Source organism: Apis mellifera, linkage group LG3, assembly GCF_003254395.2.
Source record: "Apis mellifera strain DH4 linkage group LG3, Amel_HAv3.1, whole genome shotgun sequence".
NCBI lineage: Eukaryota > Metazoa > Arthropoda > Insecta > Hymenoptera > Apidae > Apis > Apis mellifera.
In genome coordinates, this window is record NC_037640.1 from 13,546,863 (window position 1) to 13,607,788 (window position 60,926).

A 60,926-nucleotide genomic window follows, 5' to 3' on the forward strand; every position below is an offset into this window, starting at 1 on the left:
AATTAAATAATTTGCATAATATTGCAATATAAAAATATTTGAGTTATAGTATATATAAATATATATATATATATATATATATATATATATATATTTAAATATTTAAATATTTAAATATTTAAATTATATTGAAAATTAAAAATATCTATTAATTTTTCATGTTAATTTGCTAAAAAAATATTTAGAATATTCATTATTTTGTAAAAAAAAAAAAAAACAAAGAAAAAATTAATGTAATATCCATTTTTGCACACAACATAATACCAGCTTCTTAAATTTATTTATATTATTGAAAATCAATCAAATGTATAATATCTTATGAAAACTTAATAGCAATTAAGAAAACTTTTGTTATTATAATGAAAAATGTGTAAAATGAAAAGCTCACATTTTCATAAAATACTTATTGAATATATTAAACATATTAACTAATAATAATTATTAATAGTATTGATATTGAATGAACAATATAATTGATGTTCTGCGTATGTTTAATAACTACAAAAATTGTATAGATTTACAAAAATGTGATTGTAACGAAATTTTGTATTTATAATGAATAGAATATTAATTTAAATATTAAGTCGCGTTATATTAACTTAAACTTATTTTTATTTATTTTTTTTCTCTAGATAATAGAATAATTTTGTAATAAAATGTATTCTTTACAGACTGACATATCATTAATAAATAATGTACTTATCATAATATATGAAAATAATTTTATTAACTATAATTTCAATGAAGATAAATTTTTTATTTAATATGTAATGTTCAGCATGTTAAAATTCATATCTATACAATGCAAATAATATATATATGTATATATTATTTAATATAAATCTAAAATGATTGTTAAATGTTAATAATATTAAAAATGACATTAAATATGTCAATTTATAAAATAATAAATTATAACTTATGCTATATCTCTGCAAAAAGTATAATTAATTAAATATTATAAAATTTTTTAGAAAAAAATATAAAAATATTATAATTTATATAAAAATATGTATAATTTTTATTACAAAAATCACTTAAATTGTAGCATTTAATTTTTATGACATATTTTAATATTAAAATTCATTAATTTTTTTTCAAATTAGAATATTATTTTTTTCTTTAAGTTTTCAATATTATATTGTATAATAATAATAATAATTGAGACAAAAGCTGTTTTCTACTTGTTTTCATTGTTTTGTAGGTAAACAATGAATAAAGATTAATATAATATGAAAATGCTTGTAAAAATATTTGTAAAAAATATATAAATATATATAAATAATTCTAATTTTATAAAATTTAATATATAAAAAAACAATACTCTTTTATTCGTATTTTATCTTTTATATATATAATAAAAAATATATATGAAACATAAATATATATATATAAAACTTTTATTATTTAAAATTAATTAATATATTTTATTTTCTTAAATTAATTTTTTTTTAATTACATTAATACTTTTTTATTGAGGATAAAAGATATTTAGCGTATGTAAAATAAGTATAATTATTCCATTTAAAGAAATATAGATGAAAATCTTTGAAATCTTTAAAAATTATTTTTTAAATATTAGAGTATCTAAGTATTTACATTTATTAAATTATATTATTTAGAATCATTTTTTATATGAAATAAAATTGTTATTATATCATTCAATATATCAATATATTGTTCATTAAATGTAAACAAAACGGCGAAATTTAGAAAAATTAAGATCAATTCTACAATTTTGAAATCTGAAATAAAAAAATATTTTCTATTTTTATTCAAGGCTAAAAAATTATTCATATTCATTTATTCATTATCAATATAAACATAAATAAAACAATAATAAATATAAATTATTTTATTTAAATTATTTTATGAAAATAAGTTATTTATGTGGCGAAAGTTGATAAATACCAATATTTTATGCATCGATATGAATCGATCTTAATATCAATACTTCTAAGTATCATGTGACATAGTTTATTCATTTCTAATATAATATGATTCGTTACATACCTAATTTTTTTAGAAATATAACTCCAATCGAGATATAAAAAACATATTATATATATGGGAGAAATCCATATAAATAGAAATATTTTCTAATTATATATTTAATTTCTAATATATATCAAATGAAAGAAAATTAATATAAAAGTTTCAAATAGGAACCTTCATATTAAAAAAAATATTATCCATTGGATTGGTTAGAATAATTTCATTTATACCGCATTTCTTCACTTACGGTTTTTCACATCTAATTAATCTTTAATTGGTTGATTTAACTAATGGTTTGAATGTTAATTAATTGTTAGTTAATAAAATTTTTGCAATTGTAGGAAAGTAACATAAATTCATGTCTATCTTATAAATGATTACAAATGTCAGTATTGACATAAAAATTTTACTAGACATTAAATTGATTTAGGGTTTTTTTTAATATAAATATATTTTTAAAGAAGAAGAGAAAATAATATCAAAGCAAAATCTTAAAAACATTAAAATTTATTAAAATACAAAATTATTTTATAATTCAATAATTGGGTGAGAATATATGTCTCAATAATTGGACATATTTCATAATTCTTGATTAATAAAATTTTTTCATAATATTAAATTGCATTACGTATAAATTTTACTTATACTTCTGTAAAAAAAATGTTTAAAGTTTGTTAATCTATCATTATATAAAAGTTACAACTTTTCTGACAATATTAAATATTATATTATTAGATTTAAATAATTTAGATACCAATAATTAGATGTATAAGTAGATATATATTAATAATATTGATTATCAATCAATTATTGTCTTGTTTAAATATTTTTTAATCTTTTTCTATGTTTTAATTTCAAAGTAAAAAAAATAAAAAAAGTATGAGAATATATTGATATCCATTTTTATAATATTATCATGTTAATCTCATTATTAATTAAAACAAGCATTGTTTTTAATCGAAATAATTGTTAATTAAAAATTTAGCTAACAAAAATTTTTAATTGAAGAAATTAAATAAAAAAAAAAATCAATTGTCAGATTTTTACTAGTCGATCTCTTTTTTATAATATTATATTAAAAAAGATTAGAAAGAAAATTAAAAAAAAAAAAAAAGTAATAAAATAAATATAAAATAAATAAGTTGATTTATATTAATAGTTATTCAAATCGCGAGAGATTATTTATTTTTCTTATCTTTTAAATTTTTATATTAATCTGAATAGTTCATTAAAGAGATTTATAAGAGATACAAAAAAATCAATTTTTATATACATACTTACGTATATATATATAGTTTATAAATATTATAATTTTAGTTATAATTTAGCTCAACTTTAAAAATTTGTTTTTTTTTATATATTTTTTAATACTTTCTTATTAAAAATAATTCAATATTTTTATTTATTAAGATATTTTTATATTGTAAAAAAATATTTTGTTTGCATAATATACATATTATATACGTATATAAAAACAATATATATTAATATAAAAATAAAGGTTTTTATTAGTTTTCTCTCTTAAATTCAAAAAAAAAAAAAAAAAAAAATTTATAGAGAAATTAAATATTTTTGTACAATTTTAAAAATCGGATAAATAATTCTTGAATATTTTGAACTATAAGATCCGAAGAATGTGGTTTCGAGATAAATATATTAGAAGCGAATACTCAGAATGTAACGGTATAGTATGTTGTATTTTATAAACATTTATAGCTTTCTTAATTTTTTAAATTTTATAACAAATTTTTCAGAACATTATTCTATATATTTAAATCTATTAATTAATAAAAAGAAAAATATTTGATTATTTGATTCCTTAAAATTCATTAAGTTCTTTTAAAGCTTTTTCTTCTATAAAATGTAAGGAGCAGAATGATTAAAATTTTTTTATATTTGGGCCATTCAGTATGAAAATTTATATACTTTTTTAAATTTATAGAATTTACTCGATAACGTAACATTATAATCTTTTATCATAAATGAAGTTAAGTATAAATGAAAAATGATATTTTGTTATTTATACGAATATTCTAATCAAATTCAATGAAAATTTTTTATAATTATTGACTTTATATTATTTTTCTATATTTACCCGATTCAAATATTTACCCGATGAAAGAAAAAATTTTGTGCATATATATATATTATAGGAGAAATATACACTGTTATATATGTGATTCATATTTAATTAATAAGTTTACTAACTTTAAATTTTTTTTACACAAATACGTAAATTTATTGCTATAACGTTTCATACACCATCCTCGACGCAATTCCTGTTGTTTGTAAGGAAGATCGTGACTATGTTGACACGCAAGGACGATAAAAAAAATTTCTTGTTTATTAAAGAGAATTATTTTCTTCTTTTTTTAAAATGCATAATAATACTCCAAACTCTAGCATGCATAATTATAAAGGCATATAGAGCTGAAAATATTATTATGTAATACTTTTATCTTCTGAAGTAGACCCGTAGTTTACCCATAGTTTAAACAATATATCTGATCAGACAATATTCGAATATTTGTGCAATGAATTTTTTATGAAAAGAATCTTATTTCTTGAATAAAAATTTGTTTTCGATACATGCATTTAATAGTTTTTATTTTTATTAATTAACGATGCATTTTTAAGGAGTTTTCACTATATACAAATGCAAAATTGCTTCTAACGCAAAACATATAAACACTGCTTGGTGTAGATTCGTTTCTTTTTTTATCGTTACAAATAATCCCAAATAATATTTCATAGAATAAATGCTCGTTAAATGATTTTTTTGTCATTCTTATTAAATGATTTAATATTTTGTGGTAGCAAAATGATATTCTTTCTTTTTTTAAAGTGTTTCTCATAAATTTTACTGGCCAAAGTATGCTACATCTTGCCCAAGAATAGTATGCACTAATTGTCATGTTAAACTACAATAAATATAAGAGAACATTATATAAATCTAATGGCGATTATTTTGACTATTATGTTCAAGCAAAATTTCTAAACTAGAGAATTTTTGCTCGATTACAATTAATTTTTCAAGTACATGAAAATGATGATTATAAATATATCTAAAATTGAAATTTTTCAATTTTGACAATTATGCATACATGTCCTCAGAAAAAAAATTAAATAAATTTATTCATTTTCTGACTAGTTTGTTTTCTTCCAACTTATATTAAAAAAGCACTTCCTTATAGAGGAATTTCAAAAGTATGTGCTTTTTTTATTTAATTATAAATTTGAAAAATCGCAAAAGAAATAGGATAGGGAAGCAGGAACGGTTGGCTTTTAGAATAGAAGCGATGGATCTAGTAGTAGACTCTGTTCAGACTTGTAATGTATTCTCCTCTGACCATTCTTTGCCAATCACGTTGGTATTGAGTTATCAATACCGTGCCCACATTGTACCAACAACTTACAACATTTTAACAACTTTCTAGTACTCCCAAAGCTGCAGGTTGTCGACAGACGCGACTATAATACAAAGCAAGGGCACTTGATAAAATAACTTAATCTTCTATTTCATAATTATCTATATATATATAACGTACATATATAAAACAAATTATGAATAAAGAAATAGCAACCAGGGTCGGTACAGTATCATGAATCTTACTTTAAAAATTTTTTAATGCCTGATTATACGAATTGTTATATATCACGAAAATGTAAGATCATAATTATCGCGCCGAAGTCCACTCTTGAAAAAATGAATCACTCTATTAGAAAATTATGGATTAAAAATGTACATGTGCATGGAGCATATAAACTGTGGACTACGATTCTATATGTTTTTTATTTGGGAGCATCGCGATTCTTTTACTTTCTTTGCATTCGAACCTTAGACCAATCAATCCGGTGTAGATAAAGCCCACTCATTTCAGAATAGGAACAACCAACCAAATCTCCTCGTGTGTGTATGTTAATCATTATTAGTCATGATATAAGTAATAATGTTAATATTTGAATAAAGTAACATGATGTACAGTCAAATATTCATGGAATACTTGGCTGCACGGAGGTCATGCGAGGATCCACCACAGTTGTCTTTCCACTGTCAATGCTGTTCTGTTCTTTACACCATATATATATATTATATCGGATTTATTAGTATATATATATATATAGTATAAATATATACACGCACACTAGTTTTAACAATCTTTCTTCACACTCATTCATGCATACGTAACTTCAGAAGAGAGAAACGTCTCCGTAAAAGCAAAGTCTCTTTACGCTGCTTTGACGCGCTTTGCTTCGGACATTTTATCTTCCGTTGCTCTCTTTATTCACCGAGTAATTTTCACTTGCAATGATTTTCGTCGCTGTACTTCTTTGTTTCCTTTTCTTCTTAATTTGAACTTCACTTTAATTCACAATGACTTATCACAAGTTTATCTGTTTCTCTCATTTCTTTTTAAACACTATTATCAAGTCAACCCACTGTTTGATACAAGGAACGATAATACAATTGAATATTTACGAACACAACATTTTTGTCATGCTGAATAATGTAGCTTGTATTGTAGAAAGACGCAAGCTTCTGGACTTGCGACGACCAGTCTCGCATCTCTCTTGCAATGTCCTATGTAATCGGCCTGTAAGTATAGTTGTAAAGGTGTGGTGGAAGTGGTAGTGATGACGGTAGTGGTAGTGGAGTGGTAGTGGTAGTGGTAATCGTGGCATTGGTGACGGTGATATTATCCGGTTTTTAATATTTACAATTCGTTATAGCAATTGCTATGTTCCTAAGATGAGATGATGTGCAATTCAATGTTCAAGATTTGGCATGTATTAGCATTGAAGATTTTGTCTTTAGTTCTTTTCCACTACGAACTGCTTGATGCGTTCATACCACTAAACATGCCAATACTAAATGAAGTTTGTTGCTGCTGTTGAATTTGTTGTTGTTGCTGTTGCTGTTGTTGATTATTCGCTTGACGGCCATGTTTTGGCACTGGAGGTTGTAGATATTCATGTCTAGCTAATGTCAACACATCTATACGCTCTTCTTTCCTATATGCTAGGCAACTTCTTATGAAACTCTGAAAAAATAAAATATTTATAAATACATGCGAAATTTGGTTTTTAGTTTTAGTTTGTTGTTAGTTAATTGAATTTTTTTTATTTCAAATCAATTGAATTAATTATTAAATTAGTACCTTCGCTTCGTTGCTAACAGTTGGTTTATTTGCAAATTGAACTTCAGTAGCTTTCAATATTGTATTTTCTTCTAAAATTGTTGCTTGAGATTGATTATGCCCAAAAGGCTGAAAACAATTTTTATAATGTAAATCATCAATGAAATCAACTTTAATACAGAAATTAAAAATATTAAAAAAAAAAAAAAAAAAAAAAAATTCTTCAATAATCAATTATACCTTTTTGCCATACAGACATTGATAAAATATAACTCCTACACTCCAAACATCAACTTTTGATGATATTTTTGGAGGATTTTTACCAATAACAAAACACTCTGGTGGAAGATACCTAAATCATATACAAAATATAATTAATAATATGGAAACGTGAAAAATATTATATAACGTGAAAAAAATTAAGAATTTTCTTAATATTAAAATATTAGTAAATATTTAATAGTCGTGAATTAATTATTTTTAAAATAAAAAATATACACACCAATAGGTACCAGCTCCTTGAGATGTTAAATCCATTCCATGATCTGGATTATAATTTTCCTCATCCATTACTTTACTTAATCCGAAGTCTGTAATCTTTATTTCTCCACAAACATTACCTTCAGTTAATAATATATTACCTAGAATAATTACATTAATGGTATCAATAATTTTGTATATTTTTATTTTTATTAAGTACAATAAAAATAATATAATTTACAACAGAAATTTACCTGGTTTTAAATCATAATGTATGACTGGAGGTTTTATTTCATTGAGGTACTTTAATGCAGATACAACTTGCATAACGATAGATCTTGCTTCTCTTTCAGGTATAGTCTTATGCTGAAAATATTTAATAAAATGTGTTACGCATATTAAATATTATTATTTATACTATGTAAAATAATATTTTAATACATATACCTGTTTAAGGTAAAAATCTAAATCATGGCCATCACAATATTCCAAGACAGTACAAAAAGAATTGGCGTCGATTTCAAACACATCATACAATTTCACAACACGAGGATGATCAAGAGCTTTATGTATATTATATTCTCGTAACGCATGCCTGCATAAAAAAAATATATATATATGCATGTAAAATAATATAAAAATATATTTTTGTATTAAAATAATGTCACAATATAATATATAATTAACTTAAATTATATATTATATCATAAGACGAATATATATATTTTATTGTGAAATTGTAATTATTATTCTTTTCTTTATTAATTTAATATTTTCCAAAAAAACTTAATTATAAGAATATTTACTTAATATAATTAGCTTTTTTATCTTCTTTCCAGTCTTTATTCAGTTGATGCACTTTACAAGCGACATATCGTTGCTCTTTTAAGTCAAATGCCTATAAAAAAGCGATTTAAAAGAATTATTTGATTAATTTTTTATCGTACAGTATTTTAAAATTAAAAAATTCCTTTTTACCTTATGCACTTCACTGAAGCCACCTTTTCCTAATAACATTAGTAAAAGGTAGCGATCACTCAATACAGGATGAGAATTGAATCTCGATTGGTCCTCGTTGTGAATACGTTTTAGTTCTCTAATGTGCAAATTTCGTTCTCTTTCGAGTTTTTCCATTTCTAATTGAAGATCGGCGTCTTCTTTTTTCAAAGCACTTTGCCTTAACTAAAATCGAATATATATGAATGTTACATTCAAGAAATACCATTGGATAATTAATTTTAGAGGTCAGAAGTTAATATACAAAAATTTGAGATTTTGATTTCTTTATTAATATATAAGTATTTGAAGTTTGCATTAAAGTGCATAAACTGAGAAACAAAGAGATTTTATTTCCATTATATTACCATCGCATTCTGTTCCCGTATTGTTTCATCTAATACAAACTTCAATTGCTTATTATTAATAATTAAATCTTAATCGATATTTTCCTATATCAACTTTTGAATTTTTGTTTTTTGGCTTCTAGAATATCTCAGAATATATTAACATTCTACACACACATGCACGCACACGCACATGTACAAAAATATATATATGTCAAAATAATGTTTATATAATTTCTGAACTATAAATTATTAAAAAGATTATCAAAACGCAAGTTAAAAAATTCAATACCTTGAGTATTTCATCAGCTTCATAATACTCTTGCCATGTATAAGATCCAGGTACTGCATCTGGTTTTAAGAATGTAGCTTCTGTACCATTATGCAAAGAAGGTTGAGGCTGACTACGTTTCCTACCAGTTTCACTGTTCGATGGCCTCTTTTTGAGTAATAGCTTTTTTTGTTTATCAATTTCTTCTCGTTCAGTTGCAATTTCTTCTTGCCGTCGTGCTAATTCTTGAAACGCATAACCATCTGTCCAATTTTCTTGAAATGTTGCACCTACCCTTTGAGTTACAAATTGACCCAACCTCAGTCTATTTTGCATACATTTTTGCCTAGCCTCCTTTTTTTCTATATTTGATTTTTCTTTTAATAGCTTCTTTACAACGTCTATACACTTATTTATATGGGATTTGTGCTGTTCAATTACTTTTTGTTGATTAGCCATTTGATGCCTCAGTTCATCAGTTGTCTAAAAAAGAAAATGTAAATAATTATAATTATATGTAAACTTAGTAATTATAGTAATTATATAAAAAAAACTAAATTTATTATATAAATAATATCATATTAATATCATTATTAATATTATAATATATTTAATGCATTAATAATAATAATTAAAACAAATTTTTTTGATTTCTAAAATATTTTCTTTTTTTTGAAAAAAAAAAAAAAATTAAATAGTCTTTTTTTTGTAATTTTGTTACTAATATATAATTATATATATAAAATATATATAGAACTTGTTTTATAAATTAACATACTTACTCTATTTAATTCATCAATTTTATTATTACGTAATTCTAAGTCTGAAGTGGCCTGAGTTTCAAATTCTTGTATCCTCTGGCAAGTAAGTTCTGTCTGAAATATAAATAATACATTTTATGATAAATAAAAATAAATTACTGTAACATCTGATGCATTTGTCAACATAGTTCATAAATACCAGATACCTTGTTGCACCCAAATGGACGTAACATGCAGATTAAGTTTTGTGCAACATTTTGATAAATTCATCTAGAAAATTGATCAGGTTACATCCTTGATAGATGTTTTTGATAAAATTAGTTCTACATTTTATATAATTTAATGTGCTAGCCCTTTTGCTATTAAAAGTAAAACTGCAGAGCAAAACCCAAACATATAGATAGAACAGAACTACCATACAGGCAGCAAGGAAAACACCAAAAATGTATGCATGTATGCATGTACGATGAAAAATTGTAGGACACTGTATACTCCATACACATTTTGTTTCTTCTCTATACTTAATACTTATATATTGAAAAATAAATTTTTTCAAATTGAAGTAATTTTGAAATATAATAATACTATAGCCAAATACATGTCAAAAATGGCAAACATGCACACCTATTTTTAATTTAGAAATTGAAATAAATGGAAATAAAATAATTTTAATGATTTAAAAGCGAAACAAGATTTTTCAAATAAGGAGTGACATTACAAGGTAGCCTGCACTCCTATGATAACAAATGGATACAGTGCTACAGTTCAATCAGAAGTTAGCTGCAAATTTACTGCAAACATCTGATAAGAAATGCCCATTAGAAAATTAATTTTAAGAAATTAAGAAGTATGTAATATACAAAATATATTTTTTAATATAAAAGATTGAGATAGAAATAAGACATAGTAAGAAAAATATCAAGTAAAAGAAAATAAGAAAAATATTTATAAATGTATTCCCCAATCAAAAAAAAAGAGAGAGAGAAAAAAAAGTACAAGAAACCAATATTTATCTTTTACAAGATAAATTTATTTTGAAAATATGCATTTTCTGCATATAAAATTAATTACATAGACATTAAAAATAGTCTTAAAATCATTATTTATATAGGCATTAGTAAAAAATTAAATTTTCAATTTTAATTATTTAAACTATTTCCATAAAGAAATAAATATAAGATTTTAATATAGTTATGATTAAACTTTTATGGGTCGTTTCTTATAAAATGCTTGCAGGAATTACCGAATTTTGCTTACATTTGGGGTGTTAGTCTTCGCTTGCCTGACCTGGCTTGTCCTACTGAGGTTGGTAGGCCTTACCTGCACCTGCTTGCTGACCATTGAGCCTGCAGGTTGTGTTGAGGCTGGTGGAGGAGGAGGTGGAGGTTGAGGATGAGGTCTTGGCGGCTGCATTAGTGAAGAAAATTCTGCCACTGAAGAATTGGGTGTTGTTACTTGCGGTGAAAGGAGTTGTTGAGGCGATGGTGGATACTATTGAAAAATAATGAAATAAAATATTAGAATAAATATTTTAAGGAAAAAGTTATAGATATTATAGAAATATTTTATGTCATATATATATATATATATTAAATAATTTTTATGTTTGCATATATATGTATATTTTTTATATTTACCATAGGATACCCCTGTTGAGGTGAAGGACTTTTAGCACCTCCATGCCGAATGGGGCTATTACCCAAATGATGTTTTGGAAAATACTCATTTATTTTTTTATTTTCAAGAGCAGCAACAGATCTAGACCCCTTACTTCCTACAGGTCCTCCCCCACCTCCATCATCAGCTTTACGTTTCCTTTTTCTTTCTGAAGGAGTTCTGGGTATTTTTTCTGGAGTATTTGGATCTACCTCCTTATCACTATGTGATGAGCCTGCAATTATATCAAAATAATTATAATTATAAAATAACATTTTAGCAATTCTTAGGTTAATTATTAAATGAAAATTTTTTGTTGTTAAATAAAATAAAAATATATTAACTTACCAGTGCTCATGTTCGAGTCTTGACTATGAACTGACTGACCAGAGTTTACAGTTGATTGAGGTGCCATCTGAATTTGTGACCCAGCAGACATCTGAAATAAAAAAAAGAGAAAAAAATGTTGATATAAAATAATTAGAATATACCTTTTTGCAAATATTTTAACAAAATAGGAAAAAAATCATTATGATACTAAATTAAACTAACACTTATTAAAATGTTATAATACAGAGAATAAATATTATGTCGCACAATTATTTATATCACAAAATTTAATACAAGCTTGATAGAAGAAACAACATGGAGAAAAATATCGCAACGCGAATCAAGACTCGTTACTTTTGGTAGAGGTTACACTTCGAAAATGATACCGGCGTACAATATACTAGGTAATAAAAATCGCATGTTATTAAGACACAATTTATTATACAGAAGGAAACTTAGAATAGAGAAAGACTAATAAGAAAAAAAGAAAAACAAAGGACGTGCAAGGGAGAAAGAAGTAGGTTCAATAGGAAATGAAAAGAGAAAGAATGAGAATGAAAAAGACAGTACAGGAGAGAAAGAGAGAGAAGTGACACCTTCCAGGATAGCCTATGGTGGAGCCCCATAGTCGTATTTGCTATTTGAGCTAATAGACAGTATGTCAACCATAGGCACGGTTTCGCGCACAATTTGTATGTAAATGTCAATAGCACAGTATGAACAAAATGTGCAATATATGTTTAGAGCTAGAGGAATCACGACAAAATGGAGGACCCTAACAGAGGGGAACGACGGAAGGGCAGGGAGTTACGGAGCTATAGAAGAGGTAAGAGGAAAGGCGATGGAAAATGGAGAGGGGGTGGAAGTAGAGAAACAGAGAGAATGGGAGATAGAGAAGGGGGGTAGGACGTAAGAACTCGATGGCAGAGGAGTGGTTAGATTGGGAACCACGGACGCGCTCCGCAAGGGGGCAGTTTTACTCACTGTTTCACATCTGAACTCTGGTCAGGTCGGATAGTTAACTGGCTTTCCTATCGTACATAGTTTTCTATATACGCACCAAATGCAACCGCTGTGCAAACTGCTTTCAATGAACAACAAAGATAATCACGACGACACACTACGTCATTCGATTTGTGACGTCGATTCTCCGATAAATTACGCACTCTTATTATTATTATCAGCGGCGTGTCAGCCACGTTTACTCCGCGCGCGGTTAAGAACCCGGATTAATGGTAAGTTCTCATGGACGCGGTCACGCGTTTGCGCGTTTGCCAGGCGGAACGCACACGTTCGAATTCCACGCTCTGTCACTGACATGCACACGTTATTATGATTAAAAGTATCGCTACTATAAAGCATTATAAATATAGATGAATCGTTATAATGTTGCATTCCTGTCATCTTCATTTTTTTTTCGTGTATAAGTTTGTATTTCATATTTCATCGAAGTTTCAATTGTATTAATAGATATTCATATATTATTCAATTTTATTACATTCATGATAATTTTACATGAAGATTTGAATATATATTTGTTCCATTTATAATATATCAGCAAAATGATTATAAAATGATTATATTTGATATCACAATATATATATTTATATATTTTATATTACATATTTATATTATATATAATGTATGTGTATATATGTATGCGCGCGCGTATGTATTTAAAGAAAATATAGTAAAAAAAAATAAAAAAGAGAAATATTTCATTTTTATTATTTTAAATTTAATGAAAATAAAAAAAAGAACATATTTCAAAAGCATAAACAGAACAATAATAACAAAACATTTGATTAATCTTAAACATTTAGATTAAATGAAATATATTGATTCTGATATATGTAATCATTAAATTATATGTATATGAAAAATTTAAAAATGAATTTATGATAAAATATTATGATATCAAATTAAGTACTATCATATAGAATTAAGATAAAAATAAAAACCTAAATGTATTCTAACACAAAATATATGAGAATAATGCTTATTTTTGAATTCAAACTTATATACACACAAATACATACTTAAATTATTAATAAATAAATGAAAATATATAATTAATAAGTCATTTTTAAATAACAATGGAAGTGTGTAAAAATTTATGTTCATTATATACTTTTATTTCCTCTACGTCACAAATCTTAAAAAATAGAAATGAAAAAAAATAGAATGAAAATTCAATTTATAAATCATAGATTAAAAATACAAAAATCTACTGTATTACAGAAAATTGATATTTAAATCAGAATGAATAATGAATTACAAAAACAAGAGGATTTTGTGGCTTACGAATGATTCGTTTCACTTTCTTGCATTTTACTGAACATGTCAGCAATTCAACAAAGAATAGGAAACTTCCTTATCGATGGATCAATGTCTGTGCCCGGAACTGGGCTAGAGGGCCGGGGAATCGTTTCTCCGGCAGCGATTTGCTTTAAGTAAGCTTTGCTATGTGCGCTTGCGTTAGTGTGCGTAGGCAAGGAGGTTACATGGGAAGTAGTAACATATACGAACCCAGTGAATCGGGACATGCGGATTTTACAGAACACTCCTCTATTCCTCACGACTTGATCCTTTTATGACCATAATCATAAAGTGATATTACACGATCCAAACGGCACACGTAAGCTATCCTTTTGAACACTCACGAACTTGGTTCACTTCGTATCTTCTTCAACTATGCAATTCCACTTGTAAAAGCGGCGTGCAGTTAGCGCGCCGGGTAAACAGCAACAGCACCAGCAGCATCGAGTGCCGTCAATGGCCACGATAAACGGCATTACGCGTACGTTACACGGGCCACGAGCGAGCCAAAAACCCGGCGTAGTCTCGCCTAATCGAAACGGAACTGGAACTGTCCGACTACCGTACTGTTCGCATACTACTACCTAGCGAAGATTTTCTTTCTCTCTTTCTTAGGTGCTCTCACACTCCCTCTTTCCTTGCCTCTCTTCTCCTCTCCTATGTACGGCAAATGAGCAACGCGCGAGATTCCGAGATGCGGCAAAAGGTGCAACCTCCACCTCCCCGCGACGGCGCTACTGCCCAACGATCACAACAGACAGTAAAGAGAGAAAGAGAGAAATTGTGAAAGTGTGAGAGAGAAATCAAGAGAGATCGAGAGACCTATGAGAGGAAGCACTGAGGAGGGGGAGGGAAAGAAGAAGGGGAGGAGGAGGAGGAGAGGGCAAGCAGAAGTTGGCGAGCTTGGCAGAAAGAGATGGAAGACAAGTTTTTAGAAAGAGAGCTAACTGAGTGACAGAGAGGTTTGTAGGAGTAGGGTTAGGAGAAGTAAAGGGGAGGAAAAGGGAGTCGGAGGGAGGCATATGAGACATTCCTTCAGTGAACGGGTCGACCGAGTGTGAGTGCAAGCGAGCCGGTAAAATCGATGTGGCGAAGTGTAGCTGTGCCACTACGGCGTGCAAAGGGTGTGCTGTACTTTATACGTGGATCAGTAATTTGCCTTGTGACGTTATGTCATAGAGTCAAATGCTACAGTAATTAATTAAATTTTATATATCAATAAATATAAAGATAAATGTATGTAATAAATGCCTATATACACAATAAAAATGGAATAAAATCCTTTTCTAGAACAATATATTTATATATTTTAATTTTTAAATAAAATGTTAAAATTAACTAAAGCGTATTATTATACTATATACGTTAATAATAAACGTTATTAGGATATAATTTTTGTGTATATTAAAAACATTCTTTTATAAAAATATTACATATATAATATATATCGCTAATTTATTCTTTTTCTTGTTTATTTAATTATAGATATTTATTTTTATGATAAATAGATATATATATAATAAAAATTATAGAATTATTTTTTCAAGAAAATATTTTATGTTTATAATTATGAATTTGGAAGACATTTATAAATTTTTCGGAATATCATATAAACAATTAATTTCTAATAATAAATAAAATATAGGTATGTAATATCGATCTAATTAATAACATTAACAAAAGTACATACCTAGTATATATAAACTTGCGGATGTACGTATGAAGTTAGCTGCAGCATTGTTTTATTTCGTAGGATTTTATATTGACTTGCATAGTCGTGTAAAACATTGTATATCGAGAGTGGCACCTGTCTTAGAATTGAAAGACAGAGCGCCCTCACAACGATTCTACTAGTTACGCTCCTGGAATACGCCGTGTCGACGTGTGTTCCAGCCAGTGCGAGGGCGTATTACCGAGATGTAGTCCTAGTGGAGGGGATTGAAAGAACCAAGCGTACGTATGAAACGACGACTCGACGAACATAACTGGTCAGACCGGCGGGCTGGCAAGAGCATGTATCACCGTTTCTCACTATTCGCGTCTTAACAGTGTTAATAGTGTAATTAAATATTTTTATCAGTGTTTATTCTCAGTGTTTTTTACTTTATTTACATTTTAATCAATTAATTAGCCATTTAATTTAAATACATTGTTAATAATTCGTTTATTAAAAATTATTATGAAATTTCATTCTTTATGAAGAAATATTTTTAAACAATTTTATATTTACGCTTATCATGGGAACATAATTTTTCTTTCTCAATATATTTATTTTTTTAATAATTTGATATATTATTAGTTATTATTATATGTAATTACTAGATATATATATTAAATATTTTACTTAATATTGTGATTAAGATTTATATCACTTCTATTAGATTTCCGAATTTTAATTATGGAATATTGAAGTGTAGAAAAAATTATAAATTGTAATTATATAAGTGTTAACGTTCATACGTGCTTTCAATTTTTGACGGAATAAGTGAACAAAATGATGGAATAGTAGTAAGTATGTATGTACATTTTATACTATCGATGCGATATTCAAGTAAGGGGCAACGTTGCAATATGTATTTCGGATGCTGTGACAACATCGCATCAACAGTTTTTTCCATTTTTTAACGATACTATATATCGAATATATAATTTCAGTATATTGTCTTAACGTAATGCGAATGTATATTTAAAAATAAAACTTATTAAAATATAACTTAAAATTTAAAACATAGAATTCATCATAATAAAATTTATGTTAGAAATTTTTTTTATGTTTAGATTTAATTAATAAATTTTATTAATTTAATGAAAATGTTAAAAATTTATTGAAGAATTCATAGAATTCATATTTCGATACGATGATAGTGAAAAAATGATATATTTTTCAAATATGCTTCGATCCACGTTCCATTTTATCATATTATTATTTATAAAATATAAAATATTTGTTATAAACGTACGAAAAATTTGTGTATTAAGTAATTTTTTTGTTAAAAATTATTTAATATAATATATATTTTTAATCTTAATGTATGTGCGCGCGCGCGAGTATGTGGCGTGTGAGTGTATAATAAATGTGTTAAAATAAATATAAACATGAAAAGTGGGAAAGAGATCAAGAACACATTAAAATAAAAAATAAAGTGAAGGTGAATATGTACACGTTTAGCTCCTAGACCTTGCAATGCCATTCGATTGTAGAGAACAGTGGCGACAACAGCCACCAACGTTCGACGTGACGGCAACACAGCAATCACTACCCCTACTCCTTTCATGGAAGGGATCACTGTTTCCCCTCCATGTGTTGCCTTATCCCCCTCCAATGAACTCCCAATAGGTCGCACGCTCATTAGCCCAGTCGCGCACGATTCTCCCCCTCTGCCCCGTGCAGTCGCATGTCTCCGACCGATCAGCTGGTCGGCCACGCGGCGTTGCCTCGTTGCCTTGGCTTGCGCTCTGCTCACTGTTCATAGCCACGCGGTTTTCTGTGTACACCGTTTCAGGAAAAGTTAGGTACGATCCGGTACTCCGTGTAAACGGCGTGTGCGCACTGCACATTGCATTACGAATTCTCTTCATTTTGTCCAAGTTAAGATATTCTTATAAATATAACGTAATCATATCATCTTATGTAAAAAATTTTAATTAATTTTCTTTTTTGTTCGAGCTCGATTCTTTTAATTTTTTAAATTAAATTAATTTTTTTTAAATTTATTTTTCATATTTATTCTAAAAGTACATGTATATATATATATAATGTTTATATACGAAAATGTTACATTTTTTATTGTTTTTTGTAAGTTTTTTTTATTTATTTTATATATAATTCAAAATCAATGTTTTATTGCATAGAAGTATATATATATATTTTTTATTTTATGTGACAGTTTAAAAAATTATATAATATTTGAATTGTTTATGGTTAACTGATATAATTTTAATTATATAATATTTTTTAATTATAATAAATTTCACTTTCATCAGTTACAATTTCATTAATTCTGCAATGAAATTGGATTTTTGAATTATTAAATACATAACATAACAAGATTTTTAATTGAGAGATAATAACAATCATTTTACAATAAAGTTATAATAAATTTGATTAAAAGAATTTTTAGAAGAATAATTAAAATCCGAATTAGTTTTTGGTTTTTTAAAGATTTATAACTTATTAACTTTATTGTTATTTAAATGACTATTAGATGATTAAATTTAATATCTATATTACAGTTATATTTTATTTGATATAGAAATTGAAATATTTATATTTATTATAAACTTATTTTTTATAAAAGAATAAAAAATAGTAAAAATAGAAAAATAATAAACATTATGAATTATATTATTAAATTTAAGCTGAAGCAACTTATCGCTAAATGAATAATTATATTATATCAATAAATTAAATGAATATGAAAATAATTATATGGCTATATTTTTTAATTTCTATGATGGATCAACAGTGGCAAACAGTATAATAGGTAAGTCTTTTTTTCGAGTTTTTTAAAATTATGTCAGTTTAGATATAAAAGATATGATCATAAATCATTTTAGAAAGATTTTCTATATATTATTTTGATAATTAAGATGAATAATAATATATTGTGATAATTGAAATAAGAATATAATGATAAGAGAAAAAAATTAAAAAAAAATTATTTTCATGAAAATTTACAGAGTTTTCATATGTGTGTGCATGTGTATATGTGAAATTACCGTTCTAAATGTGAGGATTATCAATATTCATTGAAATATTCATGTTAATAAATAATATATCATGCATGATGATGAAAGTTAACATATTCTTAATATATATACATATTCGATCTCTCTTTTCTTATTTCATTTGAAATAATCTTTTCTATTTTGCAAATATTTATTATAAAACTAAATTTATAAATTATTTATTAATTTTTTTCAGTATTATCGCATAATATCGATTTTATCGAAAATTTAAAATCTAGAAAATGAAAGTTATTGAAATTTCATTGATATGATATATGTATTTCTTTATTTGTTTTTTCTTTACTTTACTGAATTTCTAACATTTCAAAAGAAATGTTATTTTTGATCTGTTTTTCTTTTTTGCTAAATATAATAGTAGTAATTTATAATATCAATAAAAATTTAATTAAACTTGATATAATTTATTAAGTTATTATAAGCAATTCAATTATATATAAAACAATGTATATAAAATACATGTACATATGATAAGAAAAAAGAAAGATAAGTGTCAAATCTATTGAATATGAGATTGATATTTTTATATCACATGATATATCAATTTTATTTATATTATTTATATTATCTATTATAGATTTTATTATAGATTAAGATGATAAAAATATTGGTATTTCGCATTATTTGATATATTATTAGTATATATAATGTTTTTCATTTATAAATTTGATTGGGATAAAGTTATGTATTTTTAAAGAATATAGTCAGCTAGATGCAGTTAGTTACTTGGCGCCACGTATCACGCATCTCAATGTTCTAAGCATTGACGCGCAAGACGACATTTATTGGCATATTGCGACATTAATTGTTTGAGTGGCTCAGCCACCGCAGAAATCCGATCGAAAAGTGCGATCGACGCGTTTTTTCTTCTGTTAATATCTATAGTTCCTATAAATATATATGTTAATTTAGTTGTAACTTAATTTACATACTAATTATAAAATTTAAAAAAATACTTAAATTTTATAGTTTTATAATATATTTAAAATTCTTATAGATGATCATCATCATTCATTTATATATTGAATTGCTATCGAATAAGTAGTTCAACAGCTAATCAAAATGAAATATTTTTAATTGTAATGAGAAAAGAAAAAGTATATCCAAAATATATTTTTGTTTTGATAATTCAAAACATATTTTAAAAAACATGTATTCAAAAAATTATTATAATTTTAATATTATGCAATGATTTATTTTTATATATTTTTTTTAAAATCAGTTATAATGCCTATTATAATATAAGATCAATGTGATACATATGTACAAGTTGTACATACAATGCATGTATGTGTGTGTATATATATATCACTGATATTTTTCTACGCGTTATATTGAATACAAATATTCAATATAATTTATATTTGTTATTTCTCTTTTTCTTTTGATCATTTATCAAGATTTATGTATTATAAATTTTATAAATTGTCAAATTTGAATTTTTATATATCGGATATATTTTTTTTCTTGAACATTCGTTAAATTTTATTTTTTCATTTAGAGTATCATTTAAAAATATATATATAGAATATTATAAAAATTATTCCAATACAAGAAAAATACAAGAAAAAAATTTCAATAACAGATAATTGTATTTCCTCAGATTGTATAAATTGCGTTGCTTTACGATACTTTTTGATATAAAATATGACTAATATAATCATATCATATGCCAATCAAACGGTTATTTAAATGATTGAACATGATGAATTGTATGTTATTTAAAAATGTGAATATATATGTAATTGGAACAGAATGGAATTATTCTAACATATTTTTTCAATATTGTACACATATTTTGTTTAGGATCTGAATAAAAATACTAAAAATACTATTTATAATTTTTAAATAGTAAAAATCTAATTACGATAAAAAATATTATGATTTATTTATCTATAATAGATAAATAAATATTCTATCATATAATTTTATAAATAGATATTCTATATACAAATTTATTTAATGTGTTAAAACACTTTTTGTTAAAACATTTATTATATTTAACAAGAATTAACAGCTAACATTAACTTATTGATTTGAAAAAAAATAGTTTCATTATTATTATTATGACATATATTCTAATTATTTTTAAATAGCTTATTTTCATTACCTGCAAATAGAGATATAAAATATAATATGATATCGTACAACTCTATTTCGTAAGATGACATGAAATTCATTATTTTCGAATTTATATTTTTTATACTCTAGATTTTTAAAGTTAAACTAAACTCCTGGTGAACACGTAAGCTAATTGTAAGTCGCATCGATTACTTATTGGCCTATACCAAGAAAATGTATAGATATGAAGTATATATATAAAAATATAAGCATAATATAGCATAAAAATATTATTATTTTACTACAAATATATATTATGTGTGTCTTAATATATATTTTGTAGATGATTTTAATTATCATTTATCATGATAAACATTAATAAAATTTATTAAATTGAAAAATAATTCAATTAATAAACCAATATATATATAGATATTTTTTTTTGATACGAGATGCTATTCTGTTACATCATAATAAAAAAAACAATATTTCGACAATTTTTTTTTAAAGATAACTATTTTAATAAAATTAATATTTATATTTATATTTATCATGAAATTTTTAAAATTAATAATTATTATAATATAAAAATTTTATAAAATATAATATATATATATGTATACATATATGTAAGATTTGAGATAAATTTTAGGGTGGGGCTCAAGTATATGAACCTGAACCAAACACTAAACTAGGAAGATCAGTAACGATCGAATGCTCTAGTTCTTCTACGTGGCACTAGATGGTTGTTGGTAGCGACCTCTTTATTACAATGAAAAAACTATTCATTTCATCAATGCTAATTTTGATAAAATATTTATTATACAACACAATAAAATAAAATTGCACTTTTAACATTCTCTTATCGCTTACTTCTATTTATCGATCTAACTATCTAATTATATGATCTAACAGTTCGATAATTAAGTTTTTTTCCCTTACAAATGTATTATCAGTTTAATATGAAAACTTAAAATTATTTATGTTTTTATTATCATTTGAAAATTGCTTTCTTTATCAAATATTTTGACTATTTTTTTTATTTTTCGTTTAATTTTTTTTTTTTATATTTTTTCGCGATATTATTAAAGTTACATCGAAATTTTATTATCCCGATTATATTGATTCGTAAAATTTTTTAATAGTAACTTTAGGTTATTTTTAAATCATATTTTTCAAATGGTAAATATTTTCGTAATTACTAATTTAATAATTTGATTTAATAATTATTATATTTAATTAAGTAATTTAATAATTATATATATAATCCATGTGCAATTTCAAATATTAATATATAAACATTCGTTCAATGTGAACTTGTTGAGAATTTGCGTTCAATAAAAATATATTTCAAAAAGTTTATTTGGCTTTCTATAGTTATCCAAGTAATCGAACGATTCGTCACTTTCATCAACGAGGAAATTTGAGGAAAGTAAGAGATCTACCTATACGATAAATGAAGAAGTTTTTCGACAAATTATTCTTCTGAAAATATTGCCATGGCTCAAAGTGTGGCTGAGATTTAAAAATGAGAGTTCCACACCGTTTACAGCCTGTGTAGGCATTGCCAACAATAAAGTCACAACATGATGAATTTTTTAAATAAAGATTTGATTCTGCAAGCTTACACAATACAATCGATATAGAAATTTAAATCAGCATCACGATTTATGACACAATTTATTTGTTGATTGATTGTATATTTGAAAAGGAGAAATAGTTAATAATATTTATACGAAAACTATTTTCAGCAACGAAGCGATTTTAAAGGAAATAAAATCATATTCATCATATAAATAACAGGTATCGTAAAATTATCGCACTTCGAATATTACAAACCCTCAATAAGAATCTCCAAGAAAAGCCAATGCATTTGCTACATATCACTGTTTAGTGCTGTTTAATTGGGCCCGAGAGAGGTGATTGAGTCGGATATCCTTTTGAGAATGAAGACGATTATGCACTTACAGTTAACGGAGAATGCTACCGCGAGATGTTAAGTAACTTTTTGTGGTCAGAATTGAATCGCATTGACTTGGAAGATTTGTGGTTCCAACAAGATGGTGCCGCATGCCATATACAGTCACCCATGAAAGTCTTCGTACACCCTATAAAAAGGCCACTTTTATTAAAATAGACGGTTGTGTGATAAAATTTGTTTCTTAATGTATAAAATAATAATAGTTATAATAATCATAAAATATTTTTTATTAGGGAAAATCTATATATCGTTACGATGAAGAAATTTCCGTAAATGCATAGAAGATAAATATATGATTATATCAAATCTTTTGATTTTTGATAATAGAAGGAGGAAAATGAAAGGAAAAAACGAGGAGAGGAGCGAACGAGCGAACGAGCGAGTGAGCGAGCGACAGCGAGAGAGAGAGAGAGAGAGAGAGAGAGAGAGAGAGAGAGAGAGAGAGAGAGAGAGAGATTATTTAAAATGTTTTGTGGAAAGAAGCAGAAAGATATTGCAGTCAAAAAAAAATCTGTACGTTCTTAGATGCTTGTGATATGATGATTTGGAATTTGTATCTATAAAAATTAAGAAGCATTTGTAAGAAAATAGAAGAGTTGAAATATGTGGAACAATCACTACAGGTTTGTTTAGATGTATGTATTAAAATTTGAAGATTAGTAAATGCCTATTTCAAATATTTAGAGATAAATAAATAATAGTACTGGTATTAATATAGAATTTATAATAAAATTTAATATCGTTTTGTTTTAATAAATATCACCTTCTTATAGCATGTACGAAAAGTTTTACGAGTGACTGCAATTGATAACATAATCTATTAATTCTTATCAAAACTTAGAAATTGATTAATATTAAGAAAAATATATATTAATTAATTTTAAAGATTATATTGATTTAACGATGTTGAAAATAGGATATAAATATTAGCACCATTTCTTGTAAAGTGCATAAATTATAAAATCGATTATGATCGAATATTTAATGAAATTGAATCACAGTTATGCGGGAATATATGTATATATATACTATATCGGAAATTTTAAAAGAAAAATAACTTGCTATCTTGTTAAAATAAATATGGCTATTTGACCTCTATATTGATCTTTATTCCTTCTGTATTTAAGCGTACACAATACAGAGTTGATGGAAAAAGAGGAATTTTATAAGTAAATTATAGAAAAAAACAATGTTTGATCAGAATTTTTGTTTTATTTTTTATTATGGAACCACTTATCCATCCAACACACATACACACATAATGTTTTTATATGCTTATCAGAAATTGGTCACGTATTACTTTCATTAAATTTTTCATATATGTATCGTGAAACATGCAATGTATAATACTTTCTTATTTCTATATTTTTTCTTTTATTTCTGCATTTTCATTTTAAAACTGGAATAAGAAAATTTTGATCATTCAATTTCACATTTCTTTTTATTAACTATGAAAAAGATAAAATATGTAAAAAAAAATAATTTTTTATTATCTGAAATAATGAATCATCGATTTTTTATTTTTGAAAATGTGATAAATATAGCAATGATGATATCTCTATTATCTTGTTCATTCATATTATTTATTTTATTGGTTTAACCAAATAAAAAGAATTGTTATAATTTCTTGTCTGGATTATATATTTTATAGAATCAATATTAATTCCATTGATTTATATTTACTAAATTTTATAATTTAAAAATTATATTTAATAAAGGGAATCTATCATAAAAAAAATAAGAATTTTTGTATAACTCATTAAAAATGTTACATTACATATGTATCTTTTAGATAAGAAAGAAGATATAAAAATTTAATATAATATACTCTCATAAATTTCTAAAAAAAATAATATAATATCATTTTTTGTTTTATATATATATATATATATATATATATATATATATATATATATATATAAAATAATATATGTATTAGTCTGTAAAAATTTAATAAATTTAATATAAATTTTTTTTATATTATAAAATATATGAAAAATAACTTTAATGTAAATAACTTTATTTCTAATTTGTAAATTTATTCCAAAGATTTAATAATAATTTAATAAATCAAATTCTCTTTTCATTTGACCAAATCTGCAGCATATGTTGAATATATTTTCTTTATGATTTTGCAATAATCAATTTAAATTATTTTAAACTGAAAATGTTACGCATAGGGTTGTCACATAGGGTTGTCGAACATCTCCCAGTTTGCTGTTGCGATCAGTAACTTACTAATAGAGGGATTACAAAATTTAACGATGAAGATATTATCCGTTTGAGAAAAATTTATCGTAGATCTTTGCATTGTACATTCGGGATTATATCATTGTGATGTAGCATTGATACGGAAAAAATTAAAAGTAAAAACAAGAGAAAGCATTTTGTCCTGAATTTAGTAAAAGAATTTATCAATAATCTAGCTAGTTAGATCTGTACCCTAGACATCGCGAGAGTATGGTAACAATAGAGACCAGATTAAAGGATAAATATACACACGTATAGGAAACGAGCAATTGGCGAGAATCACGTTCGACATGCGTCCCTCTGGTGACGAAAACAGGAAGGGCTGCCACAATTAATTTTTACCGACAAATTTTCGTTTGTATCCCGAAGTTAATAAAACCGTTAAAGTATTTATATTTTCAAATTAAAGAAAAGACAATATCTATGTATATAAATATAAATACAAATGACAGAAAAAAATTTTTTGTAAATTTTAAAGATATATATATATTCATAAATATGATTCACACATTTGTATATTCTATTACGAATACACATTAATTAATAAGTACGTATATATACGTAACTTAAATATATGGTACATATTACAGTTAACACATTCGATCATGTTATATAATAGTTGTTTTACAATAAATGGTAGATAATATTTTATAATTTCTAATAAATGATATCGAATACTTGGAATATTTATAAAAAATCAAGATATCACAATTCATACGAATCGCAAATCACTGAAATTTGGATTCAAACAAAACTTAGATAAATATACATTTCTTAAATAATAATTCTGCTATTTATATTCAATAAGCCAATTTACGAATAAGAGAATAGGCTCATTAAAGGCAACAAGAACAATGAGAACAGGGAGTGACATCGAATTTATAATATTATTGCTAATTTTCATGATAATGTTGTAAGAAAAAAATTATACATTAGTAAAATAAACAAAAGAAAGAGATTAAATTTGGTTCAGGATGATACTTTTAATAAACATTATATTTTGGGAGATATACATTACATTTTACAAGAGGAAAGTAAATTTGATACTTTTAAATCGAATTCAGATAATTATATATGGAAAATACTTTAAAGATAATAATTGGAAAATACTATAAAAATAAAAAATTTATAACGCGTGGGATAATCATCGATATTAATAAAAATTTGATATTCATCGACAAACTTTTAAACAAAAGATTAGAAATATTGGTAAAAATATTAAAAAAAAATTTTAAATAAATTAAAAAGAAAAAAAATAAAAAATAGAAAAATTAGATTATTTTACTATATTTTTATACTTAATAAAATAATCATTTTGAATCATATTAAAATATATCATTTTGAATCATAGGAAAGAAACAAAATATAAAATAAATAAACTTCATTGACGTAAATATCATGAAAGAATTATTTAACAGTATGTAAACTTATTATTATTATATCTAAAGACGAACCAGTTGCACATTAATATAAACTAATATAAAAAATAATAAATAATAATGCATGCGAATATTTTTATGGCACATAATTTTTTCTTAAGAATACCTGGAGAACAATTAGGAAAAAATAAAATAATAATATAAATATAAGTTTCTTTTTTTTCATTTCGATATGGAAAAATAATTAACAATGATAAGTTAAAAAATTTTTCGAAAATGAATAAAAAGATACTTTTATATTGATAAGTTATAAAAATATGTTTGTTTCAATTTGTTCATACAATGATAAAATTTTAATGATAAAATTAAGAAACTAAGAAAAGAAAGAAACGATAGATATGTTAAAATACATATGTTAAAATTGATACACATGTTAAAAAAAATAATACGAATAGTACATTAAGTAATAGTAAATATTTAAAAAGCTTTTAATATTTAAAGTTATATCTATTTATACTTGAAATAATTATTAAAGCAAAAATAATCAGTTCAATTAAAACGATTAGATAAATAGAAGATTTACGCATAAATAACAACAATCTTAAATTGTTTGAAAAATCTAAAACTTGAATAATAAATAAATTTTAAATAAAGTTTTTTCTATAATTTATTGTAATAATAAAAATAAAAAAAAGAATATTATTCGAAAATCATCTACGTTTCAAGATAAAATTTATTATGTCGTACTTATAATCGTATATAATAAATCACAAGACAAAAAAGCTTCACGATGATCATTTCCAGTTTTCCAGTTTAAGTATGTCAAAAAGCATGATGAAATTGATGAAAATCAATGAACAATAATTTCACTCGCAATGTTATTCTCTTTTTCTTTTTCGATATCATATCTAATATATTTCGTTATCATGAAAAAAAAATTGTACTATTTGTGGTAAAATTTTATTTTCCTTTCAATACGAAATATCGTAATTTGATCAAATTTGTATTAAAATCTAAAATAGCAGAATCAAAAATATAAAATTAAATACTAAAATTAATTTTAATCATGGTTAATGATAAAATCTAGTTCTATTTTGAATATTTTTTTCATAAATACTACAAATCATTGTACATTTGCATTGATTTAGATTATTTAAGTTAGCCATTGTGCATAACATTTGATACAAGAATAGCATTTTTATTAAGGATAAGAGATTACCATTTGTCCGAATGATAATATTTTTCCAAATATTATAGAGATACATATATTTTTTCAACTTTCTGGTTAAAACGAAATCTTTTTAGTTTTATATCGTGTGATTCCCATAGAATATATATTTTATCATTTCATATAATAATAATTTCATATTATAATATAATTTCATATTATAAAAACAACATTTCTTATATTTGTGCGATTCTCTTTTATCTTTGCACGTATAATTTAATAGATATATTTGTGATATTAGTTTTTAAACGCGCGCGCGCAAAAAAAAAAAGGAAGAAAGAAAAAAATACGAGACTTATATATACATATAGAAAGAAAATGATGCGGAAAAAACAAACAAAATAAAAAGAAAGAGAAAAAATAGACGCGAAAAATAGCTTACCCTTGCTCCGAGAAAGCGGGCCTCCAATAACTCCTGCTTCCTTGGATCCAGGGTGGCCTGAAAGTGCTCCATCTTGACGCCAGCGCCTGAAAAAAATGATTATTACATTACATCGATGAAATTGTATTGATGTTTAAATAGAATACGCTAAAATATCGGTAATAAACATATGTCGCAACAAAAAAATTTTACGGTCCGAAATAATATCAAAGATGAACATAAATACATTAGAGAAAAATTTTACATCGATTAACACTAAAATTTATTTTTTTAAACATACCTATGTATATTTAATTGTATGTATTTAATATATTATAAAATCAGGAAACACAAATTTAAAAAAAAATGTATTACCATATTTTTATTCCATTATATTTTTATTTGATTTATAGTAGATAATCATAGAAATTTTTTTAAAATCAGGAACTATTCGGAAAAATATAATGTTATAGGAATTATTTCGTTTCGTTTTTATTTCTAAACAATTTCTAAAAAATATCTAAAAAATATTTTATATCTCATTCAAAAGATATAAATTCATATTAAGAAAGCTACTACTAGTAAGTTTTTGAATAATTAAAAAAATATTATGATAATAAAATAAAAAAACAAGTAACATAAAAAAAAGTTTCGAAAAGCTTATAAAAATAGATAATAATAATATATATTATAATAATTATACGTCTCTCCAAAAATATAAATATAAAAATATATAAAAGATAAATTAAATTCTTTACAAATTATTAGAAATAAGAAGATTCGAATAAGTTTTTCTTATTATCAATTCTTTTCCTGTCGAACAAAAGATATAAAACTTTTAATAAAGTTAAAAAAAATCTTTACAAGCAAAACGGAATTTTTGAAAAATAAAAGAAAAATTATAGGAACAATGAATATAATTACATGTGATTTTCATTTTTAAATATATGAAATTTCAATTTTATATTATTTCGATTAGACAAATTTCATGAAAATATAGAATAACACATAAAAAATTAATAAAATACTTTGTCACGTATAAATCTCTTTTGAAAATATTATATTATAGCCAATATATCAATTCAAATACGAATTCTATATATATCATTGATAATCATAAAATATGATCGATCAAATATGAAAAAACAATTCAAATTAATCGTTAAACATTATAATACATGTGTATAAATTATAACATTTGCATAGAATATTTTATATTATTGAGAAGATATTATTAGAAAAATTTCTTCGGATTTTCTTGCATTTGCTTATGTTTGCAATATCATCATAAAATTATTTTTAACTCAAAAGTCTAAACAGGAATAAACATTTTAATAGAGAGCTTTCCCACACGAATCTAATCTATTCTTTTTTAAACTTTAAATATGTTTTATTCATAATTGGCTATTTAATTTTAATTACAATTATGATTGTTCTATCATCAATATATTGTTAATATATTATGTCTCAAATTTGAACATGTCCTGATTTTCTAAAATTTCTTCAAATTCTTTTTTTAATAAATAAATAAATAAATAAATAAATATATATATATATATATATATTATATATTATATAATGTAATATAATATAAATATTATTTTCAAATAATTGTATTAGTTTATTTGAATGAAAAAATATTTTTTCCTCATTTAATTAAAATAATTTATTATTATTACTATAATATTTATTATTTTATTTTGTACTTAAATATATATTTATTTTTATTAGAAAAACATAAATATGTTTTTTTTATAATTCTTTTTATATACGAAAAAAAATCATTATTTGTTATTTTATCTTTTATGTTGTTTTTTTTTTAAGTAATCAAAAAATCAAAAATTTGAGAATAATTTATTTCTGAAATAAAATTTTCAAATTTGTTAGTAAACATTTTTATTTACAAATAACATTATTTATATTACATATAAATAATGCTAAAACATAGCTTTATTTATATTACATAATAGAATGATTTTAATTTGTATCAATAAAATAGTTGCTTATTCATATTAATTAATATTATTATAATATTATTCATATTAAAAAATGATAAAAAAATTATATTATATTATAAATATAAAATTTGATAAATATTGAAGTTATTATAGATATAAAATAATAGATTAAAGTAATTTTTATCCGTGATTTACGATTATTTTTTTCACGATAATAAGATACTGTTAATTTTAAAAAAGAATAAAAGCATCGAAAGAAAAGAGGAAGAAAGGAAGAAAAAAAAGAAAGGAAGAAAGGAAAACAAGAGAGAAAGAAGAAAGAAAAATAAATAAACGAAAGAAAAAACGAAGAAAAGTATTTTATCAAAAATATCAAATTAATCTATTCTTAGAATTCAACATGATTTCAACAACTATATATTCAACAACTATATATTATTCTCCATTTTACTATCTATAATTCTATATCCTATAGTATGATTCTTTTTCGCAAATTCATAAATATACATTACATTTTAAATATATATATGTATTTCCTTTAAGTAATATTATACAATAATTTTCATTTAAATTGATTTTTTATTATATTATTCGAAGAAATATAACATAATATTTCAAATATGTTGTTTGTATATATTTTATTTATATTTAATAATAAATAAATCACTATGCTACGACAAACGAATACATTATATAAAATCTATGTTAAAAATTTTAAAATAATTTTTTAGAAAATATGAATGTCTAATCATATACATATATAATATATATATATATATACACACACACATACACACATTGTCATTACGAACTCACGAATATATACTGATATTCAATATTTTTTCATATATGTACATTATTCATATATATATATATATATACTTCTATATATTCGAAAATATTAATATAAGTTATATTTACGTATATAAAATTATTCTAACAAAAAATATTTTTAATGTACAAACTTTTAAATAATAAATAATATTTTAATTGTTATTAAATTTTTAAATTAATTTAATTAAATTAGAAAAAGATAAAATTTTCAAAATCATATACAAGTTTAATAAATATTTACGAATAAAAAAACTTTTTCTTTTTATTAAATCATTTCTTTTTAATTGCAATCTTGTCCTTACATATGTTCTACTTTGTATATTACTGTGTTTTTTTTTTAAATAATAATATATAATTTAATTTTGAATTCACAAAAAATTTTGACTGAGACCTTTAACATCATATCTCAGTTAATCAAATTTATACAGAATATTTTTAATAATTTAATTTTATCATGCTAAAAATAAAAATAATATTAATCAAAACTAAATAAAACAAACTAAATAAGCTTTGACTAATTTTAACGAGCAAAAGATTATATAACTGTAATTCTTATTTATAAAAATTTATAGTTAAATATCAATTACAGTCATAAATATGTATTTTTAGTTTGATTAATATACATTATTAATATATAATTATCAATATAAACAAATAATGTTAAATTTAATTAATTCTAATTTTCAATGTTTCTATATCTATATAATTTTATAATGTTAAACTAAACTAAAATAGTAGATACTTGATGTATTTGTAAAAAATGTATATATTAAAAATTAAAATGTTTTGTATATTAGAGGTTAATAATTTTTTATATATATGACATTATTTTATATATATTAATAAATCGTTAATTTTCTATTACATTTCATATACATACATATTTATATATATAATATAAAAAAAAATAAATATAATTTATATCATATTTTATTTTATTTACGATACTATTTAAAAAATATGAATTGTAAAAATTTATTCGTTCAATCTTATCTTTATCAAAAGTAATATTCTACAAAAATAATATTAGTAATATTAAAATTATAATATTCTTATTGCGATTAATGTTTATAATACAATTTAATTATATTTGCAATTTTTATCTTCAAAATTTATTTTTAACTATATAACAGCAAAATTGTTAATCATGTTTCTTTAATATTTTCTTATTAATCAATTTAGATAAAATAATGTTCGTTTCTTATATTTTTTGATTTTAGTAGCTTACAAATGAGAATACATGCAATGTATTAATTTTATTTAAATAGAATACAGATATATGATATATAAGATTTATAAAACTTACCACCACCAGAATTCCAACAATTATCAGTCATCCCTGTTTATCCATCTGTAAAGTTTGGCACTACATTATTACACTGACATCTAATTTTTCTTATCATATCACATCACAAATATATTTGTCAAATACATGCACTCTCGATGCACTTTTGTCAGTTCTTTGCCACTAGTAAATAAACTCCTAACTTTGTTGAATCTTATTACACCAATAAGAGCACAACACTCTTTAAATATAGCATTAAATATGTTTAAATAATTTTAATCATTTTAAAATTTTAATCACATTTATAATATTATATATATGATTTATTTTTATGACATATACTAGTAATAACTATTTCATATAAAATTCTAAAGAAAATGTTAATAATTATTAAATTTAATATTTCTTATTTATTTCATTTCATTCATTCTAACAAAAGATATTTTTAAAAAAAGAATATATTTTCAATATAGATATATGAGATATATATTCCATATATATTTTTTCCACATTTAAATCTAATATTATTTATTTTCCTAAGATCACAGTATATTATTTATTTTATTGAAAAAAATAAAATTAATAGAAGATAAATTAATACGTTGATATATATATATATATATATATATATATATATATATATATATATATATATATAATGTCATTTAATAAATTTTAAACACTACAATGAAGATTTAATAATAATAATAATAATTCAAAAATAAATATTTTAAAATAAAATAATTTTCTAATTCTAATATTAATGAATATTCCAAATATGAATTTAATATAAAAGTTTAGTGTAAACATATGTACCTGCATGAAATAATACTATATCTTCCCAAAATATTAAAATTACAATTTAAATATAATCTTTTTTTTTTTAAATAAAGAGATTCATATTTCTTTTCTTTGTTTACAATGATAAATTTCTTCCTAAAATCTATTTTGCTTAATAATAGTATGTATTTAGAAAAATGACTGCCATATTAACCCAAAGGATATGAAGATAAACAAGAACACATCTGAAAGAGGGATGATTGGTCAAACGGTGTAATAAAGTATAAAATAATTGGTCGAAATTTACTTCTAATTGTATTTTAAAATAATTGCGATTCATATAAATAGAAAAACTTATTAAATATTAAAGAGAGGTTATGAAACCTTGTAAATAGATGAAATCATACAGAAAAATCAGAACAATATTATGGAATAGATAGATATTATTCATTCGAATTAAACAGATATTCAATCATTCCAAACAGGATGTTATATATGTTATATTTGTAATGAAATGCTATTTCATAAACAATTAAAAACAATTAATTTAAAACTTCAAACGAAATATAAAGTCTGGTTTTTCTTTATGAGATCTATAAACCATCCCTGTTTTTTTTTCAACGGCACTTTAAGAATGTTCGTTTAATGATTTTAATATTATCGCGCGCGCGCGCGCGCGCGCGCGTGTGTGTGTGTGTGTGTGTGTGTGTAATCGATAAGATTTTTTATTGTATAAAGATCATAAAATATTATTTCATCGATAAAAAAATTTCGAAGGAATAAGCTACTTGGAAACTCGTCTTGACATCATGACGATTGTTACGAAAGCACAGAAACGATCGTGATTCTTGATTATGAACAACCAAATGTACAACAGAGGGTTCCTGCATTGTCTGTATTACACCGTTTCCTCTCTTCTCTCCTCTACCTTCGCCGCTTCTTTGCCATCTCCCCCCTTCCATCTATCCATCATTCTTTGCATCACTACTTCCTCAGATAATTCTATCTTTTTTATATTGACCAACAAGGTTAAATGCTCATCAATGTGAAACTGTATATGCGACGTGTTCATGAATTTTAGTGGTCAGTTAACAAATGCCCTGTTTCTTTAACATACCTTGTAAAACATAATAAAATACCGTTTCTTCCTCCTAGTTTCTGTCTTTCTTTTTTATTCTACTCAAACTATTTCTTTCTTTTTCAAGGCATAGCGCACTTTGCTTATCGAAAGAAAGGGGAAAATTCATCTGGAAAATGGCTGCCACCAGCCAGTTACCGATTTATCCCTTTCTTGCATAGCTAGTTTTAACGTGAATAGTAACAAGTAAGCAAACATAAACTTCGCTAATATTTTTTGTACGCAACACAACAGATCGTTGTTATGATCGAAACACCAATTACTCGATAACACAAATGAATATTTTAGACGCCGGCACATACACGTAATAATCGCACTTGCTACTCCGAGAGAGTATACGTACTAGATTTTTCCTCTAGAAATCTTACGACAAGATTTTCTTTTGTCACCTACACATACGGAATTATCGTTGCACTTATAAACATTGCGGTTTATCACAAAAAAAATCACTGTACGATAACCGAATAATGATTATCAGCGTCTTAAAATCAATCTAATTTTCTTTTGCACGTATTTCAACGACAGTGACGTCGCTTCACCATAGCACTCGCATGAGTTTCTCCGTCTCGCTCGCATCAATAGTCTCTTTCGCCACCTTACGACTTCGGGTATTATCGGTGAACTACGATGTTTATTCGGCACATCGGCTGACCAGTCACTGTTCACACCGAGATCGTCTCTGCTCTCTTCGTTTACCTATTACATTGCTACTTTCGGATAGTAGATACACTGTTGCCACTAACTAGTCTTCCGATTAATGAGAATATATATATGCATATATGTAAATCAATTATTCCGAACAACAATAATTTATTATTCTTAAAATTTATCATCACTTTAAAAAAAAAAAATAAATAAATTTCTTTGATAATTAATATATGAGAAAAAAAAAGAAAAATATTAAATTTTTTTTTTTGTAAAATTTATATCGTGAGTATAATCTAATTAGATATACGCAATAAAATACTTGTGCACGTGCTAACGTATTATTTGCATATGAGCATGTACATACATATATATATGTATTTATATATCATGTTATAAAATGAAATTGTTTAATTATGTTATATATATATAAGTTTATTCTTATTTCAAATTATCATTTATATTCTAATCATATAATATTATCGTATTCGAACAAAATAATATTATTTGAATAAATATTTTGATATTAAGAATTTCATCGATTGATTATTTGAATTGTATGAATTTAATTATATCTTAATATAGAGTTATCTTTATATAGAGTTTATAATAGAGTTTTGTTCATGTTTATTTCATTATTATTAGAAAAGAAATGAAAGAAAGTGAAAAGAAAACAAATGAAAGAAAACAACATTTTAATTAAAAATTTTATGTTAGCAATGATCATAAAATGATCATAATTTGAAAAAATATACGAAAAAATTCAATAATGAATATTTAATTTAAAATTACTTGGAATATAAATATATAAAACATGTCATTTTGTGCAAATTAATATTAAAAATATAAAACACAATTAAGTATATCATAATTCTAATAGATATTAAATTGTTGTCTAATATTAAAGGTAAATATTCTTACACTTTATGATTAGTTTTTCGTTTCGTTTTAATTATTAATTAAACAAGATTTTTAAATTTTAATAATATTACATAATAATTCTTTATTAAATTTAGTGTACTTATTTTCAAATTTTCAAAACTGTTATTTTCTTAGATACTTATACATATTTATATCCGTTTAAAATTGTTTTTATCTAAATTTTAAAAAATTTTATTATGTAGTATGATAGTATTTATTAAATTATGTAGTAATGATAATATTTATTAAATAAAACTAATTTGAATTATATATTAATAGTATGAAAAAATTAATGTACTAATAATATAGTTGTATCATTAAATTGACTTTATATTAACGAATAAAATATTTTTGAAATAATGATCTGCAAATTAATAATAAAATAAAAGAAATTATATATTAAGAAAAGTTGTAACAAATAGATAAATTTAAGTCTGATATATATAATTTATAATAATTATAAACATTAATCATATCGATATTAATATTAATATTTACAATTTTTAATAATAATATGTATGCATAACTATTTATCGCAAGTTTAAATAATATCTTGCATTATATTTCATTGGAAATATTTTGTACTGGAATATAATAAATTTTATAAAATAAAATAAATTGAATCACACATTCCATTTAAGTCAAATAGAAATTGAAATGAATAGAAATGCTTTTTATTCGAAATATAAATTTAAAGATACATTGAAACTTAAATGGAAAATTTATCAACGATTTATTCATTATTGAAGAATTTTACATATTATTTTTTCAATTTTGAATAAGTTTAATTAATAGTAAATTAATCTAACTCGAGTTTAAAAAAAATGATTTTTAATTATTAATAATTTTGTTATTATTTTATAAAAATTAAAATTATGAATATTTCGCGAATAATTTATTTTATCATTTCTTTGAAATATTTTGTAATATAATATGGTTAACTAAATTTATTTTAAATTTTTAAGATATGTAATATACGAAAAATTACTATGTGTAAAAATTATACGAAACGAAGAAATATATTTTATAATTAACATTTTTTAAATTTAAATTAAATATATGTATATATTATAAAAATATATATAAAAATTAATTATATGTATATATTATTATTACATATAATATTTTTACGTTACATGCAAAATTTATATAAATATATCAGTCATTATTTTAATAATAAATATATACATATTTGAATACTTTTAATATCATTATCTTTCATGGTCATCATTCAGTATTAAAGATATTATTATTAATCTTTACGTGTTTATTATAAAAAGAAAAGTCATAATATAATATAAAATAGATATTTTTTTTTTTTAATTTCTAGCGAATACATTAATAATACAATAAAAATTATTGATAAATTTTTAAAAAATATTTTCTGAAAAATATTCCGAACAAAATCTATAGTATCTTAATAAATATTTAACCTGCTATATTATTATAAGAAAATAAATTTCAATTACAACAAACGTATTATAAACGTATTAAAGTTACGGACAACATATTATAAGAAAATTTGCATATATTTATACTCTATTACAAATAATTTAAAATAAATAAATAATTACAAATATTTGATTTTGAAGCAAATTTTTGAAAAAAAAAGGAAATATGTAATAATAAATATAAATATTAATATTAATAGCAAAAATTAATAATTTTGAAATTAAAAAAACAATGCGATATACATTTTACCATTTCTTATCATTATGTACAAACAAAATAACATTTCAATTGTTGTATATATTTATAAATTTACATAATACATAAAAATTTTTTAATCATTTTTGTGTTTCATTTATCCTAAGAACATTTTCATATACTTTGAGATAGATACATATACAGATTATTTTAAGAGATTTACATTAATTATCATTTTGTTCAAACACATAAAAGAAATAAAAAAAAAAATCTACATAAATTCAAGCTTGAAAATTTTTTATTATAAAATATTATACATAATTCATTGACATTTAAGAAAAATTGTACATTAGACTTATAGAATTGCTAGAATTTGATAATCATTATTAATTATTACTCGCACACTTTTACAAATCGTTAAATTTAATGTATAATAATCTAATTTTGTTCTAATCTAGTTTTGTTTTTCGCAATAATGTCAAGTTCCATTTGTCAAATTAACCTTTTTTTTGCATAAAGTATATATTATAATACGATTATAAATATATTTTGAATACGTTATTAAAATTTCTATCAACTATTTATCATAAGTATATTATAAATTAGATTATAATTTCATAGAAAAATGTCGCGAAGCAAAAAAATATATTTAAATTTAATGATAATAATCTATAACAAAACAAAATTCGATCATTACATCAGTTCAATGTTGTAAAAATTTATTTCTATAAAAAATTTGTTGTAGCGTTGACTATATTTATCGTATCTACAATATGAGTGATCAATAATAATTTCTGTTTGAATTGATATGAAATATAAAAAATTACAAAACAAGATATTATTATTTATTATGTTTAAATGATAAAAATATTAATAAAAGATATTCGAAGTTTAAAAACTTTATAGATAAATAAGAAGAAATTATATCATATCTTTTTCCAAAAATAAATTTCGCGTGTATGTATACGTATTTATATGTGAATTTTTATTTAAGAATTATTTTGAATCAAATAAAATATTAATGCATTCTTCAATATCAGACATTTGATTTTTGCATAATAATTTCGTACAATACATAATTTAGCAATTATTAGAATAAATATTACAAATTAATAAATTTTATTACGTATATATACACAAGCATACATACATATACATTCTCTTTCCCATTTGTTCTATTATTTATACAGTTATAGATTATTTCGAATTAGTATCAAATAATATATGTATAGCCCCTTCTTACTATCTTTAAAATTAAAATGAATAATGATGCTCAACAAATTTAAATATATATAAGACAATTAAACAAAATAATAAATTTATGGCACATATAATACACTGAAATTAAATATAAATCTTATATTAAAAACAAAATACACGTTATCACATTTTGAAAACCCTGTTTTATAAATAAATAATAAAATTAACAAAATTCTTTTACTTTACACTTATACTTATAAATATTTATATACAAACAAAACATTATTTATAATTTGAGCAAAATATAACAAAATTTGTTATATTATGTATACAATACGTAATACGTACATACATACATACATACGTACATAAATACATGTGATGACTAGTACAATATAATTTTATAAAAACAAATATATACGTGTGTGTGTGTGTGTGTGTGTGTGTGTAAAAAATTTTTTTATAATAATAAATATTTTTTATATATAAGTTATATTTTATATTTAAATTATAAGTTTGTGTTAGCATGTATATATGGCATGTATGAACAAAAATATTTACTCATAATTTTATTTTCATTAATAAATATTAATTCTTCGAATTGTATGATATCTTTTTAAAAAAATCTAATAATTATATATATTTCATAATTACTGATTTATCTATTATTCCATCCATGGAAACAAAATCCATACATTTTATAACTATTATTATTTTATTTGAATTTTTTCCAATTTCTTCAATAAAATTTTTTTATTGTGCAATACTTATTTTTGTAACTATGCAAAGTTCACTAATAATTAATACATTATCATTTTTTATATTGTGTTATAATATAAACATAAGAATAATTATTTCATATATTTCTATTTCATTTAAATATTTTCATATATGGTTAATTGCATATTAAAATTTATTATATATATTTAATATAATGTAAATAACTACTTTCATATATCTGATATATAATTGATATAAATATAAAAAAATATACTATAAATAAAAATTTATTACTTTTTGAAATTCTGAAATTAAAAATCATTAAATAGTTCAAACATTTCTAAAAATATATATATATATATACACATACACATACACACATAACAAAAAAAAAAATATAATAATATTTTTATTTTGAAAATCTTGATTCTTCCATTATTATAACGCGATATATTATATTATATTATATATTATATATCTATTATAATAATAATGAAAGAATTAAGATATCAAGATAAAAATATTTGTTTTTGTAATTTATTTTTTTTTATGGTATATAAAATAGTACATACTATTTTACAATATATAATATAAAATCAAAGTTTATATTTTTGGTAGTTACGTTTTGTTAATAAGTTTTAACGATTTATATCATGGAATAATTAATTTTTTTTATGATATTTATATAAAAAATATTGTAAATGAATAAAAGCATGTAAATGCTACAATGTGCTTCATTTACAAAACATATTATTTTAATTTTTTCAATTAACTCCGAAACTATATACTTGCCAAAAGATAAAATGTTTCTTTTGTTAAATAATTTATTCTTATTGCTAAATTATTAAATAATTTTTGTTTTTTACTTTTTTTTTATTAATATATGACATTCAAAAAAAAAATTCATCAATAACTAAACATTCTTTTTCACAAAAATATTTTTGAATTAGAGTTTATATAAGGAAAAGAGAAATGATCATTACTGAAGGTATTTTTTGAAATTTTACATAAAATATTTTTTCCGATGATTAATAATTATGAATATAATAGAAAATTTAAATAGAAATATCATATCATGCACAATAAATTTTGCAACATAATTTAATTTATATGCCGTATCTCTTATATTTAATATAAAAACTTTTGAAATTAAATCTGAGAAATTATAGTTTTAAAAATATATATATTCTAAAATATAATATTACGATATTACTGAAATAATAATACTGCATTATTATAAATAAATAAAATATTTTAATTAAACATTTAAATATTTTTTACTATATACGTACAAAATATAATATTTTTGCTGTATATATATGAAATAGATCTAATTATATTATCAATAAAAAATATTTTATATTATATAAATAAACATAAATATTGTTGCATAACTTATTCGCTTAATAAGATCATTATCTTTTTCAATTAGAAAGATCAGTAATTATGAAAAGAAAATAATTATTAATTAAATAATAGAACAAAATATTAACATTTTATATTAATATATTTTAAACTATCTTTCATCACATTACGCGTCGATATATTTTAGTATTCAAAATTTTGTTATAAGAACAATTTTTTTATACTATTTGCTGTTTTTATAATTTATTATTGAACTATTTTTCAGAAGTAACTAAATTTTTTGTTTTACATACCTGTTATTTATGTGTTGTATGAATATGTATAGTAAATATACTATCACTTTTATAGGATCCAGAAAAAATGAGGGTCCAGGCAGCAGCAATCGAATATACGAAATTCAAGTTTTTTGGCTAGGTAACTGTGACCTAAGCAATTCCGCTAAGGCACCCTCGATAATTTTTCGTATTTCTTCCGTTTATTGAGTACGGATGTTCAAATTTCAGACTTTTACATCTGGGGATTATCCCGAAGTGACGAATATTGCTAATATTCATGAAAAATAATTTAATATTAAAATGTTTATGTTAATTTTTTTTTACGTAATATTTAAAAAAAAAATATTGGATACTTTTAACGTCAATCATACACATTGTAAAGGTGAAAATCATTATTAATGTTATTTGGTCCAATATTTCTATAAATAAAAAAAAATGATACTAACAGACGAATCTTATAATTTTAAATTACTAATCTTTAATTGAACGATAAGATTTGAAAATAATCTTTTTCTATAAATATACGAAAAATTATTTATATTAAATTTTTTTAACATTAGATGAATATATATCGATGTGAATATTCATGTACATAAACTATATATGAAAACATAAAATATGGATCAATTAATTTTTTTTACTTTCTTGCAAATTAAAAAAAAATTATTATATTCGATATCGTATATATAAAATGTTTTATTATAAAAAAATAGTAATGATATTTTATACTTAATTTAGATTATAGATAGAAAATGTTATATAAAATTTAATATTATTTAAAATCTAATAAATTATTTTTTATTGATCTCGATATGTTTTCATATCTTAAAAAAATTTTTATCTTTTAATTATTAACTATTAATTATTATTTTATATCAACATTATAATGAATATGCCATTAAATATTAAGAATTTGATATCTTATAGAAATATCTATACAAAAGTTGAATTATAAAAAAGAAGAGTACTTAAATATCATTATTATTTGTTCGTATAGAAATAATTGGCGTTAAAAGAAAAAAATAAATATCCAATACTTTTGTGAATTATTATATATTAAAATTTCATCAAAATTGATACTAATCACTTCGGGATTTTTTCCCTTGTAGATTTAAAAAAAAATTTAATTTTATAGTTATTCTAAAAAATAATTGGAATTGATATAAGTCTTTGTATTAATTCGCAATCATTCCTCTAAACCTGTATTGTTAGTAGTCATATTAATTTCGTCATCTTCCACAGCGGTTTTGTTAGCCATGTTTGAAAGCGTTTGATGTATAGTCGAAGTTTGATTGTCCTTTCCTTCTTCTACAGGTTGAACTGTTGTTAATGTACTCCACCAGTTAGAAAAAGCTCCTTTAGCTTGTGATAATGCACCACCTAATAAAATAAATACTTTTTATTTTCTTTTTATTTTTAAATTTTATTAATTTAGAAATATTGTTTAGAACCAAGAAAAATTGTTTAAAATATAATTAATTATCGAAAGAAATAAAGAAAATGATAAAAAAGAAAAATTTTTCCACGTTATTATCCACAAAATTTCTTTTTTTTATTTTATTCTATTTTATTTTATAGAAATTCTGTCTTTTTTTTAAAATCTTATAATTCTGATAAATATAATAAATATTTTATTTCAATTGCTCAAGCTGATGTTTTTTAAAATAGCGTATAATACATAAATTGAATTGATATTTCATCCAAATGTAAACATATTTTTTCATATTTTAATATATTTATTTTAATTTTTTTTAAATATATTTTTTCTTATTCCCTTTATTTATTTATGCATTAGTCTCATCATGGACTTTTACATATTATATAATTATTTTTTTAAAAATAATAGTCACTTTACACATGCACGCGCATAGCCATTTTTTTTCTCTCGTTATTCATCCGCATTCCAGAGAAGATTTTTTATAATTGTCTGAAAATGTATTCTGTATAATTTTCTTATTTATGCAATTCATTTTATACGCATTTTATATATATCACGTACATTATATAAATAATTCCGAATTTAAAATTTCGGAATATCATTTATTCTCGATAGATGTAAAAAGTACATATTTTGAAATTTAATTAAAGCTATATATATATATATCTAAATAACATATATATATAAATATCAAACTTACCAACTGCTTTTCCAGTTGTCGCAACCGCTCGTCCAGTTGATGCCATTGCTTGATTCAATTTTCTACCACTTTCCGTATTTTGCATTGTACTAGAAGGAATGTGTTTCTTTTTTTTTTACACATTCATTCTCTATTTTTTTTATTATCGAGATTATTAAATACTTACTGCGATAATCGTAATTTCATATCTTGAACAGATAATTGTCCAGCAAATGGATGACCTGGTTCTATATTACTAATTTCTGGTTTATTAGAACTATTCCATATCTTATAATTATTCGTTAAACGCCAAGCAGCTATAAATGCAGAATTATAATGATCAGATTGCCTACTATCTTGTTGCATCGATGTTCTTAACATGCTCAATAAGTAAACCCGAAATTGAGTTCTAATCCATTCGTCTCCGCCTTCCCATCCTACACCATCCAAAAAAATATCTTTGCGTGGCTCCGAAACATGCCTTACTATATAATCAGCAAATCTTAAATCTTCAGTTGTAAGATGCAATTGTCTTCTTAATTCTGGGTCACTCGTTTCTATTCGCGTATTTTCAACCTTTTTGTAAAACAAGTTATCGCTAGTATAATGTTTCTCGTTCAAATATTTTTATTTCATTTTTTTTTTCTATTCGAATTTTTTATTCTATTTGAATACCTCTACTAATCTATCTTACCTCTACTAATACATCAATAAGTTGTTTTTTTTGTTTAAACAAAACATTCGTTGCACCTACTATGTATCCTCTAACATTAATATCTGCCAAAAGATCCAGATATGGTAAAGATAAGTATGGTAAACATAAATATCCCTTAAAAATATAAGCGTTTAGTTAATAATTTAATATATATTATACATCGATAATACTATTAATTTTCATACCTTTGTAAATATATTTAAAGGCAAACCACATAATTCAGGATTTATATGTGCAATTTGAGTAATATTATTTGTTAAACGTGCATCAGAAAGTGCATCGTTACTCGTATCACGCGGTAATGTATTATCAGTATCCGTTGTACTTAATGTAATCGTATGTATACTTTGCACTCTATGCATATTATCATTCGATTTTGAAGAATATACAGAATTATTTTCTTCCACATTGGTACATTCTTGCGCTGAATTAACTTCAATGACTTTCATATTTAAATTTTCATTTTCATTATTATTCTTTTGTACCGTTACATTTTTTAATTCATCCATGCATTTACCTTCCATAGTTTCAATAGCTTTATTATCATTTATACATAATGAATTTCTATCAGAATTACCATTAATATGTACCGTTACTTTATCAGATATATCATCTTTGATACAATTTGTAGAAGATAAATTATTATCGATAGTATTTACCGATATTTCTTCTTCGTCAAATGTAGGAATAGGAGACATAGGTCTAGATGTTCTTAAAAAAAAAAAAAAAAAAAAAGAAAAAAAAAAAGAAAAAAAAACAATAAATTTATAAATGATAAAAATAATCTAATTATAGAAAATATATTTTTTTAAAATATATAATACCTAACGCAAGCAGCTTGTTGCAAACCATGTTCTATCATACCAGGATACAATGAAAGTAATGTTAATATTGCAGCGCATAATGGTTGAACCGGTGATTGATAAAAAATTATTCTTTTTTCTAACAAAAGTAGTTTAAACAATAAAAGAACTTTGTGACGAAATTGTAATATGAAATCTCTTGCAGACAATCCTATAAATATTAAATTCTTTTATAAAAAATGTTTATTCAAACTATTTTCATTCACATTAAAAATGCAATAATTTATAATTACCAACAAATATTTGCGGTGGTATTTGACTCTCACAACTCATACAAGAATTGAGATGATGGTAAGTATCTTCCAATAATGACACTTTACTAAAATCACCTTCTTCAAAATATGCATGCGTTATCAAAGCCATTTTTACTTGAATATGACCATATAATGGTAAAGTACTTAAAACGCAAACAGATTTTTGAACCGTACCTCTTGTTATGTCGGATGTACGATTTTTTAATTTCTGAAAATAAATAAATATTCTGCATTTATTTAAAATAAATACTTAACTAATATATTTTTGATAAAACTGTGATTTCATAAAAAAGATGAATTTTTAATTTGCATAATTTCCAAGAAAAAAAAAAACTTTTTTTACAAATAAGAGATACAAATGTTTTATCATAAAATATATTTTTTCATAAAACTTGTGATCAATATTGAAATTATCATTTTGAGATATAAAAATTATTATTTTATCGCAGACACTATCAATTTGTTTCGATTAAAAAATTAGAGTATACGTAAAGGATAATATTTCGTTTCTTCCTTCAATTTTTTTACATACAAAAAAATTATTTCTCATATAAAAATGTATTCATTTTTCAAATGTAAGTAAAATTTGTTCTCAAAATAAAATCTTTATATCTTATATAATTAATTTTAATATTCGATTAACGTTGAATTTCATAAAATTTGGAATATATTTTTAAATATATTTGATAGTTATTACTTTATTATAAAATTTATCTTTCCTCCTTCTCGAATATCTTATCAAATAAATCATTAGATATAATATTAAATTTAAAAAATATTAATTAAAATTATATATTTATGAATGAAACATAATTGATTTTATTACAATAATAAAATTTAATCTTATTTAATATCATATCTTCTTAAATTTATTTAATAATATTTAATATAATTATTTAAAAATTTTAGTCTCTTTAACGTGCATTATTTATAATATTATTATAATAATTTTTTATTACTATTCATTTTTATACTTATATTTATTATTTAACAAAATTAATTTCAAATTTAATTTCATTAAAAATATATAATTTTAATAATATCATTAAACAAAATTAATATACATAAAAATCAGATTTCTTGAAAATTTCAATATAATTTATAATACAATATAATGTTATTCATTATATTTTATAATACAATATAATGTTATTTATATATTATATATTTATATAATAAATATAATATGACATAATAATCTATAATTTATAAAAATCAAATCTTTAATGATAACATTAAATTCATATTATTAAAAATTTTATAAATGTCATTAACCTATTGAATTTAGAATGTTTTTTTTACGTCTTACGTTTACAAAATAAACAATACTTTATTAAATGATGAAAATAAAATTTTAATTACCTCAACAGGAATTTGTCTAAAGCATGAAATGCCATATATCGTACATTTTGGATTATTCAGACTGGGCAAATGAAAATAGACCGTATCTTCATCATAATTATGAGATCCATCTGGCAGAGCAAGAGTTGGTAAATATTTCCATCCTAATGGACATTCGTTTGGGGCTCCAGGTACCAAAGGAGGAAATGAATACTCTACCTAATATCAATATAAAAATATTTAACATTTGTAAATATTAAAAATAAAATACAATATATACTTAATTTTGAAATATCATTAAGTAATAAAATATCATTAAATAATAATCATATTTATGATTATATAAATAAATACTAGAATTTACATAAATGTTCTAAAGTTAAAATTTTTCAATTTATAAAATTTAAATAATACAATATAACAAATTTTTTACAAAAAATATATAATATAAAATATCTCTTAAAAATTATAATTAATAAATATTTTTAATTAAAATAATAAGTAATATTTACTTGACATCCTTTTTTGTGATGAAATCCGACGACAATCACATGAAGTATCGGTCCAATTGATTCTGCCATACTTTAAGAATGCGTTACATTAAACTAATTATACGTGACACAATTTTTCGTCGTTTAATTTAATTTATTTCGTTATTTTAAATGAGAAAAATATACTTTTTTTTTTTTTTTTTTTTTATTATCAGTTAAACTACACAAACTTATACTTAGCACGCGCTCTAACCACCATGTTACTTTCATGTATACCAACTACACGATTTATCATATTTACGACACAATGTTAGATTCTCAATAATAAATGTACGTCGATGATACAAAAAATATAAGGCATTCATTTTATAAAATAAATATATTTCATAAAACAATATTTTTCATCATTTTTTATAATGTATTAAAATATTTTAATCATATCGAATGTATACAATATAATAATAAAACGAATCATGAACCAAAAAAACAATTTTTTAATAATTAATTTTTTTTATACGATATAACGCAAAATTTGCATATCGAGAAATATTAATTAAAATTATATAAATAATTATTTTTAAAATTGTCGGATATCTTTTTTTTTATCATAAGATTTACTAGAAGATAAATTTATTCGTCAATATCAATATCAATTTTATTAGGTAGAAAAATATTTTCAATCGATAATTGTTATATATATGTAAATATAATATCTTTTTAATAGAAATATATATTTAAAAATTAAAAAATTATACGTATTTACAAAATCACATATTTTTCTGCTTATAATATAATAACACTTACTCTATTTATAAAATGCAGAAAAATAAAATTAATAAGAAAACAATTATTCAAATATAACGAACAGATATAAAGAGAAATTTTTTATTATACAATCCGTTTCAATAACTTGAAAAACATATACAGTTATAGAAAATAAAATAATTTATATCATATTGCAATTACGAAAAAGTACGATAGTTATAGATTTTAATTATTTTAATTAAAAATTTCTGTTAAACATAATATATATTAACAAAATGGACAATATTTCATCAGTGAGAAACATCATCACATCTATAATGACTTAACTTCGCCAATTTTATAGTCTTGATCTTTTTATATTATCGCGTCTGTTTAGCAATGTTCCGCAGCATAGTTTATATTAGGCTCCATTCAAAATAGTAGGAGCACTATGCTTATATTTGGTCAGAAATATTATTCTCGTTTTCTGCCATCAGCCTCATAGCTGCCTCTCTTCCCTGTGTTAAGAAGAAGGAAGAGGAGGAAAAGGATGGGTGGAAAGAGTTGATCCCCGGAAGACGCGCTACCTGCGTACATTAAATCCCCGTGTTCCATCTGGTCCAATAGGCATACGAAGAATGTTACTTGGTAACCCACTACTACTCGGAGTCGTCGATTTTGGTTGAATTTTATTTATTTCTTGCATTAACTTTTCCTCCGGACTTTTTTCTTCGCCTAAAATTCTTTTTCTCGCTTCTGCATATTCTTGTTCCCTCTATAAATAATTTTAATCATAATTATATAATTTTTTTTCATCTCATTTCAGAATATTAAAAATATACCTGTTTCAAAGATTTAATAGGATGTTTTGGCTTATCTCCATTCACTAACGGTCCATCACCACTACCTTGTGAATCTCTCGAAGGCCTTTTCAAAATTTTTACCGTCGGTTTTGGAGGTACATATTGAGATCTCATACCATCTTCGCCTAACATTATCATTCTGGTACTCGAATTGTGACTGGTTTTGAAGCTAAGGCATTACAATCACAAGACGTTACGGTTATAAAAAAAAAATGCGAAAAATACATAATTCTTACAATAATACTTTTATTAATATTAATATTTATTTATTTTTAATATTTAATATAAATTATAATTATAAATTTCTTAAAATTGCGCTTTTTTAATATCTTTTTACAATATTAATATCTTCGGATTTATTCATAAAATTATATATTATATTAATATATCGGGTTGAGTAAAAAGTTTTTACTTTTTCTTTTTCTTTATTAGATATCATTATATTATTTTTACACAAAATGAATCGTTCAATCAATAATATTATTTTCTCATTCTTTTCCAACTCATCGGTATCTCAGATTTTTTATCTTTTTCTTTATTCACACTTTCTATTTTTTTCATTTGAATTATTTTACAAGCAATCCGAATAAACGATAATATTATTTTCAACGAATACGGAATATCAATTTTTACAGTTTCCTATTTTATTTAATAAACAGTATATTTATATATACATAATCTTAATAAAATACGATTCCTTTCCGAAGTAATATATTCCCGTAAATTTTATGAAATCTATCGTTAGACGTAAGATTTTCTTTTTCTCCGATTCGCTATTTATTTCAAGTTCATTATCTATATTTAATATTTATTTAAAAAATGGTTTTCGTTGTGCGTAAATTTCTCAATTTTTGTTATATATAATCCAATATATTCATATAACAAAAGACAAAGCTCACAATCATTGTAAAATAATAGAAGATTTCAACAATATACATTTGGAAAATATTGAAATTAAACTCTTTAATAATGATTTACAACATATTACCGACAAATCATTCTTTTTTGGTCTCTCAGAGTATGGTGGTCCATATATCAAAATCTCTTGATCGATATTTTTGAAAAAATTTTATTATTTTCAAATCTTAATAAGATATTCTCCATATATTTCACAAACATTCTTTACTGTTTGTAAGATTGTGATTGATTCTCTGAAACTTATAAAGGAATAAGAATCAAATATGCACTTTATTAATTAACATTTTGTAATAATTTTTATAACAAAAAAAGAAAAAAAAAAGAAAAAACTGAATTAAATTATACGATAAAATATCAAAATATCCTACCATTCATTCAATAATTCAATAACTTTTCATTCAACCCAATACTTAATACATTATAGTAATTCTTAAAAAATTCATTTTATTCTTTTTTAAATTTATGAATGAAAATATGAATTATTTTACAATTAATAATTAAATAAACTAATCTCACCTAGAAGATTCTATTTCCTCTAATGCTTCTACCGCATTTAATTGAAGAGCATCCAATCTTTTGTTGAGTACCTAAAACTCATCAAATTTTAAATTTATAATAATATGATAACATTTAATAAATATATATACACACAAATATTTCAGAATATTATATATAAAATAATATATGTTATTTGATTTAACAATGTTGAAAAAATCTATAAATAAACGTATAAATATTTGTAATTATTGAAAAAATTTTTTCATCGTTATCATTAAACCGTTTTCTTGCAATATTTATTCTTTGTACGAATAAACAATATAAAACATATCGTGCATTATCATATACATATGCTACATATTATGCATGTTACGTTAAATTATATAAAAATCAAATTGGCTCTTATATAATATAAAACTGTGCATTTTAATATTTATTTTAATCTTAATTTGAAAAATAGATCCGTAAAGAATAGATAAGTAATATTTCCTTAATTTTGTTCCATTTCTTCAAGATAAGTAATTAATTAAATTTTATATTTTATAACTAATATTTAGAAATTTTTTCTTAAATCTATTTTCTATCAGGTTTTCTATTCACGTTTTGCAATCCATTATTGGATAACGAATAACAATGTCATTGTCTCATCAAATATAAAAATTAAATGATAAATTTAACTTTTCTATAATTTTAAAGTTTTATACAAATTGTATAATTATATTTTATTTATATTTATCATTTCTGAATTTTGCATCATTACATAATATAACTTTCTCTTTATAATATAAATAATCTATCATTTTAAAATTATTTTGGATGTTTAATTAAAAAATATTTATAGAATAAAGTTAAGAACAAAAAATGATTTTTTTGACTTATATATCATTAAAATATATTTTTATATTTTTTTTGTAAACAATATATAATTAATATATAATTAAAGTTTTATATTTATACGTCAATGTTTTTATCCAATCATAATTCATGAGAAATGTTGAAAGAAAATAATTTTTATCGGCAATTGTATATTTTTAGATATAAAGGAATAAGATCACAGGAAGAAAGATATATAAATTTTAACTTTAATTTCTAATTTTTAACAGTTATAAATTCTTATATATCAAATCATATATTGTATCAATATTCCTCTTCATTACGTTAAATAATTTAATATTAGATTTAAAATATCTTGTATTTCATATTCCATATTATTTTTATATACGTGTATATATCAAAAGTGTATCAACATATTATAATTAATACAAGTTTAAACATATCAAAATGTGGATTTTCAAATAAAATATATTTTTGTTTTATCAATAAATATCATTGACCATATGGATACATTCATTCAATAGCAACTAATTTATATATAAACGTAATTATAAAAAAACTGATTTCACGACTATAATATTTAAAATTATATCATCAAAGTATTAAATTTAAAATTAATCCTTCAAAACAAAAACGTTATCCATAGTAGAGGTTAAGGTAATTATTTCATTATCAAATCAACTTCAAAGAAATCGTCTTAAATATAAAACGTAAAAAATAACCTACCTCTGATTCTTCAATTTCTTCCCAACTTTCAAGAACATCATCCATAGTTGACATTTTTTTGAATTATCCACTTATTTTTAACTTTTATAAATCACCTTGAAAAACTTAATAGCATTCGCATGAATCAAGGAACGTATACATACATCTATAAGATTGGCATATGTATACGAAGATATTTTTTGGTAAGAGAAACATTAAGATAGTTCTATTATGTCATATTAGCCAAATAAAAGAATCGAATATTTCCTAGATAAATTTCTTTTCAGCGCCACGTTCAAATTACATTTTATTATAAATATACGCGTGGTAAGCTAAAATCTATATTATATAATATAATTTAAAATATTATATTATATCATATCGGTAAATAATATACGAATTATACATAAATCGCGTCTTCACTTTAACCATTTTATTATAATTTATTCCAATTATTTTTTTTGCATATTTTCATTTTCCTACGTTATTTAAATCGCTCGTTTTTATAATATTTTGATACGGATATATATATCTCTCTCTCTCTGTATATATATCTTTGTTTCGTTTTTCTCCGTAAATAAATCGCAAATTTAACGATTTTTAACAAACAAAGAAAATAGCGATTAAGAATTTTCGATTTTATAATTTAATTAAGTTTTTAATTCGAATATAACGCATTAATAATAATAAACGAGAGAATTTATCTAAAAATATGTCCGTACCATCTTGAACATATCGCTGCCACGTTGGCCGCTTATAACCGTGTATAGCGTTGCACGTAAAGATTAGGATAGGAAATATATATTTGAATGTATGCGTAAACAAATATCATTATTATATACGCATGTAATTTATTAGATTTCTTGTCGTTTTACATAGATACGTACGTACAAAGAATATTTCGTAATAATATTCATATCTTTCATAAACAAATTAATCTTTTAATCTTATTTGCATTTATCGATGCAATAATCGGTCCAATAATCGATTCGAATTACTTATAAATTTTCACGAATAACGAAAGTTATCGAAGTTTGAAAATTCTTTGGACATTTCACGCGCTTCCGAAATTTATCGTATCGATCAATGGATCAAAACATACGATTACTTTCGTCGCTTTTCTAATAATCGACTCGAAGAATTATTTTTATTTATAAGAAAAATTTTATATAACGAAAATATTAAATCAAAAATCATATTTCGTAATTTTTATAATATCAGTGTCCTGCGAATTTATATTTTAGAAAAGAAAATACAAACAGAAATTTAACGCGTTTAATAACGATATCGATATTAATTCTCGAGAAATCATGGTTCGATAAATTCGATAAATACAAATGTTATTTTTAGAATATAACATAATATAATATTAGAATATACGTATAACTTTTAAGTTTGCGATCGAGGATTAAGACGATAATTTCAACCGAATCGATATAAATCGTTTACTTTACAATTCAATATATTATTTATACATCGTCACGTTTATAATTACATTTATAATATACTATCGTTTATAAGAACGTACTATCTAACATAATATTTTATATAAATAACGACGAGATTTATCGATAAAACGTAGAAGATCAAAATGAAAGATACGATACGTTAATGGAAAAAATAGAGCAAAAGTGGCAAGAAAAATATTAAGAAAGAATAAACGATCGCGTATAAATTGAAAAAAGAAAATCAATTTTATAAAACGAATGACATAACGAATGATAAATAAATATCGTTTGTCTATTTAATTTATCTATTTACTTATCGATACATCAAATTAAATTTATAGTAAATTATTTAGAAAAATAGAATCAAAGAATACGAGTACGAGCGTAAAGAGAACGATCAATAGCATTATTCGTAATTGTTCATATTATTCGAAACATTCGAAATTCGAAGAATCTAACGATCATTTATAAAAATTGCGATAAATCAAATTCTTCAATTATTCTTCAATAGAAAAGAAGAATAATACGGAAAAGAAGATGAAAACAACGATAATGATAGATAGCGTAGCGGTTATTTTACCGATCGGTATGTAAAATATACATACCGAGAAAAGAGAAAGAAGAGTAAAAGCGCGTGGTTCCGACGATCAATCTTGATTCTATGAAGACGAAGCGAAAGTAAGGAAGAAACGAGGTGGGGACCAAGAAGGTATAGACTATGGCAGGTCGTTAAGAAGCTGCAGTGTTTCGCGAAGGAGACACAATTCGAAAGAGGATTAAAATATATCGTCTATTCCTCAGTGATCAGTGTTTGGAATAATCGTCGATTTGTTAAATCGCGCGAATCACTTTCATCAAATTATAAAAAAAGAAGAAGAGAAATATGATTAACGTATATTTTGTAACGATATTGGCTGTGGTTGCTGTAACACGTAAGTATCATATTTTAATGATCTTTCGCGCAAAGTTTAAAATAAAATACTTGATATGATAAATAATAAAATTTAAACGATCGCATTAAAATTATAAATACGTTAAAAATATTTTCGTCGAACTTTTTATTATTTCTTTCGCCATTAAACCGTACATATATCTATCGTTTTAATTTTATATTTATCGTATTCAATATTTCATCGCGTCATTCGAATTGATATATATAATTTTGATCAATTAATTCAGACGTTATAATGACGCGATTTTTTTTTCAAATATCTATCATTTATTATGTCATTTTTATAAGTAATCGTGTATTTTTTTTTTATTTTTAATTTATATCCATAAAAACAATCAATTTCCTTTTCAACGAATTAAAATTATTATCATAATAAATATCGCAAAAAACAATAACGTTTAAAAAACAAAATAAAACAACATTAAAATCGTATCGTATATATTTTTCAAGTAAAAGTAAAAACAGCGTACATTAATTACCGAGAACGAAAGGAATGATTTCACCGAAACAGATCTCAAACTTTCTCTTCAATTCCGAATAACAATTTGTCACACTTTTATAATAATTACTTTTGAATTTCCGATATTCATAATCATCGTTTAATTATTAAGTATTTAAATTTAATCTAAAATTCATCGTTTATTCCGCGTGCAAAATAAACGTTCGTGTCTCTAGTAAGTAAATTCCAGATGTATTCATTTTGCTCGAGAGGAGAGCGTGTAAGAAACATTCAAACTTTCTAAAGCGTAAATGTCAAATCTACTACATATTATATCGATGATGTTGCATAAGTATCTATAAATGGTTACATATATGCGAAGATGTATATAACCGATAAATTTTATATATATATATATATATATATATATATATATATATATATATAAAATAAATAAAACAATAAGTAATAAGCAAACGATAAGAAATTTATGGAAAGATTAGACGATTAGACCAGCTCGATCGTCTCTTACGTTACCACAATATTTTTCGCTCATGTATTCATTTCTTATTTATTCGTTTTATACACTCGCATTAAATTCCGATTTTCGTTATTACGCGTAAATATTACGAAGCAATTGTAGAGAAACTTAAGAAGATTTTTTCTTCTCTCGTTGCATTTCTAATATTTAAGCGAGTTTCATCGAAATTTTTATCATTTTTCTTTCTTTTTTTTTTTTTTATATTATACAATAATGTCAATAATCATGCGATAAAATCAAAGAAATTTTAAAAAGAAACGAATGTAAAGAAAGAAGAAGAAACTAAAAAAAAATTATATCGCTATATAAAACGAATAATATAAGAGAAAGTTTATTCATTCGTGAAATTGTGTTACAGACGGTGCGTTCAATTGCCCGAGTAAAGATGGTCAGTACGAAGATCCGAAACAGTGCGACAAATATTACGAATGCATCGATGGCATCGCCACGGAGAAACTTTGTCCAGATGGACTCGTTTTCGATCCCTTGAATCGAAAAGTAAACAAATGCGATCACGTATTCAACGTTGATTGCGGAGATCGCCTCGAATTGCGTAAGATCGTTAGATATAATTTTTACACTTTATGCTTTTCGAATAACCCGTTAAGATAGAATAATCAATTAAATAATAATTAATTAGAACACTTGTAAAAATAAGAAAAAATCTTTGATTATTTTTTACATTTTGTAACAAATACGAATATCAAGTATCGAAAATTGTACGTTCGTCGGGATAAAATAGAGTTACTCGAGTAGAAGTTACACGTTACGCGTGTCATTGGCTCTCGCGGTTAATGTCCTTGACATACAGGATACAATGACGACAAGTAACGAAAGTGCTTTAAATTCCCGTTATATCTTTTCACGTTCGCAGAACCTCCTCAACCGACCAAGAAATGTCCTCGAAGGAATGGTTTTTTCGCTCATCCAGATGCATCCGTTTGTAATATTTTTTACAATTGCATCGATGGCGAAGCTATCGAAATTACGTGTACCACCGGATTACATTTCGACGAGTATAGCGGAACATGCGTTTGGCCCGACAGCGCTGGTCGAGAAGTAAAAAAGTTTTCTCATATTTTACACATACGTTTTACTTTTACCATTTTTTTCAGCCCGTAATATCGCAACCAATTAGACGGTAACTCGGCATTACTCGTAATCACGGTAACGACAATCGAACGTCTTTAAACGTCGAATTTATTACACGCGCGATTATTTACAACAGTAATCACTTATCGTTGATAATTGTACAAATACAGAAATTAATACGGAACAAAATACGGCCGATACACTCGCATTAAATTCGATTTCTTTTTCGACAGGGATGCGGAGTAGTAGACAAAAAATTGAAAGACGGCTTCGAATGTCCAAGAGAAAGTCAAGTGGACACGAGAGGAATGGTCGTCGATCATCCGAAATTCGCTCATCCAGATGACTGTCAAAAGTTTTACGTCTGTTTGAACGGAGTAACACCACGCGAACAAGGTTGTAGCGATGGGACCGTTTATAACGAGGAACAACAAAGATGCGATGCACCGGAAAATGTTCCCGGCTGGTATATATAATTTAATAACGGTTAATTTATAAATCGAAGAAATTCGTAAATTCGCGAAATAGCAAAATTATTACATTCCAGAATAGGTTAAAAATAAAAATAAATCGAATATTTATATTTTTATAGCGAGGATTGGTACAAGGACGACGATAAGAAACCGTAAAATATATTTCATATTTATATGTCCCGCATCGGGATCACCGCATCGTTTTAAAATCACGAATCATCTTCGTTCAGCGTATAATCACGAATGTTACGACAATCGACATTGTTCATAAATAAAAAATTTTATTTTATCTTATTCGCTGGATTTCTCTCCCAACACCTATCTCGAATCGAAACGAAAAACGATGATACGAGAATAAATTCGTATTATTATTACGAATAATTGTTCGCAACGAGAGATATTAACAGATATTAAAAATTTACATCAAGATGTCAATCACATTCCTTCACATTTTTCTTTTCGAAAATTTTTCTCAGCAAACGATACGTCGCGTCGATACAGATATCATTCGTATACGAGGACAGGAATGTGAAAGTACGTACGAAATGTCTTTGATATTTGTTTTCTTTTCCGGTAACCAACGAAGCGTATCGACAGTAACTTTCTTCCGGATAATTTCATTACTTCTCGTCCTCGCGATTCATCGCATTATCAAAAAATATTCAACACCTTAAAAACGTATCGCGTTAAAAAAAAAAAAGAATTAAATATTTGATCAAATTAGTTAATCTTTATAAAAAAAATTATTATTTAAACAGATTAATATGATAAATCCGTCGAATATTCAAAAAATTTCTCGATATTAAATTTCGCAGTTATTTCATTTATCGTTTAATTCAACGTTCAATTAATAAATAATAAAATTTCACCAACTACGAGTATTAATATATAAAAAGACAAAATCAATTCGATCAAACAAACACAATAAACACATAATCTCTCGCAAATCGCGTTCGGATATTAGAGATAAAACGTATAAGACGAATATAGAGAGTACGAATAAAGCAAACGCATTTAACGAATAACGAACAAATAATAAGTAAGCAAGCAAATAGTTAAATAGTTAAAAAATTCTTTACAGTAACGCGTACAAAATCCGCGATGGTTAATCAAACATAGTAATATTTTTTCGATATTATTTCGAATTAATGTTAACACCTCAAGTTAACATCCAAATGCCGATATTTTATCGGGAATTTTAACTCGTACTTAACGCAATATCGTACTTTATAAAAAATTTTTTCACGTAGAGAGGATTATCGTCATCGAAGACAGAGCGACGATATTCATCGACGTAAAACATCGCATCATTCACGGTATCAAAAATACACGTATGGAGATCATTTTGGTTCTTTTATCTTTAATCTTTAAACAAAATTTTAATCTTTTTTAATTTCATTTATAGTCTATACGAATTAATATTTTATCGTAACGTTCGAGAGGAAAAAAAACGCTCCAAAGAGGAAAAAAAAGATAGAATTTTAAGTTATTTTTTTTTTAAATTCTAAATTATCGTTTACGCGGATTAACGTTATATCGTTATTTCGTTGTTTTAAACAAAAAGAAACGAAGGAAGAATAACGATACGATTACGCGATTTCTGGATCATTTCTTTATTATTATTTCTTTTTTTATTTTTTTTTATCGTTCGAATTCGTTTTTTCGAAAGCGTTATACGATCATTTTCCGTATCAAGTTTTGTACGTTTTTTCCTATTAATTTTTATCATTTTAATATTTACATTTTAATATTTCACTTAATATATCGTATAGCGATAAAATTTATTCGGAGAGCAGAAAGGTACACGTTCGTCTCGTTCCGAGTTCGGAAACCGACTACGTTTAATCGATACGCGTTCAATAACAATCGAAGGAATACGTCCGTTTCGCTTAGTACTCGGAAAACGATAAACGTTTAACCGATACACATACAATAACAATCGACATCGCGTCGCGATTTACGTTCCCGTAATATTCGCTATAATATTCGTAAAATTATTAATTTTTATTTCATTTTATTAATTTATCAATCATTATCACGACGCTTCTTTTTTTTGTTCTTACGTTACGTTTATAGATTTTTAATTTTTAATTTTAATATTTTTCGTTTTTCGAATAGTTTAATTTTTCTTTCATTATTAATTTATGATATTTATAAAAAGGTTATTCAACGATATTTTTTCTTTATCTTTTCTTTTATTTTAATTTTTTAATCATTTTTGTCGAATTATCGTTCGAATTATCAGTATCGTAAATCTATTTAATCGTCAAAATTTAGTTATACTTTTTTCTTTCGTAAAAGTATCTTTTCTATATTTTTGACGAATTTATCCTTTTTTTCTTTCTTTTATTATTCGCTGCGTTTTAATAATTTTAATTACTATATACTTATATACTTATAATTACTATATGCTTATGTACTTCTTCTTTTTTCGATATTTTCGATATTTCGTTCGTATTTTTGATTTTTGTTTCATCGGTACAATTTCGAATGATTTTTTCCTTTTTTTCTTAATAGAAAAATTTTTATTGGAAATATACGAAATAAAAGAAAAAAAAAAAAAATAAAAAATAGAATGAAAATTAAATTTCTCAGAAGAGACATCGAAAAATAGATGGAATTCGAAATCCGAATGAAACAACGAACAGGTCACTGACGAACGACGCATCATTTCTCGGTTCCATTCATATAATACAGAGTTTTATTTTTTCAAATAAAAATTTTTTTTTCGACAATTTTTTGGGACAGAAAACGATCCCGAAGGATGAAAGAAAATCAAAATTGAAAAAAAATTCGCGAAAAGTATTCTCGACCTAAAAATAGCGAAAAATTAAAATTTTTCGTCAGAGGGGCTGTGGCTAAGTCGGAACGCTGCTTCTTCCGCACGCCGAAGAACTCGGGTTCGAGACTCGCTTTCGCGATTCGAGTTTTTTTCGCGAGCGACGGACAACTTCTCAACTTGCCACGAGGGAATGACCCTCGGTGTCTTTCTCCCGCTACGGACTTGGGAAGTCCCTCTCAGGTCTAGGGGGTTTTTCATCCAGGAGACCACTCTCTCCGGTCCGGGGGGTGTCCCCCGGGCCGGACTCGAATTTTGGAGGAGGCACAGGCGGAGGTTAGACGGGGAGGGCTATATCATCGGAGTCACTCGTAACAGCTTTTGCTCCCGGGAAGCGGGAGCGGGATCGTGGCTACTCTCGAAGCGAGATTATCAGTTTAATGGCGCGGAAAATATCGGATATCTAGCGGTAATACGAGAAAACTGTCGGTACGCAGAAATTAAAGAAGAAGCGGAAAATAGAAAGAAGAAAAGAGAAAAGAATTATAGGAAACAAAATTAATAAAAAGAAATATTTTTTTTTTCTTACATGAAAGGAAATATAAGAAATATAATTTGGAAACGAATTATTTATGGTTTAGACGAGATTAACAAAAATTAAAAAATATCGAAGGAAAAAAAGATTAGATTTAAGAAAGCGGAAGAATCGGAATTATAACGAATAAGAACGAAAGGATCGAGGAGGATAAAACAAATAGGATAATATATTTGAAAAAATTAAAGAAATGAAACTCATTCTCTTTAATCATTTATCATCGGATGGATTATTTTAAATTTAAAAAGAATAGAGAAAAAGAAGTTCCTTTTTAAAAACTTGGGAGTTTGGATTACATCGACGACGTCTAAATCGAGGAAAGGAAATCTATTAGAATATTGAGAAAAAACAAAGAAAAAAAAGAAGAGGAAAAAAATGAAATGGTTATTTTACGAACAGATGCGTACGAACGAAGCGATGAAAAAATTGTTAAAAACTTACGATCGGAAGGTGTAATTATTTAAAAAGAAAATTGGAAGGATAGTTTATAAAGATTAGTTCATAAAGAAGTTTAAAAAAGAAAAAATTGATGATCGAAATACTTAATCAAGAAAAGAAAGAAATAAGTTTTTTTTTTCCGCTAGGAAATGGAACACTAGCGCGATCTATCCATACGCGGAGGAATTAGCGGGGGATAATAAGGAGATAGATGGCACTGACCGTATATTCTCATTAATTCTACCGTTTATTATTAATTACGAAAATTAATAATTAAGAAATAACGAAAGCGTTTCGAAAGTGTAAAAGTACAACGAGGTTTTCGTTGGGATTATCTCTTCTTTCTACAAGAAACTCATTACAAAGAATTTGAAAATAAATTTAAAAAGAGAAGAAAGATTATAAATATCGAAACGTATACGATAAGAATGGAAAGCGTACGTCTATTTCGATCCGCGTTCGGAGATAGATTACATTTACTCGAAACTCGTACAATAACAATAGATGTACATAATATTTGGTGTAACTTTATATTCGATAAGCGATTACGTTGAATCGATATATCCATGATAAGAAATACATATAATGACAATTGCTATAACTAATTATTAATATTAACACAATCACAACTACTATCATTATTATCATTCCTTATCATTCCCATTTTTATTACTCATTACCACTACCTATTACTATTATTTATTATCATTACCATTACAATTCTCATTCTCATTACCATTTTCATTCCTATTACCATTC

General features: G+C 23.8%; 4 protein-coding genes across 23 annotated transcripts; 1 reads left to right on the top strand and 3 right to left on the bottom strand.

Moving 5' to 3' along the window:
• Positions 1-4,175: 4,175 nt before the first annotated feature.
• Positions 4,176-34,822, bottom strand: LOC551673 (serine/threonine-protein kinase tousled-like 2). Of its 16 annotated transcripts, none has more exons than XM_016911388.2 (17): positions 34,638-34,822; positions 32,398-32,442; positions 28,321-28,406; positions 23,069-23,208; positions 11,993-12,083; positions 11,626-11,879; positions 11,246-11,479; positions 10,010-10,102; positions 9,249-9,710; positions 8,592-8,795; positions 8,420-8,511; positions 8,061-8,208; positions 7,868-7,979; positions 7,636-7,774; positions 7,374-7,485; positions 7,155-7,262; positions 4,210-7,037 (listed from the first exon to the last, which is right to left on the bottom strand). In XM_016911388.2, the coding sequence occupies exons 5-17, from the start codon at positions 12,081-12,083 to the stop codon at positions 6,822-6,824; spliced, it is 2,265 nt and encodes a 754-aa protein (XP_016766877.1). In that variant the 5' UTR covers positions 23,069-23,208; positions 28,321-28,406; positions 32,398-32,442; positions 34,638-34,822; the 3' UTR covers positions 4,210-6,821. The 16 variants fall into 16 exon arrangements, with proteins under 16 accessions (XP_016766879.1, XP_006570218.1, XP_006570223.1 ...); XM_026439378.1 differs by lacking the exon at positions 34,638-34,822 and adding an exon at positions 34,274-34,404 and having other exon boundaries at positions 32,398-32,617; XM_006570151.3 differs by lacking the exon at positions 23,069-23,208.
• Positions 34,823-42,051: 7,229 nt separating this feature from the next.
• LOC551701 (late secretory pathway protein AVL9 homolog) lies at positions 42,052-47,169 on the bottom strand. Of its 3 annotated transcripts, none has more exons than XM_006570147.3 (9): positions 46,870-47,167; positions 46,379-46,576; positions 44,996-45,224; positions 44,724-44,913; positions 44,085-44,601; positions 43,879-44,013; positions 43,372-43,760; positions 43,206-43,294; positions 42,052-42,447 (listed from the first exon to the last, which is right to left on the bottom strand). In XM_006570147.3, the coding sequence occupies exons 1-9, from the start codon at positions 46,936-46,938 to the stop codon at positions 42,254-42,256; spliced, it is 2,010 nt and encodes a 669-aa protein (XP_006570210.2). In that variant the 5' UTR covers positions 46,939-47,167; the 3' UTR covers positions 42,052-42,253. The 3 variants fall into 3 exon arrangements, with proteins under 3 accessions (XP_006570210.2, XP_624093.3, XP_016766880.2); XM_624090.5 differs by having other exon boundaries at positions 44,085-44,610; positions 46,870-47,163; XM_016911391.2 differs by lacking the exon at positions 42,052-42,447 and adding an exon at positions 42,840-42,994 and having other exon boundaries at positions 44,085-44,610; positions 46,870-47,169.
• A 663-nt stretch (positions 47,170-47,832) lies between these two features.
• Positions 47,833-51,709, bottom strand: LOC551727 (SUZ domain-containing protein 1). Of its 3 annotated transcripts, none has more exons than XM_006570146.3 (5): positions 51,432-51,622; positions 49,890-49,966; positions 49,444-49,612; positions 48,435-48,624; positions 47,833-48,367 (listed from the first exon to the last, which is right to left on the bottom strand). In XM_006570146.3, exons 3-5 carry the CDS (start codon positions 49,485-49,487, stop codon positions 48,176-48,178), a joined length of 426 nt encoding a protein of 141 aa, XP_006570209.1. In that variant the 5' UTR covers positions 49,488-49,612; positions 49,890-49,966; positions 51,432-51,622; the 3' UTR covers positions 47,833-48,175. The 3 variants fall into 3 exon arrangements, with proteins under 3 accessions (XP_006570209.1, XP_026295304.1, XP_624118.1); XM_026439519.1 differs by having other exon boundaries at positions 49,890-49,960; positions 51,432-51,449; XM_624115.6 differs by lacking the exon at positions 49,444-49,612 and having other exon boundaries at positions 49,890-49,960; positions 51,432-51,709.
• A 1,859-nt stretch (positions 51,710-53,568) lies between these two features.
• On the top strand, positions 53,569-56,649 carry LOC724382 (cuticular protein analogous to peritrophins 3-A). The gene is made up of 5 exons (XM_001120217.5): positions 53,569-53,790; positions 55,149-55,343; positions 55,665-55,849; positions 56,116-56,348; positions 56,475-56,649. The coding sequence occupies exons 1-5, from the start codon at positions 53,742-53,744 to the stop codon at positions 56,509-56,511; spliced, it is 699 nt and encodes a 232-aa protein (XP_001120217.1). The 5' UTR covers positions 53,569-53,741; the 3' UTR covers positions 56,512-56,649.
• The last annotated feature ends 4,277 nt before the right edge of the window (positions 56,650-60,926 follow it).

What these genes read in the sequence shown, in the direction of transcription:
- LOC551673 (XM_006570151.3), bottom strand. Translation starts at nt 32,428, where the DNA reads ATGACTGATAATTGTTGGAATTCTGGTGGTG. An exon ending in AAATTGATGAATTAAATAGA is followed by an intron (nt 9,711 to 10,009) that starts GTAAGTATGTTA and finishes TTTCTTTTTTAG; the next exon opens with ACAACTGATGAACTGAGGCA. An exon ending in GCTTCAGTGAAGTGCATAAG is followed by an intron (nt 8,512 to 8,591) that starts GTAAAAAGGAAT and finishes GCTTTTTTATAG; the next exon opens with GCATTTGACTTAAAAGAGCA.
- LOC551701 (XM_624090.5), bottom strand. Translation starts at nt 46,938, where the DNA reads ATGGCAGAATCAATTGGACCGATACTTCATGTGATTGTCGTCGGATTT. An exon ending in ATCACAAAAAAGGATGTCAA is followed by an intron (nt 46,577 to 46,869) that starts GTAAATATTACT and finishes TATTGATATTAG; the next exon opens with GTAGAGTATTCATTTCCTCC. An exon ending in CAACAAGCTGCTTGCGTTAG is followed by an intron (nt 44,611 to 44,723) that starts GTATTATATATT and finishes TTTTTTTTTAAG; the next exon opens with AACATCTAGACCTATGTCTC.
- LOC551727 (XM_624115.6), bottom strand. Translation starts at nt 51,485, where the DNA reads ATGTCAACTATGGATGATGTTCTTGAAAGTTGGGAAGAAATTGAAGAA. An exon ending in AAGAAATTGAAGAATCAGAG is followed by an intron (nt 49,961 to 51,431) that starts GTAGGTTATTTT and finishes GATGAGTTTTAG; the next exon opens with GTACTCAACAAAAGATTGGA. An exon ending in GAGGAAATAGAATCTTCTAG is followed by an intron (nt 48,625 to 49,889) that starts GTGAGATTAGTT and finishes GTAATGCCTTAG; the next exon opens with CTTCAAAACCAGTCACAATT.
- LOC724382 (XM_001120217.5), top strand. Translation starts at nt 53,742, where the DNA reads ATGATTAACGTATATTTTGTAACGATATTGGCTGTGGTTGCTGTAACA. An exon ending in GGCTGTGGTTGCTGTAACAC is followed by an intron (nt 53,791 to 55,148) that starts GTAAGTATCATA and finishes ATTGTGTTACAG; the next exon opens with ACGGTGCGTTCAATTGCCCG. An exon ending in CGGAGATCGCCTCGAATTGC is followed by an intron (nt 55,344 to 55,664) that starts GTAAGATCGTTA and finishes TCACGTTCGCAG; the next exon opens with AACCTCCTCAACCGACCAAG.